This window comes from Mus caroli, unplaced genomic scaffold, assembly GCF_978045245.1.
Source record: "Mus caroli unplaced genomic scaffold, Mus_caroli_1 scaffold_8, whole genome shotgun sequence".
NCBI classification, from domain to species: Eukaryota; Metazoa; Chordata; class Mammalia; order Rodentia; family Muridae; genus Mus; species Mus caroli.
In genome coordinates, this window is record NW_028227263.1 from 96,129,736 (window position 1) to 96,201,824 (window position 72,089).

At 41.9% G+C, this 72,089-nt stretch overlaps 7 pseudogenes; all 7 read left to right on the top strand.

Annotated features, from left to right (window-relative positions):
- The first annotated feature begins 7,312 nt into the window (after nucleotides 1-7,312).
- LOC147003238 (E3 ubiquitin-protein ligase RBBP6 pseudogene) lies at nucleotides 7,313-9,984 on the top strand (annotated as a pseudogene).
- A 7,509-nt stretch (nucleotides 9,985-17,493) lies between these two features.
- LOC147003239 (E3 ubiquitin-protein ligase RBBP6 pseudogene) lies at nucleotides 17,494-20,165 on the top strand (annotated as a pseudogene).
- Nucleotides 20,166-27,719: 7,554 nt separating this feature from the next.
- LOC147003240 (E3 ubiquitin-protein ligase RBBP6 pseudogene) lies at nucleotides 27,720-37,856 on the top strand (annotated as a pseudogene).
- Nucleotides 37,857-37,943: 87 nt separating this feature from the next.
- LOC147003241 (E3 ubiquitin-protein ligase RBBP6 pseudogene) lies at nucleotides 37,944-48,077 on the top strand (annotated as a pseudogene).
- An 87-nt stretch (nucleotides 48,078-48,164) lies between these two features.
- On the top strand, nucleotides 48,165-50,836 carry LOC147003242 (E3 ubiquitin-protein ligase RBBP6 pseudogene; annotated as a pseudogene).
- A 7,545-nt stretch (nucleotides 50,837-58,381) lies between these two features.
- On the top strand, nucleotides 58,382-61,053 carry LOC147003243 (E3 ubiquitin-protein ligase RBBP6 pseudogene; annotated as a pseudogene).
- Nucleotides 61,054-68,612: 7,559 nt separating this feature from the next.
- Nucleotides 68,613-71,284, top strand: LOC147003244 (E3 ubiquitin-protein ligase RBBP6 pseudogene; annotated as a pseudogene).
- The last annotated feature ends 805 nt before the right edge of the window (nucleotides 71,285-72,089 follow it).

Here is a 72,089-nt window from a genome sequence, read left to right on the forward strand (position 1 = left end):
CTTGCTGTGGTGGGAGAACTGGGTTCTGATGATGCCCATGTATTTTGGCTTCTGTTGCTTACTTTCTTGACCTTGCCTTTTACCACATGGATATCCCTGGTGTTTGTTGGTCTGTGTGACTGTCTGGGGTCCACCTCTTTTGTCCCTGGGTTGCTTCAGGTCTCCTGGTTGGACCACAACCCTGGCTGTAGCAGACCACTTGTGGGGCCTTCCAACTGGGGACTCCACACAGGGACAGAGAAGCTGTTGATCTGTTGCCCTGGCTGCAGTAGATCTCCTGGGAGGTCTTCAGACTATTGGGTCTTCAGTGGAGCAGTCAAGCTGTTGTCCAACTGCTGTGAATTCAGCTAATCCTCAACTGCTCTGAGTGCAGGGGGTCCTCAGCAGTTCAACTGCTCCGAGGTCCCTCTAGGATGGGTCTGTATATGGTGTCTTCACAAGAGTAGACTATAGACAATGCTTATAGGATCCCATGTGAGTTCTTGGAACCAAACAGGTCCTTAGCAAGAGTGGTAAGTGTGCTTACTGCTGAGCCATCTCAGCCCCAGGGTTCAATGAAGAGCCACTGGAAGGACCAGCACAGAAGAGAACACAGTAAGTCACAGATCAGCAAAGCTAGTGAGTCTATTCGGTGAGCAGAAAAGCGTATTGCAATGTGTGAGAAGGATTATGGGAAGGATCTTACCTAAGAGCCACAGGAATTTATGTGAGGCTGATATATGACCTGGGTGACTTATGCTGATACCCATGGATGTCAGCTGCTAAGTGACAGAAACCAATCCAAACAACTAGAAGGGGCCAATTCTCTTTTCTGGAACCCTTTATTCCTTAACTAGCTATCCTGTTTCAATGCAGTGTCAATTTATGACTTTAGCTTTTAGTATGCCGAGCTTCCTGTCTTCCCTTTTCTCCTCTGAGACACTCTCATGTAGCAGGCTAGACTCAACTTAGCTAGCTGAGGCTGATAGAGGGTGCCTAGGATGACTACTCTTGGTTATCAACTTGATTACATCAACTCCATTAACTAAATTGAGGGCACACCTGGGAGGAATTTTTACATTGAACTTGAAGTAGGAAAATACACTTCAATTTTTTTTTTTGTAATTTTATTTTAATATTTTTTGAATTACGTATTTATTTTCCTCAATTACATTTCCAATGGTATCCCAAAAGTCCCCCCTACCCTACCCACCTATTCCCACTTTTTGGCCCTGGCGTTCCCTGTACTGGGGCATATAAAGTTTGTGTGTCCAATGGGCCTCTCTTTCCAGTGATGGCCGACTAGGCCATCTTTTGATACATATGCAGCTAGACTCAAGAGCTCTGGGGTACTGGTTCGTTCATAATGTTGTTGCCCCTACGGGGTGGCAGATCTCCTTAGCACCTTGGACATTTTCTCTAGCTCCTCCATTGGGGGCCCTGTGATCCATCCAATAGCTGACTGTGAGCATCCAATTATGTGTTTGCCTGGCCCCGGCCTAGTCTCACAAGAGACACCTGTATCAGGGTCACCTGAATTGTTGATCTTAGCCATTCTTACTGGTGTGAGATGGAATCTCAGGGTTGTTTTGATTTGCATTTCTCTGATGATTAAGGATGCTGAAACATTTTTCAGGTGCTTCTCAGCCATTCGGTATTCCTCCGATAAGAATTCTTTGTTTAGCTCTGAGCCCCATTTTTTAAATGGGGTTATTTGATTTTCTGCAGTCCACCTTCTTGTGTTCTTTATATATATTGGATATTAGTCCCCTATCTGATTTAGGATTGGTAAAGATCCTTTCCCAATCTGTCTGTGGCCTTTTTGTCTTGTTGAGAGTGTCTTTTGACTAGCTGAAGCTTTGCAGTTTCATGAGGTCCTATTTGTCAATACTCGATCTTACAGCACAAGCCATTGCTGTTCTATTCAGGAATTTTTCCCCTGTGCCCATATCTTCGAAGCTTTTCCCCACTTTCTCCTCTATAAGTTTCAGTGTCTCTGGTTTTATGTGGAGTTCCTTGATCCACTTAGATTTGACCTTAGTACAAGGAGATAGGGATGGATCCATTCACATTCTTCTACATGATAACCACCAGTTGTGCCAGCACCATTTGTTGAAAATGCTGTCTTTCTTCCACCGGATGGTTTTAGCTCCCTGGTCGAAGATCAAGTGACCTTAGGTGTGTGGGTTCATCTCTGGGTCTTCAATTCTATTCCATTGGTCTACTTGTCTGTCGCTATAACAGTACCATGCAGTTTTTCTCACAATTGCTCTGTAGTACAGCTTTAGGTCAGGCATGGTGATTCCACCAGAGGTTCTTTTATCCTTGAGAAGAGTTTTTTGCTATCCTTGGTTTTTTGTTATTCCAGATGAATCTGCCGATTGCTCTTTCTAGTTCATTGAAGAATTGAGTTGGAATTTTGACGGGGATTACATTGAATCTGTAGATTGCTTTTGGCAAGATAGCCATTTTTACAATATTGATCCTGCCAATCCATGAGCATGGGAGATCTTTCCATCTTCTTAGATCTTCTTTGATTTCTTTCATCAGAGACTTGAAGTTCTTATCATACAGATCTTTCACTTCCTTAGTTAGAATCACGCCCTGATATTTTATATTATTTGTGACTATTGAGAAGGGTGTTGTTTCCCTAATTTCTTCCTCAGCCTGTTTATTCTTTGTGTAGAGAAAGGCCATTGACTTGTTTGAGTTAATTTTATATCCAGCTACTTCACTGAAGCTGTTTATCAGGTTTAGGAGTTCTCTGGTGGAAATTTTAGGGTCACTGATATATACTATCATATCATCTGCAAAAAGTGATATTTTGACTTCATCTTTTCCAATTTGTATCCCCTTGACCTCCTTTTGTTGTCGAATTGCTCTGGCTAGGACTTTGAGTACAATGTTGAAGAGGTAGGGAAAAAGTGGGATGCCTTGTCTAGTCCCTGATTTTAGTGGGATTGCTTCCAGCTTCTCACCATTTACTTTGATGTTGGCTACTGGTTTGCTCTAGATTGCTTTTATCATGTTTAGGTAAGGGCCTTGACTTCCTGATCTTTCCAAGACTTTTATCATGAATGGGTGTTGGATCTTGTCTAATGCTTTTTCCGCATCTAAGGAGATGATCCTGTGGTTTTTGATTTTGAGTTTGCTTATATAATGGATTACGTGGATGGATTTCCGTATATTAAACCATCCCTGCATCCCTGGAATAAAACCTACTTGGTCAGGATGGATGATGGTTTTAATGTGTTCTTGGATTCGGTTAGCTAGAATTTTATTGAGTATTTCTGCATCGATATTCATAAGGGAAATTGGTCTGAAGTTCTCTATCTCTGTTGGATCTTTCTGTGGTTTAGGTATCAGAGTAATTGTGGCTTCATAGAATGAGTTGGGTAGAGTACCTTCTACTTCTATTTTGTGGACTAGATTGTGCAGAACTGGAATTAGGTCTTCTTTGAAGGTCTGATAGAACTCTGCACTAAACCCATCTGGTCCTGGGCTTTTTTTGGCTGGGAGACTATTAATGACTGCTTCTATTTCTTTAGGGGATATGGGACTGTTTAGATCGTTAACTTGATCCTGATTTAACTTTGGTACCTGGTATCTGTCTAGAAATTTGTCCATTTCGTCCAGGTTTTCCAGTTTTCTTGAGTATAGCCTTTTGTAGAAGGATCTGATGGTGTTTTGGATTTCTTCAGGATCTGTTGTTATGTCTCCCTTTTCATTTCTGATTTTGTTAATTAGGATGCTGTCCCTGTGCCCGCTAGTGAGTCTAGCTAAGGGTTTATCTATCTTGTTGATTTTCTCAAAGAACCAGCTCCTCCTTTGGTTGATTCTTTGAACAGTTCTTCTTGTTTCCACTTGGTTGATTTCACCCCTGAGTTTGATTATTTCCTGCCTTCTACTCCTCTTGGGTGAATTTGCATCCTTTTTTTCTAGAGCTATTAGGTGTGTTGTCAAGCTGCTAGTATGTGCTCCTCTCTATAGTTTCTTTTGGGAGGCACTCAGAGCTTTGAGTTTCCCTCTTAGAAATGCTTTCATTGTGTCCCATAGGTTTGGGCATGTTGTGGCTTCATTTTCATTAAACTCTAATAAGCCTTTAATTTCTTTCTTTATTCCTTCCTTGACCAAGGTATCACTGAGAAGAGTGTTGTTCATTTTCCACGTGAATGTTGGCTTTCTACTATTTATGTTGTTATTGAAGATCATCCTTAGTCCATGGTGGTCTGATAGGATTCATGGGACAATTTAAATATTTCTGTATCTGTTGTGGCCTGTTTTGTGACCAATTATATGGTCAATTTTGGAGAAGGTCCCGTGAGGTGCTGAGTAGAAGGTATATCCTTTGGTTTTAGGACAAAATGTTCTGTAGATATCTGTTAAGTCCATTTGTTTCATCACTTCTGTTAGTTTCACCGTGTCCCTGTTTAGTTTCTGTTTCCACGATGTGTCCATTGATGAAAGTGGTGTGTTGAAGTCTCCCACCATTATCGTGTGCGGTACAATGTGTGCTTGGAGCTTTACTAAAGTGTCTCTAATGAATGTGGTTGCCCTTGCATTTGGAGCATAGATATTCAGAATTGAGAGTTCCTCTTGGAGGATTTTGTAATTTTCATTTTATTTATTTCATGTGCATTGGTGATTTGCCTGTATCAATGTCTGTTGTGAGAGTGTCTGATTCTTCTGGAATTGAAGATATAGAGGGTTGATGATTGTGAGCTGCCTTGTAGTTGCTGGGAATTGAAGCCAGGCCCGCTGGAAGAACAGTCAAGTGATTTAACTACAGAGTCGTGTCTTCCATGCGTTTAATCCTCATCTTGAGATAAGAAGACACACCCTTATTTTAGGCCACACCCTCTGCACGTAACCTAAATAAATAGGACATGGAAGAAGGAAACTTTTGCATTTTGCTCTTGGTTGGCTGGCAAGTGTGTTCCTTCTCTGGCATCAGAGCCTATTTCTTCGGGATTACAGCTTTTACTGAAGACCAGCTGAGATACTGACAGAGAAACTTTGGATTCTTGGACTTTCCATTCAGACATCTCTGGATTAGCTGGAGAATATCCTGTAAGTAATTCTAAAAAATGCTGTGCTCATGTGTGTATGTGTGTGTTGGTGGGGTGGCTGTGGGTGGAGAGAGAGACAGAGAGAGAGGGAGAGAGAGAGAGAGAGAGAGAGAGAGAGAGAGAGAGAGAGAGAGAGAGAGAGAGAGAGAGAGAAAGATTCATAATATAAGTTCTGTTACTCTAGAGAACCCTCACTCATACAATGACTTTTACCTTGCATTGAATTTCCACTGGGAAGTACTTATATTTGATACCATGTCCAATGTATTAGGGGTCAGGTGGGAATATGCCCATGGTTTCTTCCATGCTAAACAAGCAATCTACCAATGGAAGGAATTACACAGAAAGCCCTAAATTAGTGTTTAGTGTTTCTAAAAATGTGAAAATGAACATCGTCTTTATTTTATATAAATCATAAAATATAGATACTAAGACAATTCAAGTCTAGAGTCATTGAGATGGCTCTGCATGTTGGCACTTGTTGCTAAGTTTGATACCCATGGTATAAAGCTAGAACCAGGTCGACCTATGAAACCAGAATATCCTACTGAATGCATGCTTCCCAGAGACACAAATTCTTCCTCTGATTAGATTGTGACAGCATCAGGGTGGGGCTCATGGATCAGCTGTTGGATTTGGTAAAGGAATTAACTCTGGTATGTAGAGAGAGGATTAAATCAGCCATGTAGCTGAGTGAATCTGCCATCTAGTTGAGTGAATCTCAGCTTTTCCTTTAAGAGTTTCATAGATACTTTTACCAAAGACTCCTCCATCTTACCAAAGATGAACTACTTCCTTCCTCTGCAACTCTACTGTCCTGTTTAAATCAAAGGTTTTGGTTTTGGGGTTTTTTGCTTGTTGGTGTTGGTTTGGTTTGGTTTGGTTTGGTTTGCTTTGGTTTGGTTTTGTTGAGACAGGGTCTCACTCTGTAGCTATGGTTGGTCAAAAAGGCTAAAAGAATGCTCTGGAATTCACCAAGATCAGCCTGCCTATGCCTCTCAAGTACATACCTGACATTCACCCAAGTTTTTAAGAAAAAACCCTGAAGTGGATGATAGAGCAAGAAATTTTGAATTACCAAAGAAAAGAAGGAGAAATTAGTCACTTATAAAAATTAATCTATAAGTGACTAAAGCTGTGTTTCTGTCTCTGGGGTTATGCCTGATGGTTACTTAACATTGCCACAGTATTACTATAGATCAAAATGTACCTACAATGTCAAGATACTCTTTAAGAATTAGGAATGTCAGGGGATGGAGAGATGGATCAGCAGTTAAGAGCACTGATTGCTCTTCCAAAGGTCCTGAGTTTGATTCCCAGCAATCACACGGTTGCTCACAACCATCTTTAATAGGATCTGATGCTCTCTTCTCATGTGTCTGAATACACCTACAATGTACTCATATAAATGAAATAAGTAAATCTTAAAAGACTTAGGGATGTGGTAAAAAAAATGGTCTAAATTCCATGTTCTTAACTGAGAAAATGGGAAAGACCAATTAAACAAACAAACAAAAAAAAAACCTAGCAACACCACCTGGCACCCTAGAAATTGAGGCAAGAAGATTCTGAGTTCAAGGCTAGTCTGGGCTGGAGAATGAGACCTCAGAATAAGCAAGTTTAAAAAAATTAATAATAAAGAAATACCAAAATAATAAACAGGTATATCCCTTCGCAACTAAGACCAAAATAAAGTTCATATTGTTGTTCCACCTATAGGGTTGCAGATCCCTTCAGCTCCTTGGGTACTTTCTCTAGCTCTTCCATTGGGGGCCCTGTGATCCATCCAATAGCTGACTGTGAGCATCCACTTCTGTGTTTGCTAGGCCCTGGCATAAAAAGTTTGGAGCTGAGACGAAAGGATGGACCATCTAGAGACTGCCATACCAGGGGATCCATCCCATAATCAGCCTCCAAACGATGACACCATTGCATACACTAGCAAGATTTTGCTGAAAGGACCCTGATATAGCTGTCTCTTGTGAGGCTTTAGGATTCTATTCTCTAAGTTGGAGAATTTTTTTTTATTATTTTTTATTTTTTTTGCTGTTGTTAATTTATTCAGCCCCATGAATTGAGGCACAGATATGACAAGTGTGGTCTTGGATATGGACATATATTTATGGATTTGACTCAACAAATCCTTTATTCTCTTACAGAATCTTTGGGAGACCTGAGCTACTTCCAACCCAAAGGACTGGGCTCCAGGATTTGCAAACATCAGCTGTCAGCTCCTTGCCTAGCCCAAGGAATCCTTTGCCACAATGTCCTGTGTGCACTATAAATTTTCCTCTAAACTCAGCTACAACACCATCACCTTTGATGGGCTCCATATCTCCCTCTTCTACTTAAAGAAGCAGATTATGGGGAGAGAAAAGCTGAAAACTGCCAATAGTGATCTGCAGATCACCAATGCAGAGACGGAAGAAGAATATACTGATGATAATGCGCTCATCCCTAAGAATTCATCTGTGATTGTCAGAAGAATTCCTGTTGTAGGTGTGAAGTCTAAAAGCAAGACATATCAAATGAGTCACACTAAACCAGTAATGGGAACTACAAAAGCAGTTAATGACTCTTCTGCATCTATTTCTCTGGCCCAGCTTATAAAGACTGCCAATCTGACTGAGGCCAATGCTTCTGAGGAAGACAAAATTAAAGCAATGATGATACAATCTGGCCGTTTATATAACCCAATCGATGACATGAAGAAAACTCCAGTAGGCTTACCACCTCCATCTTACACCTGCTTTCGTTGTGGTAAACCTGGTCATTATATTAATAATTGCCCAACAAATGGGAATAAGAACTTTGAATCTCGTCCTAGGATCAGAAAGAGCACTGGAATTCCTACAAGTTTTATGATGGAAGTGAAAGATCCTAATATGAAAGGTGCAATGCTTACAAAAACTGGGCAATATGCAATACCGACTATAAATGCAGAGGCCTATGCAATTGGGAAGAAAGAGAAACCACCCTTCTTACCAGAGGAACCATCATCATCATCTTCAGAAGAAGCTGATCCTGTCCCAGATGAGCTCTTGTGCCTCATCTGCAAAGACACTATGACTGATGCTGCTATCATCCCCTGCTGTGGAAACAGTTACTGTGATGACTGTATAAGAACAGCACTTCTGGAGTCAGATGAACATACATGTCCAACATGTCATCAAAATGATGTTTCTCCTGATGCTTTAGTTGCCAACAAGGTTTTACGACAGGCTGTTAATAACTTTAAAAATCAAACTGACTATACAAAGAGACTCGGAAAACAGGTAACTCCGTCCCCACCCCCACCATCTCCACCAAGTGCACTCATTCAGCAGAACCTGCAGCCTCCTATGAAATCTCCCACATCAAGACAGCAGGATCCTCTGAAGATTCCAGTGACATCGTCCTCAGCTCACCCAACTACTTCTGTAACCTCATTAGCTTCAAAGTCATCTTCCTTGGCTCCTTCTGTGCCTGGAAAGCCATCTTCTGCCCCAGCTCCCGTGCCTGATACAACTGCAAGAGTATCTATATCAGACCATTCAGAAAAATCAGATGGACCCTTTCGGGATTCAGATAACAAATTATTACCAGCTGCCACCCTTACATCAGAACATTCAAAGGAAGCCTCTTCAATTGCTGTTACTGCTCTTGTGGAAGAAAAGCGTGGCCAGGTGCCAGTCCTTGAAACTCCACCTTTGTTGGGACAGTCGTTATTACATGAACAGTTTATCCCCACAACTGGTCCAGTAAGAATAAATGCTGCTCATCCAAGTGGTGGTCAACCAGGTTGGGAACATTCCAACAAGCTTGGGAAGCTAGTTTCTCCACCACAGCAAATGAGAAGTGAAGAGAGACGCTGTTACCGAGGAATAAAACGTGGGCGAGGCTACACTGAACCATCACAGAGCAGTCAAGGCCCACCACGACCAGCAACTCCAGTCTTTATGCCTATTCCACCACCTCTTTTGCAACCGTCTCCTCCACATATGCTTCCTCTTCCTCCAGGTGTACCTGCCCCACGGTTTCCTCCTCGGTTTCCTCCTGGCCAGCCTCCACCAGCAGGATATAGTGTCTCTCCTCCAGGATTCCCACCAGCTCCTGCCAATATATCAACAGCTTGGGTTCCATCAGGAGTTCACACTGCCCATTCAAATACCATCCCCACAACACAAGCACCTCTTTTATCCAGGGAAGAATTCTATAGAGAGCAAAAACGACTAAAGGAAGAGTCTAAATTTCCCTATAGTGGGTCATCTTATTCAAGAAGTTCATACACTGACTCAAAGTCAAGGTCTGGCTCAACACATTCAAGCTCTTACTCTCAGTCCTTCAGCAGCTCACACTCTCACTCTTCTTCACAATCATCCCCATCTTCCAGAAGAGGCAGAGGCAAGATCTGCAGTGACCGTTCATGGTCCAGATCTCATGGATATCACAGATCTATGTCAAAGTCCTCTCCCTATAGAGGATATCACTCAAGGTCCAGATCTCCTCCAGCATTTAGGGGACAGTCTCCCACTAAACTCGATGTACCTCAAGAAGAGATAGAACACTACCAGGAATGGGAGAGGAAATACTACCAGTGGTATGAGACTAGGCAAAGGGCAAGAAGTAGGAACACAACCTAGACCCTAGGCCAATAGAGAGGACTTTTCTTCAGAGACTCTTACCTCCTAATATCAGTAATTCACCCTTCACAGGAGGGCACAGAGACTATGCTGCTGGACAAAGTCATAGAAATAGAAATCTAGGTGGCAACTATCCAGTAAAGCTTTCAACAAGAGACAGTCACATTCCAAAAGATAATCCAAAATCGACAGAGAAGAAGAGTCAAAATGTTCCTGTAGACAGCAAAGGAAACAAGAATATGTTGGACATCAGTGGGAGGAGAGGCCCTTGGGGCTGTACTGTCATAGAGACAGGAGGAGGGGTGGTAAGATAGTGGGTTCCTGGAGGGGAGACCTGGAAAGGGGAATGCATTTGAAATGTAAATAAAGTAAATACCCAATTCCAGCACCTGTTTTCCTGTGTTTGTCTGTATTTCTTTCCATGAGTTATTGATAATCCTCCTAAAGCACTCTACTATATACATGAGATAGGATTTTTAGACAGATTCTGGTTTTCCAGGTGTGTGGATGTATTCAGGGCTTGCTGTGGTGGGAGAACTGGGTTCTGATGATGCCCATGTATTTTGGCTTCTGTTGCTTACTTTCTTGACCTTGCCTTTTACCACATGGATATCCCTGGTGTTTGTTGGTCTGTGTGACTGTCTGGGGTCCACCTCTTTTGTCCCTGGGTTGCTTCAGGTCTCCTGGTTGGACCACAACCCTGGCTGTAGCAGACCACTTGTGGGGCCTTCCAACTGGGGACTCCACACAGGGACAGAGAAGCTGTTGATCTGTTGCCCTGGCTGCAGTAGATCTCCTGGGAGGTCTTCAGACTATTGGGTCTTCAGTGGAGCAGTCAAGCTGTTGTCCAACTGCTGTGAATTCAGCTAATCCTCAACTGCTCTGAGTGCAGGGGGTCCTCAGCAGTTCAACTGCTCCGAGGTCCCTCTAGGATGGGTCTGTATATGGTGTCTTCACAAGAGTAGACTATAGACAATGCTTATAGGATCCCATGTGAGTTCTTGGAACCAAACAGGTCCTTAGCAAGAGTGGTAAGTGTGCTTACTGCTGAGCCATCTCAGCCCCAGGGTTCAATGAAGAGCCACTGGAAGGACCAGCACAGAAGAGAACACAGTAAGTCACAGATCAGCAAAGCTAGTGAGTCTATTCGGTGAGCAGAAAAGCGTATTGCAATGTGTGAGAAGGATTATGGGAAGGATCTTACCTAAGAGCCACAGGAATTTATGTGAGGCTGATATATGACCTGGGTGACTTATGCTGATACCCATGGATGTCAGCTGCTAAGTGACAGAAACCAATCCAAACAACTAGAAGGGGCCAATTCTCTTTTCTGGAACCCTTTATTCCTTAACTAGCTATCCTGTTTCAATGCAGTGTCAATTTATGACTTTAGCTTTTAGTATGCCGAGCTTCCTGTCTTCCCTTTTCTCCTCTGAGACACTCTCATGTAGCAGGCTAGACTCAACTTAGCTAGCTGAGGCTGATAGAGGGTGCCTAGGATGACTACTCTTGGTTATCAACTTGATTACATCAACTCCATTAACTAAATTGAGGGCACACCTGGGAGGAATTTTTACATTGAACTTGAAGTAGGAAAATACACTTCAATTTTTTTTTTGTAATTTTATTTTAATATTTTTTGAATTACGTATTTATTTTCCTCAATTACATTTCCAATGGTATCCCAAAAGTCCCCCCTACCCTACCCACCTATTCCCACTTTTTGGCCCTGGCGTTCCCTGTACTGGGGCATATAAAGTTTGTGTGTCCAATGGGCCTCTCTTTCCAGTGATGGCCGACTAGGCCATCTTTTGATACATATGCAGCTAGACTCAAGAGCTCTGGGGTACTGGTTCGTTCATAATGTTGTTGCCCCTACGGGGTGGCAGATCTCCTTAGCACCTTGGACATTTTCTCTAGCTCCTCCATTGGGGGCCCTGTGATCCATCCAATAGCTGACTGTGAGCATCCAATTATGTGTTTGCCTGGCCCCGGCCTAGTCTCACAAGAGACACCTGTATCAGGGTCACCTGAATTGTTGATCTTAGCCATTCTTACTGGTGTGAGATGGAATCTCAGGGTTGTTTTGATTTGCATTTCTCTGATGATTAAGGATGCTGAAACATTTTTCAGGTGCTTCTCAGCCATTCGGTATTCCTCCGGTGAGAATCCTTTGTTTAGCTCTGAGCCCCATTTTTTAAATGGGGTTATTTGATTTTCTGCAGTCCACCTTCTTGTGTTCTTTATATATATTGGATATTAGTCCCCTATCTGATTTAGGATTGGTAAAGATCCTTTCCCAATCTGTCTGTGGCCTTTTTGTCTTGTTGAGAGTGTCTTTTGACTAGCTGAAGCTTTGCAGTTTCATGAGGTCCTATTTGTCAATACTCGATCTTACAGCACAAGCCATTGCTGTTCTATTCAGGAATTTTTCCCCTGTGCCCATATCTTTGAAGCTTTTCCCCACTTTCTCCTCTATAAGTTTCAGTGTCTCTGGTTTTATGTGGAGTTCCTTGATCCACTTAGATTTGACCTTAGTACAAGGAGATAGGGATGGATCCATTCACATTCTTCTACATGATAACCACCAGTTGTGCCAGCACCATTTGTTGAAAATGCTGTCTTTCTTCCACCGGATGGTTTTAGCTCCCTGGTCGAAGATCAAGTGACCTTAGGTGTGTGGGTTCATCTCTGGGTCTTCAATTCTATTCCATTGGTCTACTTGTCTGTCGCTATAACAGTACCATGCAGTTTTTCTCACAATTGCTCTGTAGTACAGCTTTAGGTCAGGCATGGTGATTCCACCAGAGGTTCTTTTATCCTTGAGAAGAGTTTTTTGCTATCCTTGGTTTTTTGTTATTCCAGATGAATCTGCCGATTGCTCTTTCTAGTTCGTTGAAGAATTGAGTTGGAATTTTGACGGGGATTACATTGAATCTGTAGATTGCTTTTGGCAAGATAGCCATTTTTACAATATTGATCCTGCCAATCCATGAGCATGGGAGATCTTTCCATCTTCTTAGATCTTCTTTGATTTCTTTCATCAGAGACTTGAAGTTCTTATCATACAGATCTTTCACTTCCTTAGTTAGAGTCACGCCCTGATATTTTATATTATTTGTGACTATTGAGAAGGGTGTTGTTTCCCTAATTTCTTCCTCAGCCTGTTTTTCTTTGTGTAGAGAAAGGCCATTGACTTGTTTGAGTTAATTTTATATCCAGCTACTTCACCGAAGCTGTTTATCAGGTTTAGGAGTTCTCTGGTGGAAATTTTAGGGTCACTGATATATACTATCATATCATCTGCAAAAAGTGATATTTTGACTTCATCTTTTCCAATTTGTATCCCCTTGACCTCCTTTTGTTGTCGAATTGCTCTGGCTAGGACTTTGAGTACAATGTTGAAGAGGTAGGGAGAAAGTGGGATGCCATGTCTAGTCCCTGATTTTAGTGGGATTGCTTCCAGCTTCTCACCATTTACTTTGATGTTGGCTACTGGTTTGCTCTAGATTGCTTTTATCATGTTTAGGTAAGGGCCTTGACTTCCTGATCTTTCCAAGACTTTTATCATGAATGGGTGTTGGATCTTGTCTAATGCTTTTTCCGCATCTAAGGAGATGATCCTGTGGTTTTTGATTTTGAGTTTGCTTATATAATGGATTACGTGGATGGATTTCCGTATATTAAACCATCCCTGCATCCCTGGAATAAAACCTACTTGGTCAGGATGGATGGTGGTTTTAATGTGTTCTTGGATTCGGTTAGCTAGAATTTTATTGAGTATTTCTGCATCGATATTCATAAGGGAAATTGGTCTGAAGTTCTCTATCTCTGTTGGATCTTTCTGTGGTTTAGGTATCAGAGTAATTGTGGCTTCATAGAATGAGTTGGGTAGAGTACCTTCTATTTCTATTTTGTGGACTAGATTGTGCAGAACTGGAATTAGGTCTTCTTTGAAGGTCTGATAGAACTCTGCACTAAACCCATCTGGTCCTGGGCTTTTTTTGGCTGGGAGACTATTAATGACTGCTTCTATTTCTTTAGGGGATATGGGACTGTTTAGATCGTTAACTTGATCCTGATTTAACTTTGGTACCTGGTATCTGTCTAGAAATTTGTCCATTTCGTCCAGGTTTTCCAGTTTTCTTGAGTTTAGCCTTTTGTAGAAGGATCTGATGGTGTTTTGGATTTCTTCAGGATCTGTTGTTATGTCTCCCTTTTCATTTCTGATTTTGTTAATTAGGATGCTGTCCCTGTGCCCGCTAGTGAGTCTAGCTAAGGGTTTATCTATCTTGTTGATTTTCTCAAAGAACCAGCTCCTCCTTTGGTTGATTCTTTGAACAGTTCTTCTTGTTTCCACTTGGTTGATTTCACCCCTGAGTTTGATTATTTCCTGCCTTCTACTCCTCTTGGGTGAATTTGCATCCTTTTTTTCTAGAGCTATTAGGTGTGTTGTCAAGCTGCTAGTATGTGCTCCTCTCTCTAGTTTCTTTTGGGAGGCACTCAGAGCTTTGAGTTTCCCTCTTAGAAATGCTTTCATTGTGTCCCATAGGTTTGGGCATGTTGTGGCTTCATTTTCATTAAACTCTAATAAGCCTTTAATTTCTTTCTTTATTCCTTCCTTGACCAAGGTATCACTGAGAAGAGTGTTGTTCATTTTCCACGTGAATGTTGGCTTTCTACTATTTATGTTGTTATTGAAGATCATCCTTAGTCCATGGTGGTCTGATAGGATTCATGGGACAATTTAAATATTTCTGTATCTGTTGTGGCCTGTTTTGTGACCAATTATATGGTCAATTTTGGAGAAGGTCCCGTGAGGTGCTGAGTAGAAGGTATATCCTTTGGTTTTAGGACAAAATGTTCTGTAGATATCTGTTAAGTCCATTTGTTTCATCACTTCTGTTAGTTTCACCGTGTCCCTGTTTAGTTTCTGTTTCCACGATGTGTCCATTGATGAAAGTGGTGTGTTGAAGTCTCCCACCATTATTGTGTGCGGTACAATGTGTGCTTGGAGCTTTACTAAAGTGTCTCTAATGAATGTGGTTGCCCTTGCATTTGGAGCATAGATATTCAGAATTGAGAGTTCCTCTTGGAGGATTTTGTAATTTTCATTTTATTTATTTCATGTGCATTGGTGATTTGCCTGTATCAATGTCTGTTGTGAGAGTGTCTGATTCTTCTGGAATTGAAGATATAGAGGGTTGATGATTGTGAGCTGCCTTGTAGTTGCTGGGAATTGAAGCCAGGCCCGCTGGAAGAACAGTCAAGTGATTTAACTACAGAGTCGTGTCTTCCATGCAATTAATCCTCATCTTGAGATAAGAAGACACACCCTTATTTTAGGCCACACCCTCTGCACGTAACCTAAATAAATAGGACATGGAAGAAGGAAACTTTTGCATTTTGCTCTTGGTTGGCTGGCAAGTGTGTTCCTTCTCTGGCATCAGAGCCTATTTCTTCGGGATTACAGCTTTTACTGAAGACCAGCTGAGATACTGACAGAGAAACTTTGGATTCTTGGACTTTCCATTCAGACATCTCTGGATTAGCTGGAGAATATCCTGTAAGTAATTCTAAAAAATGCTGTGCTCATGTGTGTATGTGTGTGTTGGTGGGGTGGCTGTGGGTGCAGAGAGAGACAGAGAGAGAGAGGGAGAGAGAGAGAGAGAGAGAGAGAGAGAGAGAGAGAGAGAGAGAGAGAGAGAGAGAGAGAGATTCATAATATAAGTTCTGTTACTCTAGAGAACCCTCACTCATACAATGACTTTTACCTTGCATTGAATTTCCACTGGGAAGTACTTATATTTGATACCATGTCCAATGTATTAGGGGTCAGGTGGGAATATGCCCATGGTTTCTTCCATGCTAAACAAGCAATCTACCAATGGAAGGAATTACACAGAAAGCCCTAAATTAGTGTTTAGTGTTTCTAAAAATGTGAAAATGAACATCGTCTTTATTTTATATAAATCATAAAATATAGATACTAAGACAATTCAAGTCTAGAGTCATTGAGATGGCTCTGCATGTTGGCACTTGTTGCTAAGTTTGATACCCATGGTATAAAGCTAGAACCAGGTCGACCTATGAAACCAGAATATCCTACTGAATGCATGCTTCCCAGAGACACAAATTCTTCCTCTGATTAGATTGTGACAGCATCAGGGTGGGGCTCATGGATCAGCTGTTGGATTTGGTAAAGGAATTAACTCTGGTATGTAGAGAGAGGATTGAATCAGCCATGTAGCTGAGTGAATCTGCCATCTAGTTGAGTGAATCTCAGCTTTTCCTTTAAGAGTTTCATAGATACTTTTACCAAAGACTCCTCCATCTTACCAAAGATGAACTACTTCCTTCCTCTGCAACTCTACTGTCCTGTTTAAATCAAAGGTTTTGGTTTTGGGGTTTTTTGCTTGTTGGTGTTGGTTTGGTTTGGTTTGCTTTGCTTTGCTTTGGTTTGGTTTTGTTGAGACAGGGTCTCACTCTGTAGCTATGGTTGGTCAAAAAGGCTAAAAGAATGCTCTGGAATTCACCAAGATCAGCCTGCCTATGCCTCTCAAGTACATACCTGACATTCACCCAAGTTTTTAAGAAAAAACCCTGAAGTGGATGATAGAGCAAGAAATTTTGAATTACCAAAGAAAAGAAGGAGAAATTAGTCACTTATAAAAATTAATCTATAAGTGACTAAAGCTGTGTTTCTGTCTCTGGGGTTATGCCTGATGGTTACTTAACATTGCCACAGTATTACTATAGATTAAAATGTACCTACAATGTCAAGATACTCTTTAAGAATTAGGAATGTCAGGGGATAGAGAGATGGATCAGCAGTTAAGAGCACTGATTGCTCTTCCAAAGGTCCTGAGTTTGATTCCCAGCAATCACACGGTTGCTCACAACCATCTTTAATAGGATCTGATGCTCTCTTCTCATGTGTCTGAATACACCTACAATGTACTCATATAAATGAAATAAGTAAATCTTAAAAGACTTAGGGATGTGGTAAAAAAAATGGTCTAAATTCCATGTTCTTAACTGAGAAAATGGGAAAGACCAATTAAACAAACAAAAAAAAAAAAAACCTAGCAACACCACCTGGCACCCTAGAAATTGAGGCAAGAAGATTCTGAGTTCAAGGCTAGTCTGGGCTGGAGAATGAGACCTCAGAATAAGCAAGTTTAAAAAAATTAATAATAAAGAAATACCAAAATAATAAACAGGTATATCCCTTCGCAACTAAGACCAAAATAAAGTTCATATTGTTGTTCCACCTATAGGGTTGCAGATCCCTTCAGCTCCTTGGGTACTTTCTCTAGCTCTTCCATTGGGGGCCCTGTGATCCATCCAATAGCTGACTGTGAGCATCCACTTCTGTGTTTGCTAGGCCCTGGCATAAAAAGTTTGGAGCTGAGACGAAAGGATGGACCATCTAGAGACTGCCATACCAGGGGATCCATCCCATAATCAGCCTCCAAACGATGACACCATTGCATACACTAGCAAGATTTTGCTGAAAGGACCCTGATATAGCTGTCTCTTGTGAGGCTTTAGGATTCTATTCTCTAAGTTGGAGAATTTTTTTTTATTTTTTTTTTTTTTTTGCTGTTGTTAATTTATTCAGCCCCATGAATTGAGGCACAGATATGACAAGTGTGGTCTTGGATATGGACATATATTTATGGATTTGACTCAACAAATCCTTTATTCTCTTACAGAATCTTTGGGAGACCTGAGCTACTTCCAACCCAAAGGACTGGGCTCCAGGATTTGCAAACATCAGCTGTCAGCTCCTTGCCTAGCCCAAGGAATCCTTTGCCACAATGTCCTGTGTGCACTATAAATTTTCCTCTAAACTCAGCTACAACACCATCACCTTTGATGGGCTCCATATCTCCCTCTTCTACTTAAAGAAGCAGATTATGGGGAGAGAAAAGCTGAAAACTGCCAATAGTGATCTGCAGATCACCAATGCAGAGACGGAAGAAGAATATACTGATGATAATGCGCTCATCCCTAAGAATTCATCTGTGATTGTCAGAAGAATTCCTGTTGTAGGTGTGAAGTCTAAAAGCAAGACATATCAAATGAGTCACACTAAACCAGTAATGGGAACTACAAAAGCAGTTAATGACTCTTCTGCATCTATTTCTCTGGCCCAGCTTATAAAGACTGCCAATCTGACTGAGGCCAATGCTTCTGAGGAAGACAAAATTAAAGCAATGATGATACAATCTGGCCGTTTATATAACCCAATCGATGACATGAAGAAAACTCCAGTAGGCTTACCACCTCCATCTTACACCTGCTTTCGTTGTGGTAAACCTGGTCATTATATTAATAATTGCCCAACAAATGGGAATAAGAACTTTGAATCTCGTCCTAGGATCAGAAAGAGCACTGGAATTCCTACAAGTTTTATGATGGAAGTGAAAGATCCTAATATGAAAGGTGCAATGCTTACAAAAACTGGGCAATATGCAATACCGACTATAAATGCAGAGGCCTATGCAATTGGGAAGAAAGAGAAACCACCCTTCTTACCAGAGGAACCATCATCATCATCTTCAGAAGAAGCTGATCCTGTCCCAGATGAGCTCTTGTGCCTCATCTGCAAAGACACTATGACTGATGCTGCTATCATCCCCTGCTGTGGAAACAGTTACTGTGATGACTGTATAAGAACAGCACTTCTGGAGTCAGATGAACATACATGTCCAACATGTCATCAAAATGATGTTTCTCCTGATGCTTTAGTTGCCAACAAGGTTTTACGACAGGCTGTTAATAACTTTAAAAATCAAACTGACTATACAAAGAGACTCGGAAAACAGGTAACTCCGTCCCCACCCCCACCATCTCCACCAAGTGCACTCATTCAGCAGAACCTGCAGCCTCCTATGAAATCTCCCACATCAAGACAGCAGGATCCTCTGAAGATTCCAGTGACATCGTCCTCAGCTCACCCAACTACTTCTGTAACCTCATTAGCTTCAAAGTCATCTTCCTTGGCTCCTTCTGTGCCTGGAAAGCCATCTTCTGCCCCAGCTCCCGTGCCTGATACAACTGCAAGAGTATCTATATCAGACCATTCAGAAAAATCAGATGGACCCTTTCGGGATTCAGATAACAAATTATTACCAGCTGCCACCCTTACATCAGAACATTCAAAGGAAGCCTCTTCAATTGCTGTTACTGCTCTTGTGGAAGAAAAGCGTGGCCAGGTGCCAGTCCTTGAAACTCCACCTTTGTTGGGACAGTCATTATTACATGAACAGTTTATCCCCACAACTGGTCCAGTAAGAATAAATGCTGCTCATCCAAGTGGTGGTCAACCAGGTTGGGAACATTCCAACAAGCTTGGGAAGCTAGTTTCTCCACCACAGCAAATGAGAAGTGAAGAGAGACGCTGTTACCGAGGAATAAAACGTGGGCGAGGCTACACTGAACCATCACAGAGCAGTCAAGGCCCACCACGACCAGCAACTCCAGTCTTTATGCCTATTCCACCACCTCTTTTGCAACCGTCTCCTCCACATATGCTTCCTCTTCCTCCAGGTGTACCTGCCCCACGGTTTCCTCCTCGGTTTCCTCCTGGCCAGCCTCCACCAGCAGGATATAGTGTCTCTCCTCCAGGATTCCCACCAGCTCCTGCCAATATATCAACAGCTTGGGTTCCATCAGGAGTTCACACTGCCCATTCAAATACCATCCCCACAACACAAGCACCTCTTTTATCCAGGGAAGAATTCTATAGAGAGCAAAAACGACTAAAGGAAGAGTCTAAATTTCCCTATAGTGGGTCATCTTATTCAAGAAGTTCATACACTGACTCAAAGTCAAGGTCTGGCTCAACACATTCAAGCTCTTACTCTCAGTCCTTCAGCAGCTCACACTCTCACTCTTCTTCACAATCATCCCCATCTTCCAGAAGAGGCAGAGGCAAGATCTGCAGTGACCGTTCATGGTCCAGATCTCATGGATATCACAGATCTATGTCAAAGTCCTCTCCCTATAGAGGATATCACTCAAGGTCCAGATCTCCTCCAGCATTTAGGGGACAGTCTCCCACTAAACTCGATGTACCTCAAGAAGAGATAGAACACTACCAGGAATGGGAGAGGAAATACTACCAGTGGTATGAGACTAGGCAAAGGGCAAGAAGTAGGAACACAACCTAGACCCTAGGCCAATAGAGAGGACTTTTCTTCAGAGACTCTTACCTCCTAATATCAGTAATTCACCCTTCACAGGAGGGCACAGAGACTATGCTGCTGGACAAAGTCATAGAAATAGAAATCTAGGTGGCAACTATCCAGTAAAGCTTTCAACAAGAGACAGTCACATTCCAAAAGATAATCCAAAATCGACAGAGAAGAAGAGTCAAAATGTTCCTGTAGACAGCAAAGGAAACAAGAATATGTTGGACATCAGTGGGAGGAGAGGCCCTTGGGGCTGTACTGTCATAGAGACAGGAGGAGGGGTGGTAAGATAGTGGGTTCCTGGAGGGGAGACCTGGAAAGGGGAATGCATTTGAAATGTAAATAAAGTAAATACCCAATTCCAGCACCTGTTTTCCTGTGTTTGTCTGTATTTCTTTCCATGAGTTATTGATAATCCTCCTAAAGCACTCTACTATATACATGAGATAGGATTTTTAGACAGATTCTGGTTTTCCAGGTGTGTGGATGTATTCAGGGCTTGCTGTGGTGGGAGAACTGGGTTCTGATGATGCCCATGTATTTTGGCTTCTGTTGCTTACTTTCTTGACCTTGCCTTTTACCACATGGATATCCCTGGTGTTTGTTGGTCTGTGTGACTGTCTGGGGTCCACCTCTTTTGTCCCTGGGTTGCTTCAGGTCTCCTGGTTGGACCACAACCCTGGCTGTAGCAGACCACTTGTGGGGCCTTCCAACTGGGGACTCCACACAGGGACAGAGAAGCTGTTGATCTGTTGCCCTGGCTGCAGTAGATCTCCTGGGAGGTCTTCAGACTATTGGGTCTTCAGTGGAGCAGTCAAGCTGTTGTCCAACTGCTGTGAATTCAGCTAATCCTCAACTGCTCTGAGTGCAGGGGGTCCTCAGCAGTTCAACTGCTCCGAGGTCCCTCTAGGATGGGTCTGTATATGGTGTCTTCACAAGAGTAGACTATAGACAATGCTTATAGGATCCCATGTGAGTTCTTGGAACCAAACAGGTCCTTAGCAAGAGTGGTAAGTGTGCTTACTGCTGAGCCATCTCAGCCCCAGGGTTCAATGAAGAGCCACTGGAAGGACCAGCACAGAAGAGAACACAGTAAGTCACAGATCAGCAAAGCTAGTGAGTCTATTCGGTGAGCAGAAAAGCGTATTGCAATGTGTGAGAAGGATTATGGGAAGGATCTTACCTAAGAGCCACAGGAATTTATGTGAGGCTGATATATGACCTGGGTGACTTATGCTGATACCCATGGATGTCAGCTGCTAAGTGACAGAAACCAATCCAAACAACTAGAAGGGGCCAATTCTCTTTTCTGGAACCCTTTATTCCTTAACTAGCTATCCTGTTTCAATGCAGTGTCAATTTATGACTTTAGCTTTTAGTATGCCGAGCTTCCTGTCTTCCCTTTTCTCCTCTGAGACACTCTCATGTAGCAGGCTAGACTCAACTTAGCTAGCTGAGGCTGATAGAGGGTGCCTAGGATGACTACTCTTGGTTATCAACTTGATTACATCAACTCCATTAACTAAATTGAGGGCACACCTGGGAGGAATTTTTACATTGAACTTGAAGTAGGAAAATACACTTCAATTTTTTTTTTTGTAATTTTATTTTAATATTTTTTGAATTACGTATTTATTTTCCTCAATTACATTTCCAATGGTATCCCAAAAGTCCCCCCTACCCTACCCACCTATTCCCACTTTTTGGCCCTGGCGTTCCCTGTACTGGGGCATATAAAGTTTGTGTGTCCAATGGGCCTCTCTTTCCAGTGATGGCCGACTAGGCCATCTTTTGATACATATGCAGCTAGACTCAAGAGCTCTGGGGTACTGGTTCGTTCATAATGTTGTTGCCCCTACGGGGTGGCAGATCTCCTTAGCACCTTGGACATTTTCTCTAGCTCCTCCATTGGGGGCCCTGTGATCCATCCAATAGCTGACTGTGAGCATCCAATTATGTGTTTGCCTGGCCCCGGCCTAGTCTCACAAGAGACACCTGTATCAGGGTCACCTGAATTGTTGATCTTAGCCATTCTTACTGGTGTGAGATGGAATCTCAGGGTTGTTTTGATTTGCATTTCTCTGATGATTAAGGATGCTGAAACATTTTTCAGGTGCTTCTCAGCCATTCGGTATTCCTCCGGTGAGAATTCTTTGTTTAGCTCTGAGCCCCATTTTTTAAATGGGGTTATTTGATTTTCTGCAGTCCACCTTCTTGTGTTCTTTATATATATTGGATATTAGTCCCCTATCTGATTTAGGATTGGTAAAGATCCTTTCCCAATCTGTCTGTGGCCTTTTTGTCTTGTTGACAGTGTCTTTTGACTAGCTGAAGCTTTGCAGTTTCATGAGGTCCTATTTGTCAATACTCGATCTTACAGCACAAGCCATTGCTGTTCTATTCAGGAATTTTTCCCCTGTGCCCATATCTTCGAAGCTTTTCCCCACTTTCTCCTCTATAAGTTTCAGTGTCTCTGGTTTTATGTGGAGTTCCTTGATCCACTTAGATTTGACCTTAGTACAAGGAGATAGGGATGGATCCATTCACATTCTTCTACATGATAACCACCAGTTGTGCCAGCACCATTTGTTGAAAATGCTGTCTTTCTTCCACCGGATGGTTTTAGCTCCCTGGTCGAAGATCAAGTGACCTTAGGTGTGTGGGTTCATCTCTGGGTCTTCAATTCTATTCCATTGGTCTACTTGTCTGTCGCTATAACAGTACCATGCAGTTTTTCTCACAATTGCTCTGTAGTACAGCTTTAGGTCAGGCATGGTGATTCCACCAGAGGTTCTTTTATCCTTGAGAAGAGTTTTTTGCTATCCTTGGTTTTTTGTTATTCCAGATGAATCTGCCGATTGCTCTTTCTAGATCGTTGAAGAATTGAGTTGGAATTTTGACGGGGATTACATTGAATCTGTAGATTGCTTTTGGCAAGATAGCCATTTTTACAATATTGATCCTGCCAATCCATGAGCATGGGAGATCTTTCCATCTTCTTAGATCTTCTTTGATTTCTTTCATCAGAGACTTGAAGTTCTTATCATACAGATCTTTCACTTCCTTAGTTAGAGTCACGCCCTGATATTTTATATTATTTGTGACTATTGAGAAGGGTGTTGTTTCCCTAATTTCTTCCTCAGCCTGTTTATTCTTTGTGTAGAGAAAGGCCATTGACTTGTTTGAGTTAATTTTATATCCAGCTACTTCACCGAAGCTGTTTATCAGGTTTAGGAGTTCTCTGGTGGAAATTTTAGGGTCACTGATATATACTATCATATCATCTGCAAAAAGTGATATTTTGACTTCATCTTTTCCAATTTGTATCCCCTTGACCTCCTTTTGTTGTCGAATTGCTCTGGCTAGGACTTTGAGTACAATGTTGAAGAGGTAGGGAGAAAGTGGGATGCCTTGTCTAGTCCCTGATTTTAGTGGGATTGCTTCCAGCTTCTCACCATTTACTTTGATGTTGGCTACTGGTTTGCTCTAGATTGCTTTTATCATGTTTAGGTAAGGGCCTTGACTTCCTGATCTTTCCAAGACTTTTATCATGAATGGGTGTTGGATCTTGTCTAATGCTTTTTCCGCATCTAAGGAGATGATCCTGTGGTTTTTGATTTTGAGTTTGCTTATATAATGGATTACTTGGATGGATTTCCGTATATTAAACCATCCCTGCATCCCTGGAATAAAACCTACTTGGTCAGGATGGATGATGGTTTTAATGTGTTCTTGGATTCGGTTAGCTAGAATTTTATTGAGTATTTCTGCATCGATATTCATAAGGGAAATTGGTCTGAAGTTCTCTATCTCTGTTGGAACTTTCTGTGGTTTAGGTATCAGAGTAATTGTGGCTTCATAGAATGAGTTGGGTAGAGTACCTTCTACTTCTATTTTGTGGACTAGATTGTGCAGAACTGGAATTAGGTCTTCTTTGAAGGTCTGATAGAACTCTGCACTAAACCCATCTGGTCCTGGGCTTTTTTTGGCTGGGAGACTATTAATGACTGCTTCTATTTCTTTAGGGGATATGGGACTGTTTAGATCGTTAACTTGATCCTGATTTAACTTTGGTACCTGGTATCTGTCTAGAAATTTGTCCATTTCGTCCAGGTTTTCCAGTTTTCTTGAGTTTAGCCTTTTGTAGAAGGATCTGATGGTGTTTTGGATTTCTTCAGGATCTGTTGTTATGTCTCCCTTTTCATTTCTGATTTTGTTAATTAGGATGCTGTCCCTGTGCCCGCTAGTGAGTCTAGCTAAGGGTTTATCTATCTTGTTGATTTTCTCAAAGAACCAGCTCCTCCTTTGGTTGATTCTTTGAACAGTTCTTCTTGTTTCCACTTGGTTGATTTCACCCCTGAGTTTGATTATTTCCTGCCTTCTACTCCTCTTGGGTGAATTTGCATCCTTTTTTTCTAGAGCTATTAGGTGTGTTGTCAAGCTGCTAGTATGTGCTCCTCTCTCTAGTTTCTTTTGGGAGGCACTCAGAGCTTTGAGTTTCCCTCTTAGAAATGCTTTCATTGTGTCCCATAGGTTTGGGCATGTTGTGGCTTCATTTTCATTAAACTCTAATAAGCCTTTAATTTCTTTCTTTATTCCTTCCTTGACCAAGGTATCACTGAGAAGAGTGTTGTTCATTTTCCACGTGAATGTTGGCTTTCTACTATTTATGTTGTTATTGAAGATCATCCTTAGTCCATGGTGGTCTGATAGGATTCATGGGACAATTTCAATATTTCTGTATCTGTTGTGGCCTGTTTTGTGACCAATTATATGGTCAATTTTGGAGAAGGTCCCGTGAGGTGCTGAGTAGAAGGTATATCCTTTGGTTTTAGGACAAAATGTTCTGTAGATATCTGTTAAGTCCATTTGTTTCATCACTTCTGTTAGTTTCACCGTGTCCCTGTTTAGTTTCTGTTTCCACGATGTGTCCATTGATGAAAGTGGTGTGTTGAAGTCTCCCACCATTATTGTGTGCGGTACAATGTGTGCTTGGAGCTTTACTAAAGTGTCTCTAATGAATGTGGTTGCCCTTGCATTTGGAGCATAGATATTCAGAATTGAGAGTTCCTCTTGGAGGATTTTGTAATTTTCATTTTATTTATTTCATGTGCATTGGTGATTTGCCTGTATCAATGTCTGTTGTGAGAGTGTCTGATTCTTCTGGAATTGAAGATATAGAGGGTTGATGATTGTGAGCTGCCTTGTAGTTGCTGGGAATTGAAGCCAGGCCCGCTGGAAGAACAGTCAAGTGATTTAACTACAGAGTCGTGTCTTCCATGCATTTAATCCTCATCTTGAGATAAGAAGACACACCCTTATTTTAGGCCACACCCTCTGCACGTAACCTAAATAAATAGGACATGGAAGAAGGAAACTTTTGCATTTTGCTCTTGGTTGGCTGGCAAGTGTGTTCCTTCTCTGGCATCAGAGCCTATTTCTTCGGGATTACAGCTTTTACTGAAGACCAGCTGAGATACTGACAGAGAAACTTTGGATTCTTGGACTTTCCATTCAGACATCTCTGGATTAGCTGGAGAATATCCTGTAAGTAATTCTAAAAAATGCTGTGCTCATGTGTGTATGTGTGTGTTGGTGGGGTGGCTGTGGGTGGAGAGAGAGACAGAGAGAGAGGGAGAGAGAGAGAGAGAGAGAGAGAGAGAGAGAGAGAGAGAGAGAGAGAGAGAGAGAGAGAGAGAGAGAGAGAAAGATTCATAATATAAGTTCTGTTACTCTAGAGAACCCTCACTCATACAATGACTTTTACCTTGCATTGAATTTCCACTGGGAAGTACTTATATTTGATACCATGTCCAATGTATTAGGGGTCAGGTGGGAATATGCCCATGGTTTCTTCCATGCTAAACAAGCAATCTACCAATGGAAGGAATTACACAGAAAGCCCTAAATTAGTGTTTAGTGTTTCTAAAAATGTGAAAATGAACATCGTCTTTATTTTATATAAATCATAAAATATAGATACTAAGACAATTCAAGTCTAGAGTCATTGAGATGGCTCTGCATGTTGGCACTTGTTGCTAAGTTTGATACCCATGGTATAAAGCTAGAACCAGGTCGACCTATGAAACCAGAATATCCTACTGAATGCATGCTTCCCAGAGACACAAATTCTTCCTCTGATTAGATTGTGACAGCATCAGGGTGGGGCTCATGGATCAGCTGTTGGATTTGGTAAAGGAATTAACTCTGGTATGTAGAGAGAGGATTGAATCAGCCATGTAGCTGAGTGAATCTGCCATCTAGTTGAGTGAATCTCAGCTTTTCCTTTAAGAGTTTCATAGATACTTTTACCAAAGACTCCTCCATCTTACCAAAGATGAACTACTTCCTTCCTCTGCAACTCTACTGTCCTGTTTAAATCAAAGGTTTTGGTTTTGGGGTTTTTTGCTTGTTGGTGTTGGTTTGGTTTGGTTTGGTTTGGTTTGGTTTGGTTTGGTTTGGTTTGGTTTGCTTTGGTTTGGTTTTGTTGAGACAGGGTCTCACTCTGTAGCTATGGTTGGTCAAAAAGGCTAAAAGAATGCTCTGGAATTCACCAAGATCAGCCTGCCTATGCCTCTCAAGTACATACCTGACATTCACCCAAGTTTTTAAGAAAAAACCCTGAAGTGGATGATAGAGCAAGAAATTTTGAATTACCAAAGAAAAGAAGGAGAAATTAGTCACTTATAAAAATTAATCTATAAGTGACTAAAGCTGTGTTTCTGTCTCTGGGGTTATGCCTGATGGTTACTTAACATTGCCACAGTATTACTATAGATCAAAATGTACCTACAATGTCAAGATACTCTTTAAGAATTAGGAATGTCAGGGGATAGAGAGATGGATCAGCAGTTAAGAGCACTGATTGCTCTTCCAAAGGTCCTGAGTTTGATTCCCAGCAATCACACGGTTGCTCACAACCATCTTTAATAGGATCTGATGCTCTCTTCTCATGTGTCTGAATACACCTACAATGTACTCATATAAATGAAATAAGTAAATCTTAAAAGACTTAGGGATGTGGTAAAAAAATGGGCTAAATTCCATGTTCTTAACTGAGAAAATGGGAAAGACTGATTAAACAAACCAAAAAAAAAACCTAGCAACACCACCTGGCACCCTAGAAATTGAGGCAAGAAGATTCTGAGTTCAAGGCTAGTCTGGGCTGGAGAATGAGACCTCAGAGTAAGCAAGTTTAAAAAAATTAATAATAAAGAAATACCAAAATAATAAACAGGTATATCCCTTCGCAACTAAGACCAAAATAAAGTTCATATTGTTGTTCCACCTATAGGGTTGCAGATCCCTTCAGCTCCTTGGGTACTTTCTCTAGCTCTTCCATTGGGGGCCCTGTGATCCATCCAATAGCTGACTGTGAGCATCCACTTCTGTGTTTGCTAGGCCCTGGCATAAAAAGTTTGGAGCTGAGACGAAAGGATGGACCATCTAGAGACTGCCATACCAGGGGATCCATCCCATAATCAGCCTCCAAACGATGACACCATTGCATACACTAGCAAGATTTTGCTGAAAGGACCCTGATATAGCTGTCTCTTGTGAGGCTTTAGGATTCTATTCTCTAAGTTGGAGAATTTTTTTTTATTATTTTTTTTTTTTTGCTGTTGTTAATTTATTCAGCCCCATGAATTGAGGCACAGATATGACAAGTGTGGTCTTGGATATGGACATATATTTATGGATTTAATCTACAATGACTCAACAAATCCTTTATTCTCTTACAGAATCTTTGGGAGACCTGAGCTACTTCCAACCCAAAGGACTGGGCTCCAGGATTTGCAAACATCAGCTGTCAGCTCCTTGCCTAGCCCAAGGAATCCTTTGCCACAATGTCCTGTGTGCACTATAAATTTTCCTCTAAACTCAGCTACAACACCATCACCTTTGATGGGCTCCATATCTCCCTCTTCTACTTAAAGAAGCAGATTATGGGGAGAGAAAAGCTGAAAACTGCCAATAGTGATCTGCAGATCACCAATGCAGAGACGGAAGAAGAATATACTGATGATAATGCGCTCATCCCTAAGAATTCATCTGTGATTGTCAGAAGAATTCCTGTTGTAGGTGTGAAGTCTAAAAGCAAGACATATCAAATGAGTCACACTAAACCAGTAATGGGAACTACAAAAGCAGTTAATGACTCTTCTGCATCTATTTCTCTGGCCCAGCTTATAAAGACTGCCAATCTGACTGAGGCCAATGCTTCTGAGGAAGACAAAATTAAAGCAATGATGATACAATCTGGCCGTTTATATAACCCAATCGATGACATGAAGAAAACTCCAGTAGGCTTACCACCTCCATCTTACACCTGCTTTCGTTGTGGTAAACCTGGTCATTATATTAATAATTGCCCAACAAATGGGAATAAGAACTTTGAATCTCGTCCTAGGATCAGAAAGAGCACTGGAATTCCTACAAGTTTTATGATGGAAGTGAAAGATCCTAATATGAAAGGTGCAATGCTTACAAAAACTGGGCAATATGCAATACCGACTATAAATGCAGAGGCCTATGCAATTGGGAAGAAAGAGAAACCACCCTTCTTACCAGAGGAACCATCATCATCATCTTCAGAAGAAGCTGATCCTGTCCCAGATGAGCTCTTGTGCCTCATCTGCAAAGACACTATGACTGATGCTGCTATCATCCCCTGCTGTGGAAACAGTTACTGTGATGACTGTATAAGAACAGCACTTCTGGAGTCAGATGAACATACATGTCCAACATGTCATCAAAATGATGTTTCTCCTGATGCTTTAGTTGCCAACAAGGTTTTACGACAGGCTGTTAATAACTTTAAAAATCAAACTGACTATACAAAGAGACTCGGAAAACAGGTAACTCCGTCCCCACCCCCACCATCTCCACCAAGTGCACTCATTCAGCAGAACCTGCAGCCTCCTATGAAATCTCCCACATCAAGACAGCAGGATCCTCTGAAGATTCCAGTGACATCGTCCTCAGCTCACCCAACTACTTCTGTAACCTCATTAGCTTCAAAGTCATCTTCCTTGGCTCCTTCTGTGCCTGGAAAGCCATCTTCTGCCCCAGCTCCCGTGCCTGATACAACTGCAAGAGTATCTATATCAGACCATTCAGAAAAATCAGATGGACCCTTTCGGGATTCAGATAACAAATTATTACCAGCTGCCACCCTTACATCAGAACATTCAAAGGAAGCCTCTTCAATTGCTGTTACTGCTCTTGTGGAAGAAAAGCGTGGCCAGGTGCCAGTCCTTGAAACTCCACCTTTGTTGGGACAGTCATTATTACATGAACAGTTTATCCCCACAACTGGTCCAGTAAGAATAAATGCTGCTCATCCAAGTGGTGGTCAACCAGGTTGGGAACATTCCAACAAGCTTGGGAAGCTAGTTTCTCCACCACAGCAAATGAGAAGTGAAGAGAGACGCTGTTACCGAGGAATAAAACGTGGGCGAGTCTACACTGAACCATCACAGAGCAGTCAAGGCCCACCACGACCAGCAACTCCAGTCTTTATGCCTATTCCACCACCTCTTTTGCAACCGTCTCCTCCACATATGCTTCCTCTTCCTCCAGGTGTACCTGCCCCACGGTTTCCTCCTCGGTTTCCTCCTGGCCAGCCTCCACCAGCAGGATATAGTGTCTCTCCTCCAGGATTCCCACCAGCTCCTGCCAATATATCAACAGCTTGGGTTCCATCAGGAGTTCACACTGCCCATTCAAATACCATCCCCACAACACAAGCACCTCTTTTATCCAGGGAAGAATTCTATAGAGAGCAAAAACGACTAAAGGAAGAGTCTAAATTTCCCTATAGTGGGTCATCTTATTCAAGAAGTTCATACACTGACTCAAAGTCAAGGTCTGGCTCAACACATTCAAGCTCTTACTCTCAGTCCTTCAGCAGCTCACACTCTCACTCTTCTTCACAATCATCCCCATCTTCCAGAAGAGGCAGAGGCAAGATCTGCAGTGACCGTTCATGGTCCAGATCTCATGGATATCACAGATCTATGTCAAAGTCCTCTCCCTATAGAGGATATCACTCAAGGTCCAGATCTCCTCCAGCATTTAGGGGACAGTCTCCCACTAAACTCGATGTACCTCAAGAAGAGATAGAACGCTACCAGGAATGGGAGAGGAAATACTACCAGTGGTATGAGACTAGGCAAAGGGCAAGAAGTAGGAACACAACCTAGACCCTAGGCCAATAGAGAGGACTTTTCTTCAGAGACTCTTACCTCCTAATATCAGTAATTCACCCTTCACAGGAGGGCACAGAGACTATGCTGCTGGACAAAGTCATAGAAATAGAAATCTAGGTGGCAACTATCCAGTAAAGCTTTCAACAAGAGACAGTCACATTCCAAAAGATAATCCAAAATCGACAGAGAAGAAGAGTCAAAATGTTCCTGTAGACAGCAAAGGAAACAAGAATATGTTGGACATCAGTGGGAGGAGAGGCCCTTGGGGCTGTACTGTCATAGAGACAGGAGGAGGGGTGGTAAGACAGTGGGTTCCTGGAGGGGAGACCTGGAAAGGGGAATGCATTTGAAATGTAAATAAAGTAAATACCCAATTCCAGCACCTGTTTTCCTGTGTTTGTCTGTATTTCTTTCCATGAGTTATTGATAATCCTCCTAAAGCACTCTACTATATACATGAGATAGGATTTTTAGACAGATTCTGGTTTTCCAGGTGTGTGGATGTATTCAGGGCTTGCTGTGGTGGGAGAACTGGGTTCTGATGATGCCCATGTATTTTGGCTTCTGTTGCTTACTTTCTTGACCTTGCCTTTTACCACATGGATATCCCTGGTGTTTGTTGGTCTGTGTGACTGTCTGGGGTCCACCTCTTTTGTCCCTGGGTTGCTTCAGGTCTCCTGGTTGGACCACAACCCTGGCTGTAGCAGACCACTTGTGGGGCCTTCCAACTGGGGACTCCACACAGGGACAGAGAAGCTGTTGATCTGTTGCCCTGGCTGCAGTAGATCTCCTGGGAGGTCTTCAGACTATTGGGTCTTCAGTGGAGCAGTCAAGCTGTTGTCCAACTGCTGTGAATTCAGCTAATCCTCAACTGCTCTGAGTGCAGGGGGTCCTCAGCAGTTCAACTGCTCCGAGGTCCCTCTAGGATGGGTCTGTATATGGTGTCTTCACAAGAGTAGACTATAGACAATGCTTATAGGATCCCATGTGAGTTCTTGGAACCAAACAGGTCCTTAGCAAGAGTGGTAAGTGTGCTTACTGCTGAGCCATCTCAGCCCCAGGGTTCAATGAAGAGCCACTGGAAGGACCAGCACAGAAGAGAACACAGTAAGTCACAGATCAGCAAAGCTAGTGAGTCTATTCGGTGAGCAGAAAAGCGTATTGCAATGTGTGAGAAGGATTATGGGAAGGATCTTACCTAAGAGCCACAGGAATTTATGTGAGGCTGATATATGACCTGGATGACTTATGCTGATACCCATGGATGTCAGCTGCTAAGTGACAGAAACCAATCAAAACAACTAGAAGGGGCCAATTCTCTTTTCTGGAACCCTTTATTCCTTAACTAGCTATCCTGTTTCAATGCAGTGTCAATTTATGACTTTAGCTTTTAGTATGCCGAGCTTCCTGTCTTCCCTTTTCTCCTCTGAGACACTCTCATGTAGCAGGCTAGACTCAACTTAGCTAGCTGAGGCTGATAGAGGGTGCCTAGGATGACTACTCTTGGTTATCAACTTGATTACATCAACTCCATTAACTAAATTGAGGGCACACCTGGGAGGAATTTTTACATTGAACTTGAAGTAGGAAAATACACTTCAAATTTTTTTTTTGTAATTTTATTTTAATATTTTTTGAATTACGTATTTATTTTCCTCAATTACATTTCCAATGGTATCCCAAAAGTCCCCCCTACCCTACCCACCTATTCCCACTTTTTGGCCCTGGCGTTCCCTGTACTGGGGCATATAAAGTTTGTGTGTCCAATGGGCCTCTCTTTCCAGTGATGGCCGACTAGGCCATCTTTTGATACATATGCAGCTAGACTCAAGAGCTCTGGGGTACTGGTTCGTTCATAATGTTGTTGCACCTACGGGGTGGCAGATCTCTTTAGCACCTTGGACACTTTCTCTAGCTCCTCCATTGGGGGCCCTGTGATCCATCCAATAGCTGACTGTGAGCATCCACTTATGTGTTTGCCTGGCCCTGGCCTAGTCTCACAAGAGACAGCTGTATCAGGGTCACCTGAATTGTTGATCTTAGCCATTCTTACTGGTGTGAGATGGAATCTCAGGGTTGTTTTGATTTGCATTTCTCTGATGATTAAGGATGCTGAAACATTTTTCAGGTGCTTCTCAGCCATTCGGTATTCCTCAGGTGAGAATTCTTTGTTTAGCTCTGAGCCCCATTTTTAAAATGGGGTTATTTGATTTTCTGCAGTCCACCTTCTTGTGTTCTTTATATATATTGGATATTAGTCCCCTATCTGATTTAGGATTGGTAAAGATCCTTTCCCAATCTGTCTGTGGCCTTTTTGTCTTGTTGACAGTGTCTTTTGACTAGCTGAAGCTTTGCAGTTTCATGAGGTCCTATTTGTCAATACTCGATCTTACAGCACAAGCCATTGCTGTTCTATTCAGGAATTTTTCCCCTGTGCCCATATCTTCGAAGCTTTTCCCCACTTTCTCCTCTATAAGTTTCAGTGTCTCTGGTTTTATGTGGAGTTCCTTGATCCACTTAGATTTGACCTTAGTACAAGGAGATAGGGATGGATCCATTCATATTCTTCTACATGATAACCACCAGTTGTGCCAGCACCATTTGTTGAAAATGCTGTCTTTCTTCCACCGGATGGTTTTAGCTCCCTGGTCGAAGATCAAGTGACCTTAGGTGTGTGGGTTCATCTCTGGGTCTTCAATTCTATTCCATTGGTCTACTTGTCTGTCGCTATAACAGTACCATGCAGTTTTTCTCACAATTGCTCTGTAGTACAGCTTTAGGTCAGGCATGGTGATTCCACCAGAGGTTCTTTTATCCTTGAGAAGAGTTTTTGCTATCCTTGGTTTTTTGTTATTCCAGATGAATCTGCCGATTGCTCTTTCTAGTTCGTTGAAGAATTGAGTTGGAATTTTGACGGGGATTACATTGAATCTGTAGATTGCTTTTGGCAAGATAGCCATTTTTACAATATTGATCCTGCCAATCCATGAGCATGGGAGATCTTTCCATCTTCTTAGATCTTCTTTGATTTCTTTCATCAGAGACTTGAAGTTCTTTTCATACAGATCTTTCACTTCCTTAGTTAGAGTCACGCCCTGATATTTTATATTATTTGTGACTATTGAGAAGGGTGTTGTTTCCCTAATTTCTTCCTCAGCCTGTTTATTCTTTGTGTAGAGAAAGGCCATTGACTTGTTTGAGTTAATTTTATATCCAGCTACTTCACCGAAGCTGTTTATCAGGTTTAGGAGTTCTCTGGTGGAAATTTTAGGGTCACTGATATATACTATCATATCATCTGCAAAAAGTGATATTTTGACTTCATCTTTTCCAATTTGTATCCCCTTGACCTCCTTTTGTTGTCGAATTGCTCTGGCTAGGACTTTGAGTACAATGTTGAAGAGGTAGGGAGAAAGTGGGATGCCTTGTCTAGTCCCTGATTTTAGTGGGATTGCTTCCAGCTTCTCACCATTTACTTTGATGTTGGCTACTGGTTTGCTCTAGATTGCTTTTATCATGTTTAGGTAAGGGCCTTGACTTCCTGATCTTTCCAAGACTTTTATCATGAATGGGTGTTGGATCATGTCTAATGCTTTTTCCGCATCTAAGGAGATGATCCTGTGGTTTTTGATTTTGAGTTTGCTTATATAATGGATTACGTGGATGGATTTCCGTATATTAAACCATCCCTGCATCCCTGGAATAAAACCTACTTGGTCAGGATGGATGATGGTTTTAATGTGTTCTTGGATTCGGTTAGCTAGAATTTTATTGAGTATTTCTGCATCGATATTCATAAGGGAAATTGGTCTGAAGTTCTCTATCTCTGTTGGATCTTTCTGTGGTTTAGGTATCAGAGTAATTGTGGCTTCATAGAATGAGTTGGGTAGAGTACCTTCTACTTCTATTTTGTGGACTAGATTGTGCAGAACTGGAATTAGGTCTTCTTTGAAGGTCTGATAGAACTCTGCACTAAACCCATCTGGTCCTGGGCTTTTTTTGGCTGGGAGACTATTAATGACTGCTTCTATTTCTTTAGGGGATATGGGACTGTTTAGATCGTTAACTTGATCCTGATTTAACTTTGGTACCTGGTATCTGTCTAGAAATTTGTCCATTTCGTCCAGGTTTTCCAGTTTTCTTGAGTATAGCCTTTTGTAGAAGGATCTGATGGTGTTTTGGATTTCTTCAGGATCTGTTGTTATGTCTCCCTTTTCATTTCTGATTTTGTTAATTAGGATGCTGTCCCTGTGCCCGCTAGTGAGTCTAGCTAAGGGTTTATCTATCTTGTTGATTTTCTCAAAGAACCAGCTCCTCCTTTGGTTGATTCTTTGAACAGTTCTTCTTGTTTCCACTTGGTTGATTTCACCCCTGAGTTTGATTATTTCCTGCCTACTACTCCTCTTGGGTGAATTTGCATCCTTTTTTTCTAGGTGTGTTGTCATCCTTTTTTTCTAGGTGTGTTGTCAAGCTGCTAGTATGTGCTCCTCTCTCTAGTTTCTTTTGGGAGGCACTCAGAGCTTTGAGTTTCCCTCTTAGAAATGCTTTCATTGTGTCCCATAGGTTTGGGCATGTTGTGGCTTCATTTTCATTAAACTCTAATAAGCCTTTAATTTCTTTCTTTATTCCTTCCTTGACCAAGGTATCACTGAGAAGAGTGTTGTTCATTTTCCACGTGAATGTTGGCTTTCTACTATTTATGTTGTTATTGAAGATCATCCTTAGTCCATGGTGGTCTGATAGGATTCATGGGACAATTTAAATATTTCTGTATCTGTTGTGGCCTGTTTTGTGACCAATTATATGGTCAATTTTGGAGAAGGTCCCGTGAGGTGCTGAGTAGAAGGTATATCCTTTGGTTTTAGGACAAAATGTTCTGTAGATATCTGTTAAGTCCATTTGTTTCATCACTTCTGTTAGTTTCACCGTGTCCCTGTTTAGTTTCTGTTTCCACGATGTGTCCATTGATGAAAGTGGTGTGTTGAAGTCTCCCACCATTATCGTGTGCGGTACAATGTGTGCTTGGAGCTTTACTAAAGTGTCTCTAATGAATGTGGTTGCCCTTGCATTTGGAGCATAGATATTCAGAATTGAGAGTTCCTCTTGGAGGATTTTGTAATTTTCATTTTATTTATTTCATGTGCATTGGTGATTTGCCTGTATCAATGTCTGTTGTGAGAGTGTCTGATTCTTCTGGAATTGAAGATATAGAGGGTTGATGATTGTGAGCTGCCTTGTAGTTGCTGTAATTGAAGCCAGGCCCGCTGGAAGAACAGTCAAGTGATTTAACTACAGAGTCGTGTCTTCCATGCGTTTAATCCTCATCTTGAGATAAGAAGACACACCCTTATTTTAGGCCACACCCTCTGCACGTAACCTAAATAAATAGGACATGGAAGAAGGAAACTTTTGCATTTTGCTCTTGGTTGGCTGGCAAGTGTGTTCCTTCTCTGGCATCAGAGCCTATTTCTTCGGGATTACAGCTTTTACTGAAGACCAGCTGAGATACTGACAGAGAAACTTTGGATTCTTGGACTTTCCATTCAGACATCTCTGGATTAGCTGGAGAATATCCTGTAAGTAATTCTAAAAAATGCTGTGCTCATGTGTGTATGTGTGTGTGTGTGTTGGTGGGGTGGCTGTGGGTGGAGAGAGAGACACAGAGAGAGGGAGAGAGAGAGAGAGAGAGAGAGAGAGAGAGAGAGAGAGAGAGAGAGAGAGAGAGAGAGAGAGAGAGAGAAAGATTCATAATATAAGTTCTGTTACTCTAGAGAACCCTCACTCATACAATGACTTTTACCTTGCATTGAATTTCCACTGGGAAGTACTTATATTTGATACCTTGTCCAATGTATTAGGGGTCAGGTGGGAATATGCCCATGGTTTCTTCCATGCTAAACAAGCAATCTACCAATGGAAGGAATTACACAGAAAGCCCTAAATTAGTGTTTAGTGTTTCTAAAAATGTGAAAATGAACATCGTCTTTATTTTATATAAATCATAAAATATAGATACTAAGACAATTCAAGTCTAGAGTCATTGAGATGGCTCTGCATGTTGGCACTTGTTGCTAAGTTTGATACCCATGGTATAAAGCTAGAACCAGGTCGACCTATGAAACCAGAATATCCTACTGAGTGCATGCTTCCCAGAGACACAAATTCTTCCTCTGATTAGATTGTGACAGCATCAGGGTGGGGCTCATGGATCAGCTGTTGGATTTGGTAAAGGAATTAACTCTGGTATGTAGAGAGAGGATTGAATCAGCCATGTAGCTGAGTGAATCTGCCATCTAGTTGAGTGAATCTCAGCTTTTCCTTTAAGAGTTTCATAGATACTTTTACCAAAGACTCCTCCATCTTACCAAAGATGAACTACTTCCTTCCTCTGCAACTCTACTGTCCTGTTTAAATCAAAGGTTTTGGTTTTGGGGTTTTTTGCTTGTTGGTGTTGGTTTGGTTTGGTTTGGTTTGCTTTGCTTTGGTTTGGTTTTGTTGAGACAGGGTCTCACTCTGTAGCTATGGTTGGTCAAAAAGGCTAAAAGAATGCTCTGGAATTCACCAAGATCAGCCTGCCTATGCCTCTCAACTACATACCTGACATTCACCCAAGTTTTTAAGAAAAACCCTGAAGTGGATGATAGAGCAAGAAATTTTGAATTACCAAAGAAAAGAAGGAGAAATTAGTCACTTATAAAAATTAATCTATAAGTGACTAAAGCTGTGTTTCTGTCTCTGGGGTTATGCCTGATGGTTACTTAACATTGCCACAGTATTACTATAGATCAAAATGTACCTACAATGTCAAGATACTCTTTAAGAATTAGGAATTTCAGGGGATAGAGAGATGGATCAGCAGTTAAGAGCACTGATTGCTCTTCCAAAGGTCCTGAGTTTGATTCCCAGCAATCACACGGTTGCTCACAACCATCTTTAATAGGATCTGATGCTCTCTTCTCATGTGTCTGAATACACCTACAATGTACTCATATAAATGAAATAAGTAAATCTTAAAAGACTTAGGGATGTGGTAAAAAAAAATGGGCTAAATTCCATGTTCTTAACTGAGAAAATGGGAAAGACCAATTAAACAAAAAAAAAAACCTAGCAACACCACCTGGCACCCTAGAAATTGAGGCAAGAAGATTCTGAGTTCAAGGCTAGTCTGGGCTGGAGAATGAGACCTCAGAATAAGCAAGTTTAAAAAAATTAATAATAAAGAAATACCAAAATAATAAACAGGTATATCCCTTCGCAACTAAGACCAAAATAAAGTTCATATTGTTGTTCCACCTATAGGGTTGCAGATCCCTTCAGCTCCTTGGGTACTTTCTCTAGCTCTTCCATTGGGGGCCCTGTGATCCATCCAATAGCTGACTGTGAGCATCCACTTCTGTGTTTGCTAGGCCCTGGCATAAAAAGTTTGGAGCTGAGACGAAAGGATGGACCATCTAGAGACTGCCATACCAGGGGATCCATCCCATAATCAGCCTCCAAACGATGACACCATTGCATACACTAGCAAGATTTTGCTGAAAGGACCCTGATATAGCTGTCTCTTGTGAGGCTTTAGGATTCTATTCTCTAAGTTGGAGAATTTTTTTTTATTTTTTATTTTTTTTTTTTTTTTTGCTGTTGTTAATTTATTCAGCCCCATGAATTGAGGCACAGATATGACAAGTGTGGTCTTGGATATGGACATATATTGATGGATTTAATCTACAATGACTCAACAAATCCTTTATTCTCTTACAGAATCTTTGGGAGACCTGAGCTACTTCCAACCCAAAGGACTGGGCTCCAGGATTTGCAAACATCAGCTGTCAGCTCCTTGCCTAGCCCAAGGAATCCTTTGCCACAATGTCCTGTGTGCACTATAAATTTTCCTCTAAACTCAGCTACAACACCATCACCTTTGATGGGCTCCATATCTCCCTCTTCTACTTAAAGAAGCAGATTATGGGGAGAGAAAAGCTGAAAACTGCCAATAGTGATCTGCAGATCACCAATGCAGAGACGGAAGAAGAATATACTGATGATAATGCGCTCATCCCTAAGAATTCATCTGTGATTGTCAGAAGAATTCCTGTTGTAGGTGTGAAGTCTAAAAGCAAGACATATCAAATGAGTCACACTAAACCAGTAATGGGAACTACAAAAGCAGTTAATGACTCTTCTGCATCTATTTCTCTGGCCCAGCTTATAAAGACTGCCAATCTGACTGAGGCCAATGCTTCTGAGGAAGACAAAATTAAAGCAATGATGATACAATCTGGCCGTTTATATAACCCAATCGATGACATGAAGAAAACTCCAGTAGGCTTACCACCTTCATCTTACACCTGCTTTCGTTGTGGTAAACCTGGTCATTATATTAATAATTGCCCAACAAATGGGAATAAGAACTTTGAATCTCGTCCTAGGATCAGAAAGAGCACTGGAATTCCTACAAGTTTTATGATGGAAGTGAAAGATCCTAATATGAAAGGTGCAATGCTTACAAAAACTGGGCAATATGCAATACCGACTATAAATGCAGAGGCCTATGCAATTGGGAAGAAAGAGAAACCACCCTTCTTACCAGAGGAACCATCATCATCATCTTCAGAAGAAGCTGATCCTGTCCCAGATGAGCTCTTGTGCCTCATCTGCAAAGACACTATGACTGATGCTGCTATCATCCCCTGCTGTGGAAACAGTTACTGTGATGACTGTATAAGAACAGCACTTCTGGAGTCAGATGAACATACATGTCCAACATGTCATCAAAATGATGTTTCTCCTGATGCTTTAGTTGCCAACAAGGTTTTACGACAGGCTGTTAATAACTTTAAAAATCAAACTGACTATACAAAGAGACTCGGAAAACAGGTAACTCCGTCCCCACCCCCACCATCTCCACCAAGTGCACTCATTCAGCAGAACCTGCAGCCTCCTATGAAATCTCCCACATCAAGACAGCAGGATCCTCTGAAGATTCCAGTGACATCGTCCTCAGCTCACCCAACTACTTCTGTAACCTCATTAGCTTCAAAGTCATCTTCCTTGGCTCCTTCTGTGCCTGGAAAGCCATCTTCTGCCCCAGCTCCCGTGCCTGATACAACTGCAAGAGTATCTATATCAGACCATTCAGAAAAATCAGATGGACCCTTTCGGGATTCAGATAACAAATTATTACCAGCTGCCACCCTTACATCAGAACATTCAAAGGAAGCCTCTTCAATTGCTGTTACTGCTCTTGTGGAAGAAAAGCGTGGCCAGGTGCCAGTCCTTGAAACTCCACCTTTGTTGGGACAGTCATTATTACATGAACAGTTTATCCCCACAACTGGTCCAGTAAGAATAAATGCTGCTCATCCAAGTGGTGGTCAACCAGGTTGGGAACATTCCAACAAGCTTGGGAAGCTAGTTTCTCCACCACAGCAAATGAGAAGTGAAGAGAGACGCTGTTACCGAGGAATAAAACGTGGGCGAGGCTACACTGAACCATCACAGAGCAGTCAAGGCCCACCACGACCAGCAACTCCAGTCTTTATGCCTATTCCACCACCTCTTTTGCAACCGTCTCCTCCACATATGCTTCCTCTTCCTCCAGGTGTACCTGCCCCACGGTTTCCTCCTCGGTTTCCTCCTGGCCAGCCTCCACCAGCAGGATATAGTGTCTCTCCTCCAGGATTCCCACCAGCTCCTGCCAATATATCAACAGCTTGGGTTCCATCAGGAGTTCACACTGCCCATTCAAATACCATCCCCACAACACAAGCACCTCTTTTATCCAGGGAAGAATTCTATAGAGAGCAAAAACGACTAAAGGAAGAGTCTAAATTTCCCTATAGTGGGTCATCTTATTCAAGAAGTTCATACACTGACTCAAAGTCAAGGTCTGGCTCAACACATTCAAGCTCTTACTCTCAGTCCTTCAGCAGCTCACACTCTCACTCTTCTTCACAATCATCCCCATCTTCCAGAAGAGGCAGAGGCAAGATCTGCAGTGACCGTTCATGGTCCAGATCTCATGGATATCACAGATCTATGTCAAAGTCCTCTCCCTATAGAGGATATCACTCAAGGTCCAGATCTCCTCCAGCATTTAGGGGACAGTCTCCCACTAAACTCGATGTACCTCAAGAAGAGATAGAACGCTACCAGGAATGGGAGAGGAAATACTACCAGTGGTATGAGACTAGGCAAAGGGCAAGAAGTAGGAACACAACCTAGACCCTAGGCCAATAGAGAGGACTTTTCTTCAGAGACTCTTACCTCCTAATATCAGTAATTCACCCTTCACAGGAGGGCACAGAGACTATGCTGCTGGACAAAGTCATAGAAATAGAAATCTAGGTGGCAACTATCCAGTAAAGCTTTCAACAAGAGACAGTCACATTCCAAAAGATAATCCAAAATCGACAGAGAAGAAGAGTCAAAATGTTCCTGTAGACAGCAAAGGAAACAAGAATATGTTGGACATCAGTGGGAGGAGAGGCCCTTGGGGCTGTACTGTCATAGAGACAGGAGGAGGGGTGGTAAGACAGTGGGTTCCTGGAGGGGAGACCTGGAAAGGGGAATGCATTTGAAATGTAAATAAAGTAAATACCCAATTCCAGCACCTGTTTTCCTGTGTTTGTCTGTATTTCTTTCCATGAGTTATTGATAATCCTCCTAAAGCACTCTACTATATACATGAGATAGGATTTTTAGACAGATTCTGGTTTTCCAGGTGTGTGGATGTATTCAGGGCTTGCTGTGGTGGGAGAACTGGGTTCTGATGATGCCCATGTATTTTGGCTTCTGTTGCTTACTTTCTTGACCTTGCCTTTTACCACATGGATATCCCTGGTGTTTGTTGGTCTGTGTGACTGTCTGGGGTCCACCTCTTTTGTCCCTGGGTTGCTTCAGGTCTCCTGGTTGGACCACAACCCTGGCTGTAGCAGACCACTTGTGGGGCCTTCCAACTGGGGACTCCACACAGGGACAGAGAAGCTGTTGATCTGTTGCCCTGGCTGCAGTAGATCTCCTGGGAGGTCTTCAGACTATTGGGTCTTCAGTGGAGCAGTCAAGCTGTTGTCCAACTGCTGTGAATTCAGCTAATCCTCAACTGCTCTGAGTGCAGGGGGTCCTCAGCAGTTCAACTGCTCCGAGGTCCCTCTAGGATGGGTCTGTATATGGTGTCTTCACAAGAGTAGACTATAGACAATGCTTATAGGATCCCATGTGAGTTCTTGGAACCAAACAGGTCCTTAGCAAGAGTGGTAAGTGTGCTTACTGCTGAGCCATCTCAGCCCCAGGGTTCAATGAAGAGCCACTGGAAGGACCAGCACAGAAGAGAACACAGTAAGTCACAGATCAGCAAAGCTAGTGAGTCTATTCGGTGAGCAGAAAAGCGTATTGCAATGTGTGAGAAGGATTATGGGAAGGATCTTACCTAAGAGCCACAGGAATTTATGTGAGGCTGATATATGACCTGGATGACTTATGCTGATACCCATGGATGTCAGCTGCTAAGTGACAGAAACCAATCAAAACAACTAGAAGGGGCCAATTCTCTTTTCTGGAACCCTTTATTCCTTAACTAGCTATCCTGTTTCAATGCAGTGTCAATTTATGACTTTAGCTTTTAGTATGCTGAGCTTCCTGTCTTCCCTTTTCTCCTCTGAGACACTCTCATGTAGCAGGCTAGACTCAACTTAGCTAGCTGAGGCTGATAGAGGGTGCCTAGGATGACTACTCTTGGTTATCAACTTGATTACATCAACTCCATTAACTAAATTGAGGGCACACCTGGGAGGAATTTTTACATTGAACTTGAAGTAGGAAAATACACTTCAAATTTTTTTTTTGTAATTTTATTTTAATATTTTTTGAATTACGTATTTATTTTCCTCAATTACATTTCCAATGGTATCCCAAAAGTCCCCCCTACCCTACCCACCTATTCCCACTTTTTGGCCCTGGCGTTCCCTGTACTGGGGCATATAAAGTTTGTGTGTCCAATGGGCCTCTCTTTCCAGTGATGGCCGACTAGGCCATCTTTTGATACATATGCAGCTAGACTCAAGAGCTCTGGGGTACTGGTTCGTTCATAATGTTGTTGCACCTACGGGGTGGCAGATCTCTTTAGCACCTTGGACACTTTCTCTAGCTCCTCCATTGGGGGCCCTGTGATCCATCCAATAGCTGACTGTGAGCATCCACTTATGTGTTTGCCTGGCCCTGGCCTAGTCTCACAAGAGACAGCTGTATCAGGGTCACCTGAATTGTTGATCTTAGCCATTCTTACTGGTGTGAGATGGAATCTCAGGGTTGTTTTGATTTGCATTTCTCTGATGATTAAGGATGCTGAAACATTTTTCAGGTGCTTCTCAGCCATTCGGTATTCCTCAGGTGAGAATTCTTTGTTTAGCTCTGAGCCCCATTTTTAAAATGGGGTTATTTGATTTTCTGCAGTCCACCTTCTTGTGTTCTTTATATATATTGGATATTAGTCCCCTATCTGATTTAGGATTGGTAAAGATCCTTTCCCAATCTGTCTGTGGCCTTTTTGTCTTGTTGACAGTGTCTTTTGACTAGCTGAAGCTTTGCAGTTTCATGAGGTCCTATTTGTCAATACTCGATCTTACAGCACAAGCCATTGCTGTTCTATTCAGGAATTTTTCCCCTGTGCCCATATCTTCGAAGCTTTTCCCCACTTTCTCCTCTATAAGTTTCAGTGTCTCTGGTTTTATGTGGAGTTCCTTGATCCACTTAGATTTGACCTTAGTACAAGGAGATAGGGATGGATCCATTCATATTCTTCTACATGATAACCACCAGTTGTGCCAGCACCATTTGTTGAAAATGCTGTCTTTCTTCCACCGGATGGTTTTAGCTCCCTGGTCGAAGATCAAGTGACCTTAGGTGTGTGGGTTCATCTCTGGGTCTTCAATTCTATTCCATTGGTCTACTTGTCTGTCGCTATAACAGTACCATGCAGTTTTTCTCACAATTGCTCTGTAGTACAGCTTTAGGTCAGGCATGGTGATTCCACCAGAGGTTCTTTTATCCTTGAGAAGAGTTTTTGCTATCCTTGGTTTTTTGTTATTCCAGATGAATCTGCCGATTGCTCTTTCTAGTTCGTTGAAGAATTGAGTTGGAATTTTGACGGGGATTACATTGAATCTGTAGATTGCTTTTGGCAAGATAGCCATTTTTACAATATTGATCCTGCCAATCCATGAGCATGGGAGATCTTTCCATCTTCTTAGATCTTCTTTGATTTCTTTCATCAGAGACTTGAAGTTCTTTTCATACAGATCTTTCACTTCCTTAGTTAGAGTCACGCCCTGATATTTTATATTATTTGTGACTATTGAGAAGGGTGTTGTTTCCCTAATTTCTTCCTCAGCCTGTTTATTCTTTGTGTAGAGAAAGGCCATTGACTTGTTTGAGTTAATTTTATATCCAGCTACTTCACCGAAGCTGTTTATCAGGTTTAGGAGTTCTCTGGTGGAAATTTTAGGGTCACTGATATATACTATCATATCATCTGCAAAAAGTGATATTTTGACTTCATCTTTTCCAATTTGTATCCCCTTGACCTCCTTTTGTTGTCGAATTGCTCTGGCTAGGACTTTGAGTACAATGTTGAAGAGGTAGGGAGAAAGTGGGATGCCTTGTCTAGTCCCTGATTTTAGTGGGATTGCTTCCAGCTTCTCACCATTTACTTTGATGTTGGCTACTGGTTTGCTCTAGATTGCTTTTATCATGTTTAGGTAAGGGCCTTGACTTCCTGATCTTTCCAAGACTTTTATCATGAATGGGTGTTGGATCATGTCTAATGCTTTTTCCGCATCTAAGGAGATGATCCTGTGGTTTTTGATTTTGAGTTTGCTTATATAATGGATTACGTGGATGGATTTCCGTATATTAAACCATCCCTGCATCCCTGGAATAAAACCTACTTGGTCAGGATGGATGATGGTTTTAATGTGTTCTTGGATTCGGTTAGCTAGAATTTTATTGAGTATTTCTGCATCGATATTCATAAGGGAAATTGGTCTGAAGTTCTCTATCTCTGTTGGATCTTTCTGTGGTTTAGGTATCAGAGTAATTGTGGCTTCATAGAATGAGTTGGGTAGAGTACCTTCTACTTCTATTTTGTGGACTAGATTGTGCAGAACTGGAATTAGGTCTTCTTTGAAGGTCTGATAGAACTCTGCACTAAACCCATCTGGTCCTGGGCTTTTTTTGGCTGGGAGACTATTAATGACTGCTTCTATTTCTTTAGGGGATATGGGACTGTTTAGATCGTTAACTTGATCCTGATTTAACTTTGGTACCTGGTATCTGTCTAGAAATTTGTCCATTTCGTCCAGGTTTTCCAGTTTTCTTGAGTATAGCCTTTTGTAGAAGGATCTGATGGTGTTTTGGATTTCTTCAGGATCTGTTGTTATGTCTCCCTTTTCATTTCTGATTTTGTTAATTAGGATGCTGTCCCTGTGCCCGCTAGTGAGTCTAGCTAAGGGTTTATCTATCTTGTTGATTTTCTCAAAGAACCAGCTCCTCCTTTGGTTGATTCTTTGAACAGTTCTTCTTGTTTCCACTTGGTTGATTTCACCCCTGAGTTTGATTATTTCCTGCCTACTACTCCTCTTGGGTGAATTTGCATCCTTTTTTTCTAGGTGTGTTGTCATCCTTTTTTTCTAGGTGTGTTGTCAAGCTGCTAGTATGTGCTCCTCTCTCTAGTTTCTTTTGGGAGGCACTCAGAGCTTTGAGTTTCCCTCTTAGAAATGCTTTCATTGTGTCCCATAGGTTTGGGCATGTTGTGGCTTCATTTTCATTAAACTCTAATAAGCCTTTAATTTCTTTCTTTATTCCTTCCTTGACCAAGGTATCACTGAGAAGAGTGTTGTTCATTTTCCACGTGAATGTTGGCTTTCTACTATTTATGTTGTTATTGAAGATCATCCTTAGTCCATGGTGGTCTGATAGGATTCATGGGACAATTTAAATATTTCTGTATCTGTTGTGGCCTGTTTTGTGACCAATTATATGGTCAATTTTGGAGAAGGTCCCGTGAGGTGCTGAGTAGAAGGTATATCCTTTGGTTTTAGGACAAAATGTTCTGTAGATATCTGTTAAGTCCATTTGTTTCATCACTTCTGTTAGTTTCACCGTGTCCCTGTTTAGTTTCTGTTTCCACGATGTGTCCATTGATGAAAGTGGTGTGTTGAAGTCTCCCACCATTATCGTGTGCGGTACAATGTGTGCTTGGAGCTTTACTAAAGTGTCTCTAATGAATGTGGTTGCCCTTGCATTTGGAGCATAGATATTCAGAATTGAGAGTTCCTCTTGGAGGATTTTGTAATTTTCATTTTATTTATTTCATGTGCATTGGTGATTTGCCTGTATCAATGTCTGTTGTGAGAGTGTCTGATTCTTCTGGAATTGAAGATATAGAGGGTTGATGATTGTGAGCTGCCTTGTAGTTGCTGGGAATTGAAGCCAGGCCCGCTGGAAGAACAGTCAAGTGATTTAACTACAGAGTCGTGTCTTCCATGCGTTTAATCCTCATCTTGAGATAAGAAGACACACCCTTATTTTAGGCCACACCCTCTGCACGTAACCTAAATAAATAGGACATGGAAGAAGGAAACTTTTGCATTTTGCTCTTGGTTGGCTGGCAAGTGTGTTCCTTCTCTGGCATCAGAGCCTATTTCTTCGGGATTACAGCTTTTACTGAAGACCAGCTGAGATACTGACAGAGAAACTTTGGATTCTTGGACTTTCCATTCAGACATCTCTGGATTAGCTGGAGAATATCCTGTAAGTAATTCTAAAAAATGCTGTGCTCATGTGTGTATGTGTGTGTGTGTGTTGGTGGGGTGGCTGTGGGTGGAGAGAGAGACACAGAGAGAGGGAGAGAGAGAGAGAGAGAGAGAGAGAGAGAGAGAGAGAGAGAGAGAGAGAGAGAGAGAGAGAGAGAAAGATTCATAATATAATTTCTGTTACTCTAGAGAACCCTCACTCATACAATGACTTTTACCTTGCATTGAATTTCCACTGGGAAGTACTTATATTTGATACCTTGTCCAATGTATTAGGGGTCAGGTGGGAATATGCCCATGGTTTCTTCCATGCTAAACAAGCAATCTACCAATGGAAGGAATTACACAGAAAGCCCTAAATTAGTGTTTAGTGTTTCTAAAAATGTGAAAATGAACATCATCTTTATTTTATATAAATCATAAAATATAGATACTAAGACAATTCAAGTCTAGAGTCATTGAGATGGCTCTGCATGTTGGCACTTGTTGCTAAGTTTGATACCCATGGTATAAAGCTAGAACCAGGTCGACCTATGAAACCAGAATATCCTACTGAATGCATGCTTCCCAGAGACACAAATTCTTCCTCTGATTAGATTGTGACAGCATCAGGGTGGGGCTCATGGATCAGCTGTTGGATTTGGTAAAGGAATTAACTCTGGTATGTAGAGAGAGGATTGAATCAGCCATGTAGCTGAGTGAATCTGCCATCTAGTTGAGTGAATCTCAGCTTTTCCTTTAAGAGTTTCATAGATACTTTTACCAAAGACTCCTCCATCTTACCAAAGATGAACTACTTCCTTCCTCTGCAACTCTACTGTCCTGTTTAAATCAAAGGTTTTGGTTTTGGGGTTTTTTGCTTGTTGGTGTTGGTTTGGTTTGGTTTGCTTTGCTTTGCTTTGGTTTGGTTTTGTTGAGACAGGGTCTCACTCTGTAGCTATGGTTGGTCAAAAAGGCTAAAAGAATGCTCTGGAATTCACCAAGATCAGCCTGCCTATGCCTCTCAAGTACATACCTGACATTCACCCAAGTTTTTAAGAAAAAACCCTGAAGTGGATGATAGAGCAAGAAATTTTGAATTACCAAAGAAAAGAAGGAGAAATTAGTCACTTATAAAAATTAATCTATAAGTGACTAAAGCTGTGTTTCTGTCTCTGGGGTTATGCCTGATGGTTACTTAACATTGCCACAGTATTACTATAGATCAAAATGTACCTACAATGTCAAGATACTCTTTAAGAATTAGGAATGTCAGGGGATAGAGAGATGGATCAGCAGTTAAGAGCACTGATTGCTCTTCCAAAGGTCCTGAGTTTGATTCCCAGCAATCACACGGTTGCTCACAACCATCTTTAATAGGATCTGATGCTCTCTTCTCATGTGTCTGAATACACCTACAATGTACTCATATAAATGAAATAAGTAAATCTTAAAAGACTTAGGGATGTGGTAAAAAAATGGGCTAAATTCCATGTTCTTAACTGAGAAAATGGGAAAGACCAATTAAACAAACAAACAAAAAAAAAAACCTAGCAACACCACCTGGCACCCTAGAAATTGAGGCAAGAAGATTCTGAGTTCAAGGCTAGTCTGGGCTGGAGAATGAGACCTCAGAATAAGCAAGTTTAAAAAAATTAATAATAAAGAAATACCAAAATAATAAACAGGTATATCCCTTCGCAACTAAGACCAAAATAAAGTTCATATTGTTGTTCCACCTATAGGGTTGCAGATCCCTTCAGCTCCTTGGGTACTTTCTCTAGCTCTTCCATTGGGGGCCCTGTGATCCATCCAATAGCTGACTGTGAGCATCCACTTCTGTGTTTGCTAGGCCCTGGCATAAAAAGTTTGGAGCTGAGACGAAAGGATGGACCATCTAGAGACTGCCATACCAGGGGATCCATCCCATAATCAGCCTCCAAACGATGACACCATTGCATACACTAGCAAGATTTTGCTGAAAGGACCCTGATATAGCTGTCTCTTGTGAGGCTTTAGGATTCTATTCTCTAAGTTGGAGAATTTTTTTTTTTATTTTTTTTTTATTTTGCTGTTGTTAATTTATTCAGCCCCATGAATTGAGGCACAGATATGACAAGTGTGGTCTTGGATATGGACATATATTTATGGATTTAATCTACAATGACTCAACAAATCCTTTATTCTCTTACAGAATCTTTGGGAGACCTGAGCTACTTCCAACCCAAAGGACTGGGCTCCAGGATTTGCAAACATCAGCTGTCAGCTCCTTGCCTAGCCCAAGGAATCCTTTGCCACAATGTCCTGTGTGCACTATAAATTTTCCTCTAAACTCAGCTACAACACCATCACCTTTGATGGGCTCCATATCTCCCTCTTCTACTTAAAGAAGCAGATTATGGGGAGAGAAAAGCTGAAAACTGCCAATAGTGATCTGCAGATCACCAATGCAGAGACGGAAGAAGAATATACTGATGATAATGCGCTCATCCCTAAGAATTCATCTGTGATTGTCAGAAGAATTCCTGTTGTAGGTGTGAAGTCTAAAAGCAAGACATATCAAATGAGTCACACTAAACCAGTAATGGGAACTACAAAAGCAGTTAATGACTCTTCTGCATCTATTTCTCTGGCCCAGCTTATAAAGACTGCCAATCTGACTGAGGCCAATGCTTCTGAGGAAGACAAAATTAAAGCAATGATGATACAATCTGGCCGTTTATATAACCCAATCGATGACATGAAGAAAACTCCAGTAGGCTTACCACCTCCATCTTACACCTGCTTTCGTTGTGGTAAACCTGGTCATTATATTAATAATTGCCCAACAAATGGGAATAAGAACTTTGAATCTCGTCCTAGGATCAGAAAGAGCACTGGAATTCCTACAAGTTTTATGATGGAAGTGAAAGATCCTAATATGAAAGGTGCAATGCTTACAAAAACTGGGCAATATGCAATACCGACTATAAATGCAGAGGCCTATGCAATTGGGAAGAAAGAGAAACCACCCTTCTTACCAGAGGAACCATCATCATCATCTTAAGAAGAAGCTGATCCTGTCCCAGATGAGCTCTTGTGCCTCATCTGCAAAGACACTATGACTGATGCTGCTATCATCCCCTGCTGTGGAAACAGTTACTGTGATGACTGTATAAGAACAGCACTTCTGGAGTCAGATGAACATACATGTCCAACATGTCATCAAAATGATGTTTCTCCTGATGCTTTAGTTGCCAACAAGGTTTTACGACAGGCTGTTAATAACTTTAAAAATCAAACTGACTATACAAAGAGACTCGGAAAACAGGTAACTCCGTCCCCACCCCCACCATCTCCACCAAGTGCACTCATTCAGCAGAACCTGCAGCCTCCTATGAAATCTCCCACATCAAGACAGCAGGATCCTCTGAAGATTCCAGTGACATCGTCCTCAGCTCACCCAACTACTTCTGTAACCTCATTAGCTTCAAAGTCATCTTCCTTGGCTCCTTCTGTGCCTGGAAAGCCATCTTCTGCCCCAGCTCCCGTGCCTGATACAACTGCAAGAGTATCTATATCAGACCATTCAGAAAAATCAGATGGACCCTTTCGGGATTCAGATAACAAATTATTACCAGCTGCCACCCTTACATCAGAACATTCAAAGGAAGCCTCTTCAATTGCTGTTACTGCTCTTGTGGAAGAAAAGCGTGGCCAGGTGCCAGTCCTTGAAACTCCACCTTTGTTGGGACAGTCGTTATTACATGAACAGTTTATCCCCACAACTGGTCCAGTAAGAATAAATGCTGCTCATCCAAGTGGTGGTCAACCAGGTTGGGAACATTCCAACAAGCTTGGGAAGCTAGATTCTCCACCACAGCAAATGAGAAGTGAAGAGAGACGCTGTTACCGAGGAATAAAACGTGGGCGAGGCTACACTGAACCATCACAGAGCAGTCAAGGCCCACCACGACCAGCAACTCCAGTCTTTATGCCTATTCCACCACCTCTTTTGCAACCGTCTCCTCCACATATGCTTCCTCTTCCTCCAGGTGTACCTGCCCCACGGTTTCCTCCTCGGTTTCCTCCTGGCCAGCCTCCACCAGCAGGATATAGTGTCTCTCCTCCAGGATTCCCACCAGCTCCTGCCAATATATCAACAGCTTGGGTTCCATCAGGAGTTCACACTGCCCATTCAAATACCATCCCCACAACACAAGCACCTCTTTTATCCAGGGAAGAATTCTATAGAGAGCAAAAACGACTAAAGGAAGAGTCTAAATTTCCCTATAGTGGGTCATCTTATTCAAGAAGTTCATACACTGACTCAAAGTCAAGGTCTGGCTCAACACATTCAAGCTCTTACTCTCAGTCCTTCAGCAGCTCACACTCTCACTCTTCTTCACAATCATCCCCATCTTCCAGAAGAGGCAGAGGCAAGATCTGCAGTGACCGTTCATGGTCCAGATCTCATGGATATCACAGATCTATGTCAAAGTCCTCTCCCTATAGAGGATATCACTCAAGGTCCAGATCTCCTCCAGCATTTAGGGGACAGTCTCCCACTAAACTCGATGTACCTCAAGAAGAGATAGAACGCTACCAGGAATGGGAGAGGAAATACTACCAGTGGTATGAGACTAGGCAAAGGGCAAGAAGTAGGAACACAACCTAGACCCTAGGCCAATAGAGAGGACTTTTCTTCAGAGACTCTTACCTCCTAATATCAGTAATTCACCCTTCACAGGAGGGCACAGAGACTATGCTGCTGGACAAAGTCATAGAAATAGAAATCTAGGTGGCAACTATCCAGTAAAGCTTTCAACAAGAGACAGTCACATTCCAAAAGATAATCCAAAATCGACAGAGAAGAAGAGTCAAAATGTTCCTGTAGACAGCAAAGGAAACAAGAATATGTTGGACATCAGTGGGAGGAGAGGCCCTTGGGGCTGTACTGTCATAGAGACAGGAGGAGGGGTGGTAAGGTAGTGGGTTCCTGGAGGGGAGACCTGGAAAGGGGAATGCATTTGAAATGTAAATAAAGTAAATACCCAATTCCAGCACCTGTTTTCCTGTGTTTGTCTGTATTTCTTTCCATGAGTTATTGATAATCCTCCTAAAGCACTCTACTATATACATGAGATAGGATTTTTAGACAGATTCTGGTTTTCCAGGTGTGTGGATGTATTCAGGGCTTGCTGTGGTGGGAGAACTGTGTTCTGATGATGCCCATGTATTTTGGCTTCTGTTGCTTACTTTCTTGACCTTGCCTTTTACCACATGGATATCCCTGGTGTTTGTTGGTCTGTGTGACTGTCTGGGGTCCACCTCTTTTGTCCCTGGGTTGCTTCAGGTCTCCTGGTTGGACAACAACCCTGGCTGTAGCAGACCACTTGTGGGGCCTTCCAACTGGGGACTCCACACAGGGACAGAGAAGCTGTTGATCTGTTGCCCTGGCTGCAGTAGATCTCCTGGGAGGTCTTCAGACTATTGGGTCTTCAGTGGAGCAGTCAAGCTGTTGTCCAACTGCTGTGAATTCAGCTAATCCTCAACTGCTCTGAGTGCAGGGGGTCCTCAGCAGTTCAACTGCTCTGAGGTCCCTCTAGGATGGGTCTGTATATGGTGTCTTCACAAGAGTAGACTATAGACAATGCTTATAGGATCCCATGTGAGTTCTTGGAACCAAACAGGTCCTTAGCAAGAGTGGTAAGTGTGCTTACTGCTGAGCCATCTCAGCCCCAGGGTTCAATGAAGAGCCACTGGAAGGACCAGCACAGAAGAGAACACAGTAAGTCACAGATCAGCAAAGCTAGTGAGTCTATTCGGTGAGCAGAAAAGCGTATTGCAATGTGTGAGAAGGATTATGGGAAGGATCTTACCTAAGAGCCACAGGAATTTATGTGAGGCTGATATATGACCTGGATGACTTATGCTGATACCCATGGATGTCAGCTGCTAAGTGACAGAAACCAATCAAAACAACTAGAAGGGGCCAATTCTCTTTTCTGGAACCCTTTATTCCTTAACTAGCTATCCTGTTTCAATGCAGTGTCAATTTATGACTTTAGCTTTTAGTATGCTGAGCTTCCTGTCTTCCCTTTTCTCCTCTGAGTCACTCTCATGTAGCAGGCTAGACTCAACTTAGCTAGCTGAGGCTGATAGAGGGTGCCTAGGATGACTACTCTTGGTTATCAACTTGATTACATCAACTCCATTAACTAAATTGAGGGCACACCTGGGAGGAATTTTTACATTGAACTTGAAGTAGGAAAATACACTTCAAATTTTTTTTTGTAATTTTATTTTAATATTTTTTGAATTACGTATTTATTTTCCTCAATTACATGTCCAATGGTATCCCAAAAGTCCCCCCTACCCAGACCCCCCATCCCCCTACCCACCTATTCCCACTTTTTGGCCCTGGCGTTCCCTGTACTGGGGCATATAAAGTTTGTGTGTCCAATGGGCCTCTCTTTCCAGTGATGGCCGACTAGGCCATCTTTTGATACATATGCAGCTAGACTCAAGAGCTCTGGGGTACTGGTTCGTTCATAATGTTGTTGCACCTACGGGGTGGCAGATCTCCTTAGCCCCTTGGACACTTTCTCTAGCTCCTCCATTGGGGGCCCTGTGATCCATCCAATAGCTGACTGTGAGCATCCACTTATGTGTTTGCCTGGCCCCGGCCTAGTCTCACAAGAGACAGCTGTATCAGGGTCACCTGAATTGTTGATCTTAGCCATTCTTACTGGTGTGAGATGGAATCTCAGGGTTGTTTTGATTTGCATTTCTCTGATGATTAAGGATGCTGAAACATTTTTCAGGTGCTTCTCAGCCATTCGGTATTCCTCAGGTGAGAATTCTTTGTTTAGCTCTGAGCCCCATTTTTTAATGGGGTTATTTGATTTTCTGCAGTCCACCTTCTTGTGTTCTTTATATATATTGGATATTAGTCCCCTATCTGATTTAGGATTGGTAAAGATCCTTTCCCAATCTGTCTGTGGCCTTTTTGTCTTGTTGACAGTGTCTTTTGACTAGCTGAAGCTTTGCAGTTTCATGAGGTCCTATTTGTCAATACTCGATCTTACAGCACAAGCCATTGCTGTTCTATTCAGGAATTTTTCCCCTGTGCCCATATCTTCGAAGCTTTTCCCCACTTTCTCCTCTATAAGTTTCAGTGTCTCTGGTTTTATGTGGAGTTCCTTGATCCACTTAGATTTGACCTTAGTACAAGGAGATAGGGATGGATCCATTCACATTCTTCTACATGATAACCACCAGTTGTGCCAGCACCATTTGTTGAAAATGCTGTCTTTCTTCCACCGGATGGTTTTAGCTCCCTGGTCGAAGATCAAGTGACCTTAGGTGTGTGGGTTCATCTCTGGGTCTTCAATTCTATTCCATTGGTCTACTTGTCTGTCGCTATAACAGTACCATGCAGTTTTTCTCACAATTGCTCTGTAGTACAGCTTTAGGTCAGGCATGGTGATTCCACCAGAGGTTCTTTTATCCTTGAGAAGAGTTTTTGCTATCCTTGGTTTTTTGTTATTCCAGATGAATCTGCCGATTGCTCTTTCTAGTTCGTTGAAGAATTGAGTTGGAATTTTGACGGGGATTACATTGAATCTGTAGATTGCTTTTGGCAAGATAGCCATTTTTACAATATTGATCCTGCCAATCCATGAGCATGGGAGATCTTTCCATCTTCTTAGATCTTCTTTGATTTCTTTCATCAGAGACTTGAAGTTCTTATCATACAGATCTTTCACTTCCTTAGTTAGAGTCACGCCCTGATATTTTATATTATTTGTGACTATTGAGAAGGGTGTTGTTTCCCTAATTTCTTCCTCAGCCTGTTTATTCTTTGTGTAGAGAAAGGCCATTGACTTGTTTGAGTTAATTTTATATCCAGCTACTTCACCGAAGCTGTTTATCAGGTTTAGGAGTTCTCTGGTGGAAATTTTAGGGTCACTGATATATACTATCATATCATCTGCAGAAAGTGATATTTTGACTTCATCTTTTCCAATTTGTATCCCCTTGACCTCCTTTTGTTGTCGAATTGCTCTGGCTAGGACTTTGAGTACAATGTTGAAGAGGTAGGGAGAAAGTGGGATGCCTTGTCTAGTCCCTGATTTTAGTGGGATTGCTTCCAGCTTCTCACCATTTACTTTGATGTTGGCTACTGGTTTGCTCTAGATTGCTTTTATCATGTTTAGGTAAGGGCCTTGACTTCCTGATCTTTCCAAGACTTTTATCATGAATGGGTGTTGGATCTTGTCTAATGCTTTTTCCGCATCTAAGGAGATGATCCTGTGGTTTTTGATTTTGAGTTTGCTTATATAATGGATTACGTGGATGGATTTCCGTATATTAAACCATCCCTGCATCCCTGGAATAAAACCTACTTGGTCAGGATGGATGATGGTTTTAATGTGTTCTTGGATTCGGTTAGCTAGAATTTTATTGAGTATTTCTGCATGGATATTCATAAGGGAAATTGGTCTGAAGTTCTCTATCTCTGTTGGATCTTTCTGTGGTTTAGGTATCAGAGTAATTGTGGCTTCATAGAATGAGTTGGGTAGAGTACCTTCTACTTCTATTTTGTGGAATAGATTGTGCAGAACTGGAATTAGGTCTTCTTTGAAGGTCTGATAGAACTCTGCACTAAACCCATCTGGTCCTGGGCTTTTTTTGGCTGGGAGACTATTAATGACTGCTTCTATTTCTTTAGGGGATATGGGACTGTTTAGATCGTTAACTTGATCCTGATTTAACTTTGGTACCTGGTATCTGTCTAGAAATTTGTCCATTTCGTCCAGGTTTTCCAGTTTTCTTGAGTATAGCCTTTTGTAGAAGGATCTGATGGTGTTTTGGATTTCTTCAGGATCTGTTGTTATGTCTCCCTTTTCATTTCTGATTTTGTTAATTAGGATGCTGTCCCTGTGCCCGCTAGTGAGTCTAGCTAAGGGTTTATCTATCTTGTTGATTTTCTCAAAGAACCAGCTCCTCCTTTGGTTGATTCTTTGAACAGTTCTTCTTGTTTCCACTTGGTTGATTTCACCCCTGAGTTTGATTATTTCCTGCCTTCTACTCCTCTTGGGTGAATTTTCATCCTTTTTTTCTAGAGCTATTAGGTGTGTTGTCAAGCTGCTAGTATGTGCTCCTCTCTCTAGTTTCTTTTGGGAGGCACTCAGAGCTTTGAGTTTCCCTCTTAGAAATGCTTTCATTGTGTCCCATAGGTTTGGGCATGTTGTGGCTTCATTTTCATTAAACTCTAATAAGCCTTTAATTTCTTTCTTTATTCCTTCCTTGACCAAGGTATCACTGAGAAGAGTGTTGTTCATTTTCCACGTGAATGTTGGCTTTCTACTATTTATGTTGTTATTGAAGATCATCCTTAGTCCATGGTGGTCTGATAGGATTCATGGGACAATTTAAATATTTCTGTATCTGTTGTGGCCTGTTTTGTGACCAATTATATGGTCAATTTTGGAGAAGGTCCCGTGAGGTGCTGAGTAGAAGGTATATCCTTTGGTTTTAGGACAAAATGTTCTGTAGATATCTGTTAAGTCCATTTGTTTCATCACTTCTGTTAGTTTCACCGTGTCCCTGTTTAGTTTCTGTTTCCACGATGTGTCCATTGATGAAAGTGGTGTGTTGAAGTCTCCCACCATTATCGTGTGCGGTACAATGTGTGCTTGGAGCTTTACTAAAGTGTCTCTAATGAATGTGGTTGCCCTTGCATTTGGAGCATAGATATTCAGAATTGAGAGTTCCTCTTGGAGGATTTTGTAATTTTCATTTTATTTATTTCATGTGCATTGGTGATTTGCCTGTATCAATGTCTGTTGTGAGAGTGTCTGATTCTTCTGGAATTGAAGATATAGAGGGTTGATGATTGTGAGCTGCCTTGTAGTTGCTGGGAATTGAAGCCAGGCCCGCTGGAAGAACAGTCAAGTGATTTAACTACAGAGTCGTGTCTTCCATGCGTTTAATCCTCATCTTGAGATAAGAAGACACACCCTTATTTTAGGCCACACCCTCTGCACGTAACCTAAATAAATAGGACATGGAAGAAGGAAACTTTTGCATTTTGCTCTTGGTTGGCTGGCAAGTGTGTTCCTTCTCTGGCATCAGAGCTTATTTCTTCGGGATTACAGCTTTTACTGAAGACCAGCTGAGATACTGACAGAGAAACTTTGGATTCTTGGACTTTCCATTCAGACATCTCTGGATTAGCTGGAGAATATCCTGTAAGTAATTCTAAAAAATGCTGTGCTCATGTGTGTATGTGTGTGTGTGTGTTGGTGGGGTGGCTGTGGGTGGAGAGAGAGACACAGAGAGAGGGAGAGAGAGAGAGAGAGAGAGAGAGAGAGAGAGAGAGAGAGAGAGAGAGAGAGAGAGAGAGAGAAAGATTCATAATATAATTTCTGTTACTCTAGAGAACCCTCACTCATACAATGACTTTTACCTTGCATTGAATTTCCACTGGGAAGTACTTATATTTGATACCTTGTCCAATGTATTAGGGGTCAGGTGGGAATATGCCCATGGTTTCTTCCATGCTAAACAAGCAATCTACCAATGGAAGGAATTACACAGAAAGCCCTAAATTAGTGTTTAGTGTTTCTAAAAATGTGAAAATGAACATCGTCTTTATTTTATATAAATCATAAAATATAGATACTAAGACAATTCAAGTCTAGAGTCATTGAGATGGCTCTGCATGTTGGCACTTGTTGCTAAGTTTGATACCCATGGTATAAAGCTAGAACCAGGTCGACCTATGAAACCAGAATATCCTACTGAATGCATGCTTCCCAGAGACACAAATTCTTCCTCTGATTAGATTGTGACAGCATCAGGGTGGGGCTCATGGATCAGCTGTTGGATTTGGTAAAGGAATTAACTCTGGTATGTAGAGAGAGGATTGAATCAGCCATGTAGCTGAGTGAATCTGCCATCTAGTTGAGTGAATCTCAGCTTTTCCTTTAAGAGTTTCATAGATACTTTTACCAAAGACTCCTCCATCTTACCAAAGATGAACTACTTCCTTCCTCTGCAACTCTACTGTCCTGTTTAAATCAAAGGTTTTGGTTTTGGGGTTTTTTGCTTGTTGGTGTTGGTTTGGTTTGGTTTGCTTTGCTTTGGTTTGGTTTGGTTTTGTTGAGACAGGGTCTCACTCTGTAGCTATGGTTGGTCAAAAAGGCTAAAAGAATGCTCTGGAATTCACCAAGATCAGCCTGCCTATGCCTCTCAAGTACATACCTGACATTCACCCAAGTTTTTAAGAAAAAACCCTGAAGTGGATGATAGAGCAAGAAATTTTGAATTACCAAAGAAAAGAAGGAGAAATTAGTCACTTATAAAAATTAATCTATAAGTGACTAAAGCTGTGTTTCTGTCTCTGGGGTTATGCCTGATGGTTACTTAACATTGCCACAGTATTACTATAGATCAAAATGTACCTACAATGTCAAGATACTCTTTAAGAATTAGGAATGTCAGGGGATAGAGAGATGGATCAGCAGTTAAGAGCACTGATTGCTCTTCCAAAGGTCCTGAGTTTGATTCCCAGCAATCACACGGTTGCTCACAACCATCTTTAATAGGATCTGATGCTCTCTTCTCATGTGTCTGAATACACCTACAATGTACTCATATAAATGAAATAAGTAAATCTTAAAAGACTTAGGGATGTGGTAAAAAAATGGTCTAAATTCCATGTTCTTAACTGAGAAAATGGGAAAGACCAATTAAACAAACAAACAAAAAAAAAAAACCTAGCAACACCACCTGGCACCCTAGAAATTGAGGCAAGAAGATTCTGAGTTCAAGGCTAGTCTGGGCTGGAGAATGAGACCTCAGAATAAGCAAGTTTAAAAAAATTAATAATAAAGAAATACCAAAATAATAAACAGGTATATCCCTTCGCAACTAAGACCAAAATAAAGTTCATATTGTTGTTCCACCTATAGGGTTGCAGATCCCTTCAGCTCCTTGGGTACTTTCTCTAGCTCTTCCATTGGGGGCCCTGTGATCCATCCAATAGCTGACTGTGAGCATCCACTTCTGTGTTTGCTAGGCCCTGGCATAAAAAGTTTGGAGCTGAGACGAAAGGATGGACCATCTAGAGACTGCCATACCAGGGGATCCATCCCATAATCAGCCTCCAAACGATGACACCATTGCATACACTAGCAAGATTTTGCTGAAAGGACCCTGATATAGCTGTCTCTTGTGAGGCTTTAGGATTCTATTCTCTAAGTTGGAGAATTTTTTTTTTTATTTTTTTTTTTTTTGCTGTTGTTAATTTATTCAGCCCCATGAATTGAGGCACAGATATGACAAGTGTGGTCTTGGATATGGACATATATTGATGGATTTAATCTACAATGACTCAACAAATCCTTTATTCTCTTACAGAATCTTTGGGAGACCTGAGCTACTTCCAACCCAAAGGACTGGGCTCCAGGATTTGCAAACATCAGCTGTCAGCTCCTTGCCTAGCCCAAGGAATCCTTTGCCACAATGTCCTGTGTGCACTATAAATTTTCCTCTAAACTCAGCTACAACACCATCACCTTTGATGGGCTCCATATCTCCCTCTTCTACTTAAAGAAGCAGATTATGGGGAGAGAAAAGCTGAAAACTGCCAATAGTGATCTGCAGATCACCAATGCAGAGACGGAAGAAGAATATACTGATGATAATGCGCTCATCCCTAAGAATTCATCTGTGATTGTCAGAAGAATTCCTGTTGTAGGTGTGAAGTCTAAAAGCAAGACATATCAAATGAGTCACACTAAACCAGTAATGGGAACTACAAAAGCAGTTAATGACTCTTCTGCATCTATTTCTCTGGCCCAGCTTATAAAGACTGCCAATCTGACTGAGGCCAATGCTTCTGAGGAAGACAAAATTAAAGCAATGATGATACAATCTGGCCGTTTATATAACCCAATCGATGACATGAAGAAAACTCCAGTAGGCTTACCACCTCCATCTTACACCTGCTTTCGTTGTGGTAAACCTGGTCATTATATTAATAATTGCCCAACAAATGGGAATAAGAACTTTGAATCTCGTCCTAGGATCAGAAAGAGCACTGGAATTCCTACAAGTTTTATGATGGAAGTGAAAGATCCTAATATGAAAGGTGCAATGCTTACAAAAACTGGGCAATATGCAATACCGACTATAAATGCAGAGGCCTATGCAATTGGGAAGAAAGAGAAACCACCCTTCTTACCAGAGGAACCATCATCATCATCTTCAGAAGAAGCTGATCCTGTCCCAGATGAGCTCTTGTGCCTCATCTGCAAAGACACTATGACTGATGCTGCTATCATCCCCTGCTGTGGAAACAGTTACTGTGATGACTGTATAAGAACAGCACTTCTGGAGTCAGATGAACATACATGTCCAACATGTCATCAAAATGATGTTTCTCCTGATGCTTTAGTTGCCAACAAGGTTTTACGACAGGCTGTTAATAACTTTAAAAATCAAACTGACTATACAAAGAGACTCGGAAAACAGGTAACTCCGTCCCCACCCCCACCATCTCCACCAAGTGCACTCATTCAGCAGAACCTGCAGCCTCCTATGAAATCTCCCACATCAAGACAGCAGGATCCTCTGAAGATTCCAGTGACATCGTCCTCAGCTCACCCAACTACTTCTGTAACCTCATTAGCTTCAAAGTCATCTTCCTTGGCTCCTTCTGTGCCTGGAAAGCCATCTTCTGCCCCAGCTCCCGTGCCTGATACAACTGCAAGAGTATCTATATCAGACCATTCAGAAAAATCAGATGGACCCTTTCGGGATTCAGATAACAAATTATTACCAGCTGCCACCCTTACATCAGAACATTCAAAGGAAGCCTCTTCAATTGCTGTTACTGCTCTTGTGGAAGAAAAGTGTGGCCAGGTGCCAGTCCTTGAAACTCCACCTTTGTTGGGACAGTCGTTATTACATGAACAGTTTATCCCCACAACTGGTCCAGTAAGAATAAATGCTGCTCATCCAAGTGGTGGTCAACCAGGTTGGGAACATTCCAACAAGCTTGGGAAGCTAGTTTCTCCACCACAGCAAATGAGAAGTGAAGAGAGACGCTGTTACCGAGGAATAAAACGTGGGCGAGGCTACACTGAACCATCACAGAGCAGTCAAGGCCCACCACGACCAGCAACTCCAGTCTTTATGCCTATTCCACCACCTCTTTTGCAACCGTCTCCTCCACATATGCTTCCTCTTCCTCCAGGTGTACCTGCCCCACGGTTTCCTCCTCGGTTTCCTCCTGGCCAGCCTCCACCAGCAGGATATAGTGTCTCTCCTCCAGGATTCCCACCAGCTCCTGCCAATATATCAACAGCTTGGGTTCCATCAGGAGTTCACACTGCCCATTCAAATACCATCCCCACAACACAAGCACCTCTTTTATCCAGGGAAGAATTCTATAGAGAGCAAAAACGACTAAAGGAAGAGTCTAAATTTCCCTATAGTGGGTCATCTTATTCAAGAAGTTCATACACTGACTCAAAGTCAAGGTCTGGCTCAACACATTCAAGCTCTTACTCTCAGTCCTTCAGCAGCTCACACTCTCACTCTTCTTCACAATCATCCCCATCTTCCAGAAGAGGCAGAGGCAAGATCTGCAGTGACCGTTCATGGTCCAGATCTCATGGATATCACAGATCTATGTCAAAGTCCTCTCCCTATAGAGGATATCACTCAAGGTCCAGATCTCCTCCAGCATTTAGGGGACAGTCTCCCACTAAACTCGATGTACCTCAAGAAGAGATAGAACGCTACCAGGAATGGGAGAGGAAATACTACCAGTGGTATGAGACTAGGCAAAGGGCAAGAAGTAGGAACACAACCTAGACCCTAGGCCAATAGAGAGGACTTTTCTTCAGAGACTCTTACCTCCTAATATCAGTAATTCACCCTTCACAGGAGGGCACAGAGACTATGCTGCTGGACAAAGTCATAGAAATAGAAATCTAGGTGGCAACTATCCAGTAAAGCTTTCAACAAGAGACAGTCACATTCCAAAAGATAATCCAAAATCGACAGAGAAGAAGAGTCAAAATGTTCCTGTAGACAGCAAAGGAAACAAGAATATGTTGGACATCAGTGGGAGGAGAGGCCCTTGGGGCTGTACTGTCATAGAGACAGGAGGAGGGGTGGTAAGATAGTGGGTTCCTGGAGGGGAGACCTGGAAAGGGGAATGCATTTGAAATGTAAATAAAGTAAATACCCAATTCCAGCACCTGTTTTCCTGTGTTTGTCTGTATTTCTTTCCATGAGTTATTGATAATCCTCCTAAAGCACTCTACTATATACATGAGATAGGATTTTTAGACAGATTCTGGTTTTCCAGGTGTGTGGATGTATTCAGGGCTTGCTGTGGTGGGAGAACTGTGTTCTGATGATGCCCATGTATGTATTTTGGCTTCTGTTGCTTACTTTCTTGACCTTGCCTTTTACCACATGGATATCCCTGGTGTTTGTTGGTCTGTGTGACTGTCTGGGGTCCACCTCTTTTGTCCCTGGGTTGCTTCAGGTCTCCTGGTTGGACCACAACCCTGGCTGTAGCAGACCACTTGTGGGGCCTTCCAACTGGGGACTCCACACAGGGACAGAGAAGCTGTTGATCTGTTGCCCTGGCTGCAGTAGATCTCCTGGGAGGTCTTCAGACTATTGGGTCTTCAGTGGAGCAGTCAAGCTGTTGTCCAACTGCTGTGAATTCAGCTAATCCTCAACTGCTCTGAGTGCAGGGGGTCCTCAGCAGTTCAACTGCTCTGAGGTCCCTCTAGGATGGGTCTGTATATGGTGTCTTCACAAGAGTAGACTATAGACAATGCTTATAGGATCCCATGTGAGTTCTTGGAACCAAACAGGTCCTTAGCAAGAGTGGTAAGTGTGCTTACTGCTGAGCCATCTCAGCCCCAGGGTTCAATGAAGAGCCACTGGAAGGACCAGCACAGAAGAGAACACAGTAAGTCACAGATCAGCAAAGCTAGTGAGTCTATTCGGTGAGCAGAAAAGCGTATTGCAATGTGTGAGAAGGATTATGGGAAGGATCTTACCTAAGAGCCACAGGAATTTATGTGAGGCTGATATATGACCTGGATGACTTATGCTGATACCCATGGATGTCAGCTGCTAAGTGACAGAAACCAATCAAAACAACTAGAAGGGGCCAATTCTCTTTTCTGGAACCCTTTATTCCTTAACTAGCTATCCTGTTTCAATGCAGTGTCAATTTATGACTTTAGCTTTTAGTATGCTGAGCTTCCTGTCTTCCCTTTTCTCCTCTGAGACACTCTCATGTAGCAGGCTAGACTCAACTTAGCTAGCTGAGGCTGATAGAGGGTGCCTAGGATGACTACTCTTGGTTATCAACTTGATTACATCAACTCCATTAACTAAATTGAGGGCACACCTGGGAGGAATTTTTACATTGAACTTGAAGTAGGAAAATACACTTCAAATTTTTTTTGTAATTTTATTTTAATATTTTTTGAATTACGTATTTATTTTCCTCAATTACATGTCCAATGGTATCCCAAAAGTCCCCCCTACCCAGACCCCCCATCCCCCTACCCACCTATTCCCACTTTTTGGCCCTGGCGTTCCCTGTACTGGGGCATATAAAGTTTGTGTGTCCAATGGGCCTCTCTTTCCAGTGATGGCCGACTAGGCCATCTTTTGATACATATGCAGCTAGACTCAAGAGCTCTGGTGTACTGGTTCTTTCATAATGTTGTTGCACCTACGGGGTGGCAGATCTCCTTAGCCCCTTGGACACTTTCTCTAGCTCCTCCATTGGGGGCCCTGTGATCCATCCAATAGCTGACTGTGAGCATCCACTTATGTGTTTGCCTGGCCCCGGCCTAGTCTCACAAGAGACAGCTGTATCAGGGTCACCTGAATTGTTGATCTTAGCCATTCTTACTGGTGTGAGATGGAATCTCAGGGTTGTTTTGATTTGCATTTCTCTGATGATTAAGGATGCTGAAACATTTTTCAGGTGCTTCTCAGCCATTCGGTATTCCTCAGGTGAGAATTCTTTGTTTAGCTCTGAGCCCCATTTTTTAATGGGGTTATTTGATTTTCTGCAGTCCACCTTCTTGTGTTCTTTATATATATTGGATATTAGTCCCCTATCTGATTTAGGATTGGTAAAGATCCTTTCCCAATCTGTCTGTGGCCTTTTTGTCTTGTTGACAGTGTCTTTTGACTAGCTGAAGCTTTGCAGTTTCATGAGGTCCTATTTGTCAATACTCGATCTTACAGCACAAGCCATTGCTGTTCTATTCAGGAATTTTTCCCCTGTGCCCATATCTTCGAAGCTTTTCCCCACTTTCTCCTCTATAAGTTTCAGTGTCTCTGGTTTTATGTGGAGTTCCTTGATCCACTTAGATTTGACCTTAGTACAAGGAGATAGGGATGGATCCATTCACATTCTTCTACATGATAACCACCAGTTGTGCCAGCACCATTTGTTGAAAATGCTGTCTTTCTTCCACCGGATGGTTTTAGCTCCCTGGTCGAAGATCAAGTGACCTTAGGTGTGTGGGTTCATCTCTGGGTCTTCAATTCTATTCCATTGGTCTACTTGTCTGTCGCTATAACAGTACCATGCAGTTTTTCTCACAATTGCTCTGTAGTACAGCTTTAGGTCAGGCATGGTGATTCCACCAGAGGTTCTTTTATCCTTGAGAAGAGTTTTTTGCTATCCTTGGTTTTTTGTTATTCCAGATGAATCTGCCGATTGCTCTTTCTAGATCGTTGAAGAATTGAGTTGGAATTTTGACGGGGATTACATTGAATCTGTAGATTGCTTTTGGCAAGATAGCCATTTTTACAATATTGATCCTGCCAATCCATGAGCATGGGAGATCTTTCCATCTTCTTAGATCTTCTTTGATTTCTTTCATCAGAGACTTGAAGTTCTTATCATACAGATCTTTCACTTCCTTAGTTAGAGTCACGCCCTGATATTTTATATTATTTGTGACTATTGAGAAGGGTGTTGTTTCCCTAATTTCTTCCTCAGCCTGTTTATTCTTTGTGTAGAGAAAGGCCATTGACTTGTTTGAGTTAATTTTATATCCAGCTACTTCACCGAAGCTGTTTATCAGGTTTAGGAGTTCTCTGGTGGAAATTTTAGGGTCACTGATATATACTATCATATCATCTGCAAAAAGTGATATTTTGACTTCATCTTTTCCAATTTGTATCCCCTTGACCTCCTTTTGTTGTCGAATTGCTCTGGCTAGGACTTTGAGTACAATGTTGAAGAGGTAGGGAGAAAGTGGGATGCCTTGTCTAGTCCCTGATTTTAGTGGGATTGCTTCCAGCTTCTCACCATTTACTTTGATGTTGGCTACTGGTTTGCTCTAGATTGCTTTTATCATGTTTAGGTAAGGGCCTTGACTTCCTGATCTTTCCAAGACTTTTATCATGAATGGGTGTTGGATCTTGTCTAATGCTTTTTCCGCATCTAAGGAGATGATCCTGTGGTTTTTGATTTTGAGTTTGCTTATATAATGGATTACGTGGATGGATTTCCGTATATTAAACCATCCCTGCATCCCTGGAATAAAACCTACTTGGTCAGGATGGATGATGGTTTTAATGTGTTCTTGGATTCGGTTAGCTAGAATTTTATTGAGTATTTCTGCATGGATATTCATAAGGGAAATTGGTCTGAAGTTCTCTATCTCTGTTGGATCTTTCTGTGGTTTAGGTATCAGAGTAATTGTGGCTTCATAGAATGAGTTGGGTAGAGTACCTTCTACTTCTATTTTGTGGAATAGATTGTGCAGAACTGGAATTAGGTCTTCTTTGAAGGTCTGATAGAACTCTGCACTAAACCCATCTGGTCCTGGGCTTTTTTTGGCTGGGAGACTATTAATGACTGCTTCTATTTCTTTAGGGGATATGGGACTGTTTAGATCGTTAACTTGATCCTGATTTAACTTTGGTACCTGGTATCTGTCTAGAAATTTGTCCATTTCGTCCAGGTTTTCCAGTTTTCTTGAGTATAGCCTTTTGTAGAAGGATCTGATGGTGTTTTGGATTTCTTCAGGATCTGTTGTTATGTCTCCCTTTTCATTTCTGATTTTGTTAATTAGGATGCTGTCCCTGTGCCCGCTAGTGAGTCTAGCTAAGGGTTTATCTATCTTGTTGATTTTCTCAAAGAACCAGCTCCTCCTTTGGTTGATTCTTTGAACAGTTCTTCTTGTTTCCACTTGGTTGATTTCACCCCTGAGTTTGATTATTTCCTGCCTTCTACTCCTCTTGGGTGAATTTGCATCCTTTTTTTCTAGAGCTATTAGGTGTGTTGTCAAGCTGCTAGTATGTGCTCCTCTCTATAGTTTCTTTTGGGAGGCACTCAGAGCTTTGAGTTTCCCTCTAAGAAATGCTTTCATTGTGTCCCATAGGTTTGGGCATGTTGTGGCTTCATTTTCATTAAACTCTAATAAGCCTTTAATTTCTTTCTTTATTCCTTCCTTGACCAAGGTATCACTGAGAAGAGTGTTGTTCATTTTCCACGTGAATGTTGGCTTTCTACTATTTATGTTGTTATTGAAGATCATCCTTAGTCCATGGTGGTCTGATAGGATTCATGGGACAATTTAAATATTTCTGTATCTGTTGTGGCCTGTTTTGTGACCAATTATATGGTCAATTTTGGAGAAGGTCCCGTGAGGTGCTGAGTAGAAGGTATATCCTTTGGTTTTAGGACAAAATGTTCTGTAGATATCTGTTAAGTCCATTTGTTTCATCACTTCTGTTAGTTTCACCGTGTCCCTGTTTAGTTTCTGTTTCCACGATGTGTCCATTGATGAAAGTGGTGTGTTGAAGTCTCCCACCATTATCGTGTGCGGTACAATGTGTGCTTGGAGCTTTACTAAAGTGTCTCTAATGAATGTGGTTGCCCTTGCATTTGGAGCATAGATATTCAGAATTGAGAGTTCCTCTTGGAGGATTTTGTAATTTTCATTTTATTTATTTCATGTGCATTGGTGATTTGCCTGTATCAATGTCTGTTGTGAGAGTGTCTGATTCTTCTGGAATTGAAGATATAGAGGGTTGATGATTGTGAGCTGCCTTGTAGTTGCTGGGAATTGAAGCCAGGCCCGCTGGAAGAACAGTCAAGTGATTTAACTACAGAGTCGTGTCTTCCATGCGTTTAATCCTCATCTTGAGATAAGAAGACACACCCTTATTTTAGGCCACACCCTCTGCACGTAACCTAAATAAATAGGACATGGAAGAAGGAAACTTTTGCATTTTGCTCTTGGTTGGCTGGCAAGTGTGTTCCTTCTCTGGCATCAGAGCCTATTTCTTCGGGATTACAGCTTTTACTGAAGACCAGCTGAGATACTGACAGAGAAACTTTGGATTCTTGGACTTTCCATTCAGACATCTCTGGATTAGCTGGAGAATATCCTGTAAGTAATTCTAAAAAATGCTGTGCTCATGTGTGTATGTGTGTGTGTGTGTGTTGGTGGGGTGGCTGTGGGTGGAGAGAGAGACAGAGAGAGAGGGAGAGAGAGAGAGAGAGAGAGAGAGAGAGAGAGAGAGAGAGAGAGAGAGAGAGAGAGAGAGAGAGAGAGAGAGAAAGATTCATAATATAAGTTCTGTTACTCTAGAGAACCCTCACTCATACAATGACTTTTACCTTGCATTGAATTTCCACTGGGAAGTACTTATATTTGATACCATGTCCAATGTATTAGGGGTCAGGTGGGAATATGCCCATGGTTTCTTCCATGCTAAACAAGCAATCTACCAATGGAAGGAATTACACAGAAAGCCCTAAATTAGTGTTTAGTGTTTCTAAAAATGTGAAAATGAACATCATCTTTATTTTATATAAATCATAAAATATAGATACTAAGACAATTCAAGTCTAGAGTCATTGAGATGGCTCTGCATGTTGGCACTTGTTGCTAAGTTTGATACCCATGGTATAAAGCTAGAACCAGGTCGACCTATGAAACCAGTATATCCTACTGAATGCATGCTTCCCAGAGACACAAATTCTTCCTCTGATTAGATTGTGACAGCATCAGGGTGGGGCTCATGGATCAGGTGTTGGATTTGGTAAAGGAATTAACTCTGGTATGTAGAGAGAGGATTGAATCAGCCATGTAGCTGAGTGAATCTGCCATCTAGTTGAGTGAATCTCAGCTTTTCCTTTAAGAGTTTCATAGATACTTTTACCAAAGACTCCTCCATCTTACCAAAGATGAACTACTTCCTTCCTCTGCAACTCTACTGTCCTGTTTAAATCAAAGGTTTTGGTTTTGGGGTTTTTTGCTTGTTGGTGTTGGTTTGGTTTGCTTTGCTTTGCTTTGCTTTGGTTTTGTTGAGACAGGGTCTCACTCTGTAGCTATGGTTGGTCAAAAAGGCTAAAAGAATGCTCTGGAATTCACCAAGATCAGCCTGCCTATGCCTGTCAAGTACATACCTGACATTCACCCAAGTTTTTAAGAAAAAACCCTGAAGTGGATGATAGAGCAAGAAATTTTGAATTACCAAAGAAAAGAAGGAGAAATTAGTCACTTATAAAAATTAATCTATAAGTGACTAAATCTGTTTTTCTGTCTCTGGGGTTATGCCTGATGGTTACTTAACATTGCCACAGTATTACTATAGATCAAAATGTACCTACAATGTCAAGATACTCTTTAAGAATTAGGAATGTCAGGGGATAGAGAGATGGATCAGCAGTTAAGAGCACTGATTGCTCTTCCAAAGGTCCTGAGTTTGATTCCCAGCAATCACACGGTTGCTCACAACCATCTTTAATAGGATCTGATGCTCTCTTCTCATGTGTCTGAATACACCTACAATGTACTCATATAAATGAAATAAGTAAATCTTAAAAGACTTAGGGATGTGGTAAAAAAAATGGGCTAAATTCCATGTTCTTAACTGAGAATATGGGAAAGACCAATTAAACAAAAAAAAAAAAAACTAGCAACACCACCTGGCACCCTAGAAATTGAGGCAAGAAGATTCTGAGTTCAAGGCTAGTCTGGGCTGGAGAATGAGACCTCAGAATAAGCAAGTTTAAAAAAATTAATAATAAAGAAATACCAAAATAATAAACAGGTATATCCCTTCGCAACTAAGACCAAAATAAAGTTCATATTGTTGTTCCACCTATAGGGTTGCAGATCCCTTCAGCTCCTTGGGTACTTTCTCTAGCTCTTCCATTGGGGGCCCTGTGATCCATCCAATAGCTGACTGTGAGCATCCACTTCTGTGTTTGCTAGGCCCTGGCATAAAAAGTTTGGAGCTGAGACGAAAGGATGGACCATCTAGAGACTGCCATACCAGGGGATCCATCCCATAATCAGCCTCCAAACGATGACACCATTGCATACACTAGCAAGATTTTGCTGAAAGGACCCTGATATAGCTGTCTCTTGTGAGGCTTTAGGATTCTATTCTCTAAGTTGGAGAATTTTTTTTTATTTTTTTTTATTTTTTTTTTTTTTTGCTGTTGTTAATTTATTCAGCCCCATGAATTGAGGCACAGATATGACAAGTGTGGTCTTGGATATGGACATATATTTATGGATTTAATCTACAATGACTCAACAAATCCTTTATTCTCTTACAGAATCTTTGGGAGACCTGAGCTACTTCCAACCCAAAGGACTGGGCTCCAGGATTTGCAAACATCAGCTGTCAGCTCCTTGCCTAGCCCAAGGAATCCTTTGCCACAATGTCCTGTGTGCACTATAAATTTTCCTCTAAACTCAGCTACAACACCATCACCTTTGATGGGCTCCATATCTCCCTCTTCTACTTAAAGAAGCAGATTATGGGGAGAGAAAAGCTGAAAACTGCCAATAGTGATCTGCAGATCACCAATGCAGAGACGGAAGAAGAATATACTGATGATAATGCGCTCATCCCTAAGAATTCATCTGTGATTGTCAGAAGAATTCCTGTTGTAGGTGTGAAGTCTAAAAGCAAGACATATCAAATGAGTCACACTAAACCAGTAATGGGAACTACAAAAGCAGTTAATGACTCTTCTGCATCTATTTCTCTGGCCCAGCTTATAAAGACTGCCAATCTGACTGAGGCCAATGCTTCTGAGGAAGACAAAATTAAAGCAATGATGATACAATCTGGCCGTTTATATAACCCAATCGATGACATGAAGAAAACTCCAGTAGGCTTACCACCTCCATCTTACACCTGCTTTCGTTGTGGTAAACCTGGTCATTATATTAATAATTGCCCAACAAATGGGAATAAGAACTTTGAATCTCGTCCTAGGATCAGAAAGAGCACTGGAATTCCTACAAGTTTTATGATGGAAGTGAAAGATCCTAATATGAAAGGTGCAATGCTTACAAAAACTGGGCAATATGCAATACCGACTATAAATGCAGAGGCCTATGCAATTGGGAAGAAAGAGAAACCACCCTTCTTACCAGAGGAACCATCATCATCATCTTCAGAAGAAGCTGATCCTGTCCCAGATGAGCTCTTGTGCCTCATCTGCAAAGACACTATGACTGATGCTGCTATCATCCCCTGCTGTGGAAACAGTTACTGTGATGACTGTATAAGAACAGCACTTCTGGAGTCAGATGAACATACATGTCCAACATGTCATCAAAATGATGTTTCTCCTGATGCTTTAGTTGCCAACAAGGTTTTACGACAGGCTGTTAATAACTTTAAAAATCAAACTGACTATACAAAGAGACTCGGAAAACAGGTAACTCCGTCCCCACCCCCACCATCTCCACCAAGTGCACTCATTCAGCAGAACCTGCAGCCTCCTATGAAATCTCCCACATCAAGACAGCAGGATCCTCTGAAGATTCCAGTGACATCGTCCTCAGCTCACCCAACTACTTCTGTAACCTCATTAGCTTCAAATTCATCTTCCTTGGCTCCTTCTGTGCCTGGAAAGCCATCTTCTGCCCCAGCTCCCGTGCCTGATACAACTGCAAGAGTATCTATATCAGACCATTCAGAAAAATCAGATGGACCCTTTCGGGATTCAGATAACAAATTATTACCAGCTGCCACCCTTACATCAGAACATTCAAAGGAAGCCTCTTCAATTGCTGTTACTGCTCTTGTGGAAGAAAAGTGTGGCCAGGTGCCAGTCCTTGAAACTCCACCTTTGTTGGGACAGTCGTTATTACATGAACAGTTTATCCCCACAACTGGTCCAGTAAGAATAAATGCTGCTCATCCAAGTGGTGGTCAACCAGGTTGGGAACATTCCAACAAGCTTGGGAAGCTAGTTTCTCCACCACAGCAAATGAGAAGTGAAGAGAGACGCTGTTACCGAGGAATAAAACGTGGGCGAGGCTACACTGAACCATCACAGAGCAGTCAAGGCCCACCACGACCAGCAACTCCAGTCTTTATGCCTATTCCACCACCTCTTTTGCAACCGTCTCCTCCACATATGCTTCCTCTTCCTCCAGGTGTACCTGCCCCACGGTTTCCTCCTCGGTTTCCTCCTGGCCAGCCTCCACCAGCAGGATATAGTGTCTCTCCTCCAGGATTCCCACCAGCTCCTGCCAATATATCAACAGCTTGGGTTCCATCAGGAGTTCACACTGCCCATTCAAATACCATCCCCACAACACAAGCACCTCTTTTATCCAGGGAAGAATTCTATAGAGAGCAAAAACGACTAAAGGAAGAGTCTAAATTTCCCTATAGTGGGTCATCTTATTCAAGAAGTTCATACACTGACTCAAAGTCAAGGTCTGGCTCAACACATTCAAGCTCTTACTCTCAGTCCTTCAGCAGCTCACACTCTCACTCTTCTTCACAATCATCCCCATCTTCCAGAAGAGGCAGAGGCAAGATCTGCAGTGACCGTTCATGGTCCAGATCTCATGGATATCACAGATCTATGTCAAAGTCCTCTCCCTATAGAGGATATCACTCAAGGTCCAGATCTCCTCCAGCATTTAGGGGACAGTCTCCCACTAAACTCGATGTACCTCAAGAAGAGATAGAACGCTACCAGGAATGGGAGAGGAAATACTACCAGTGGTATGAGACTAGGCAAAGGGCAAGAAGTAGGAACACAACCTAGACCCTAGGCCAATAGAGAGGACTTTTCTTCAGAGACTCTTACCTCCTAATATCAGTAATTCACCCTTCACAGGAGGGCACAGAGACTATGCTGCTGGACAAAGTCATAGAAATAGAAATCTAGGTGGCAACTATCCAGTAAAGCTTTCAACAAGAGACAGTCACATTCCAAAAGATAATCCAAAATCGACAGAGAAGAAGAGTCAAAATGTTCCTGTAGACAGCAAAGGAAACAAGAATATGTTGGACATCAGTGGGAGGAGAGGCCCTTGGGGCTGTACTGTCATAGAGACAGGAGGAGGGGTGGTAAGGTAGTGGGTTCCTGGAGGGGAGACCTGGAAAGGGGAATGCATTTGAAATGTAAATAAAGTAAATACCCAATTCCAGCACCTGTTTTCCTGTGTTTGTCTGTATTTCTTTCCATGAGTTATTGATAATCCTCCTAAAGCACTCTACTATATACATGAGATAGGATTTTTAGACAGATTCTGGTTTTCCAGGTGTGTGGATGTATTCAGGGCTTGCTGTGGTGGGAGAACTGTGTTCTGATGATGCCCATGTATGTATTTTGGCTTCTGTTGCTTACTTTCTTGACCTTGCCTTTTACCACATGGATATCCCTGGTGTTTGTTGGTCTGTGTGACTGTCTGGGGTCCACCTCTTTTGTCCCTGGGTTGCTTCAGGTCTCCTGGTTGGACCACAACCCTGGCTGTAGCAGACCACTTGTGGGGCCTTCCAACTGGGGACTCCACACAGGGACAGAGAAGCTGTTGATCTGTTGCCCTGGCTGCAGTAGATCTCCTGGGAGGTCTTCAGACTATTGGGTCTTCAGTGGAGCAGTCAAGCTGTTGTCCAACTGCTGTGAATTCAGCTAATCCTCAACTGCTCTGAGTGCAGGGGGTCCTCAGCAGTTCAACTGCTCTGAGGTCCCTCTAGGATGGGTCTGTATATGGTGTCTTCACAAGAGTAGACTATAGACAATGCTTATAGGATCCCATGTGAGTTCTTGGAACCAAACAGGTCCTTAGCAAGAGTGGTAAGTGTGCTTACTGCTGAGCCATCTCAGCCCCAGGGTTCAATGAAGAGCCACTGGAAGGACCAGCACAGAAGAGAACACAGT